We start from the raw sequence: 69756 nt of genomic DNA on the forward strand, positions 1-69756 counted from the left end.
GCTGCTGCCTGCTGCTGCTGCTGCGGCGCTGCAGCACGCACTTTTCGCGTATGGCCTGCGGCGCGTCTGCTGTCGACAGCAGCAGCAGCCGCGGCAGCTGCAGGAGGGGGGCCCCCCGGGCCACTTCTTCAGCAACAAGGGCCCCACTTTGTGTCTCTTTGCTGCAGCGGGGCCCCCGCTGCAGCCACAGCTCCAGCGGGTCTTTGGGGGGGGGCCCCCCTGGGGCCCCCGGGGCCCCCGGGGCCCCGTGCTGCTGCACTACGTGCAGCACTAAACCCTCAAGTGCTGCAGCAGAAGGCAACAGCCACTCGCCCCCAGGCCCCAGCTGCTTCTGGAGAGGCATGCCGGGGATGGGCCCCCTTCGAGCTGCTGCTGCTGCTGCTGCTGCTGCTGCTTCTGTGGGTGCTGCTGATTGGGCCTCAGTCCCACTCTTGAGAGCTGCTTCTTCGCTTTCTGGTTCAAATGTCGCTTGCTGCTGCTGCTGCTGCTGCTGCTGCGGGTGCTCGTGCTGCTTCTCGTGCTGCTGCTGCGGGCGCATCAGGTGCTGCGTGCGGTGCCGTAGGAAAGAGGGGTCCTGGAGAATGATGACAGCAGCAGTTGCTGCAGCAGCAAACATGATGAGCAGCAGCAGCAGCACGGCGTAGTGGCCCCTTTTAAAGGCTGTCTTAGCAGCTTCCATGTCTGCAGCAAAAGCAGAGGGGCCCCCCGGATAAGTGAGAGCCACATGTTCTTCCGGATCACAAGAATCTGGAAAAGTAATGCCAGCAGCAGCAGCAGCAGGAGCTGCTGCTGCTGCTGCTGCTGCTGGCTGTGCCTTTGGGGCCTTGGCTGCTTCCTTCGAGGCGCTGCGGCGTATGCAGCGAGACGTCGCTGCTGTTGCTGCAGCAGCAGCAGCTGTGGCTGCTGTTGCTGCCTCCGTCGCCGCAACAGCAGCAGCGTTCATGCTGCTGCTGCTGCGCTGCCGAATAAGCGCAGCGCCGCCAGACCTCCGGCGGATCAGAACGTCAGCAGCAGCGGGCTTGCTGCTCTGCTGCTGCTGCTGCTGCTGCTGCTGCCTGGGCTCGCCAGCTGCTGCTGCTGCTGCTGAACCCATCTTGCTAAGGCCCACTTTGGGGGGCCCTGGACTCGGAGAAGCCGGTGGGCCCCCCCTTGGCATTTGAGCAGCAGCAAAAGAAGAGTCAAGAGGGTCTTTGCTGCTGTCCCCAGGTGAGCGCAGCAGACGTAGCCGGGACCCTGTAGCTGCTGCTGCCTTTTCGCAGCAACGGGGAAGATGCATTGCTATGTTTGCTGCTGCCGCTGCTGCCGCTGCTGCTGCTGCTGCTGCTGCATGTGCAGGTCCTCGCCTGAGGTCTTCGAGCTGCTGGCTGTTTCGCTGGCCGAGTCCTTCTCTAAAGCCCCTTTGAGTCCACTGTGAAGGGACTTAGCCAAAAAAAGACTAAAAGCTTTGAAAAGAGTGGCGGGGACGCGGGTGAGTAGCAGCAAAAAGTTAAAAAGAAGTCCCGATAGCCTGTGGCAGTAGGCGGGTGGAGGGCTGTAGCAGCTGCGCAGCAGATCAGGGGCCTCAGGCACAAAAAAAGATTCAAAATTAAATGGAGTACAACAAGAACGGGTCCACGGGTTGAGGTGTACGTACACCTCGACGCTGCAGACTCACTCGGTGCCTCCACGCGAAATTCCCGCGAATCTGCCCTTAGGTGCTGCAGCCGCTGTGTTTCGAGTTCAACTTAGACACTTCAAAGCCAAATATTGTACACTATTCGCTAAAACAAATCGAAGAAACGTTTCAAGAAGTGTGAGACAAGGAAGAAGACCAACAGCTACCTGCCGACTGGCGTCAGCGGGAGGCTCCAGGGCCCACGGTGTGTACAGACAGCCCAGCGGTGGTGGTCCTGCGTCGAGCGTGCTCATTTTCCACGAGTAACACCATCATAAATACATTTTAGCTTAATCAATTCAAGATCTTGATGATTAATTTCACTTTTTTCCCCTTCGTGCTCACTAAGACAGGGCCTGCTTAGCCTGCAGCAGTTAAAGCCCAAGCTGCTGGCTGGCTGCCCACTGCAGCTGGGCAGCCAAGTCTATTGGAAGATCCTGAAAGGATTTAATGTTTCTTTTACCAAACTTGATTTAATTTAATCCAAAGAACTGCATTTGAGTCGCCTCTAGACGGCTGCGGCCTGGCCTGGACACCTGGGAAGTCTGAAAGATTCAACTTGGCGGGCCCCAGAGTTGAAGCCACGCGGCGCTGGGCAGCTACTGCTGGGTCTGACTTCACCAGATTCAAAACTTAAAAGATATTAGGCCACAGTCCCCCTGCAGCCAGCAAAGACAGGCTTTTATAATTCAAAGAGCAGCAGAGCCTCCAGTCTGCAGCCGCCTCACTACAGGCTTCTGCCATTATTGGAACAAAATTCATGTCTCAGAACTAAAACGTAGTTCAGGGCTTCCAGGGGTTGCTCTAAGATTTATAAAAAGGGACCTAATGGACTCCGCAGGCCACTAGTTGCTGCATTCTTCCGAATTCGCGAAATTTCAAAGAGTTCAAAACTGGGCAGCCCAAGCCAGCGGCAGGGGTGTCCTCCCAAAGACAAGATAGCGGGGAAATGGATGGGGATCACGTGGTAGTGTGTCAAGGGGCTTCGGGACCTTTGTGCGTCGCCTCTGCCTCTCCACTAAACACCAAACTCAACGAAGCATCCCTGAGAAACACCGCAGGTCTTTTTCCTGTATTTCTTAAGCACAAATCGAACAAAAAGCATTCAACAAAGATGACCCAGGGTGCGCCGCTTGGCTGTCGGTGCAGGTCTTCTGTGCCCCTCCCCAGGCGCATATCAGCTGCATGGTGCATTATCTCATACACTTATTCTCCTACACTGGCCAGCCCTGACGTCCAAATGTGACACTCTGCATTCCGCCTAGGCTGCATTCTTATGTTACAAAGTTGGGCTCTTTTTGTCCCCATCTAGCCTACAATACAAAGAAAGCAAAAGCTTCAACTGTACTTCGTTTCGGCCAACAGACTTCGTCATTCTGGCTCCTATATTGCACACGCAAAGCGTCGCTGGGGTGTCATCCCATTTCGCATGCGGAGCAGGCTTGCAAGGTCTCTGACGTAATGAGGATTGCAACGTTGCCGATGGTGACATTGTCTGTCATGGGCTGCATCCACATGACTCTTCGTGACGCAACATGCTGCAGAACTCCTGACCTAGGCTAAACCTAAGTTACTGCGGCAAGACGCCTTTAGCATTATTTTGTGACTTGACTTGCCCGCTCTGGGCAAAGTACTAGCGGGCTACGGTGGAGGTGTTCATCACAGTAAGGCTTTGGATATAAGAGAATCGGGGAAGTTCGGAAGAGCTTCTACAGCCCAAGACTACTGGGTTCGACTCGTAACTTCCTGCTGTCCTCCAGTGGCAGCGCTTCGTGAAATTCAGAATAGACAGAAAGCATGTGGCTTTTTTTCAATACCTTAAGAATATCCATATTTTTGAGCGGCCAGTGATACTGATTGCCAGTTTGACTAGTAGCTGCCCATGACTTCCCACATGACATATGGGCATTTGCTCTCGAGACAGTGGTAATTTGACTTAAAGGTTGGTTTCAAATTTAAGATGAGTAAATATGAAAGGACGTCGAAGAGCGTCTAGCTTCTCCTGTATAGGTCATTTCAACTTTTTAGGGGAGTTATATCATTGCGCCCTTATTCATGCGTTTGGTGACATTCAAACGTTGTCTTCGAAGATCTACATATGGATCCAAGCTCCACATTCGGATTCTGCCCAATGTTGCGCAACATACTCAGCTTTTGCCAACCACAGTTCCAATGCAGATTGTTTGCTCCACCTTGAGGCGTCCACTTGTTATTACTCTACATGTATACATGTAGTGCGCAGGCACTAGAATTGGGCTCGCAGCTAGCCAGCCCGGTTAGCTAGCCGGTGATAGATGAGCGACCAAAAAGCTAAATGAGCGCAGACACTACTTGCGAATAACGGATTCAGGCAATTTATTGAGAAGATAGCAGGTTTAAACTAGAAGCGTCTGCAAATATCCTAAAATTGGGACTGGCGCTAACGCCAGTACCGTGCGCAGGCACTACAGTAGGACTTGCTTGTAGCGCACAGGCACTACAATAGGGCTTGCTGGTGACCTATAGAAGATAGCTAGCTAGCGACCTACAAGGGATCGCAACACTGGAGGAGGGCAGGACCCTCTTACTAGGATCAAAGGCAATTTGTCTGCGAATTAACACTAGAGGTGCCTGAAAATGCGTGGAGACTGGGGCTGGCGATAGCGCCGGCACCTGTGCAGGCCTCCTCCCCACAGGGCCTAGGAGGCGAGCACCCCGAGTGGGGCGGATTTGAGGATAACAGATTTTGGGAAACTAGGAATAACTGTATTTCGATATGTATAGGCTACTGTTTCAAGGAAATGGACCAACGTTAGGTGCCGATCATAGGCCCCTGGTCGAGGGGGCAGGTAGCAGCGTAGCCGTAGCAGTAGGCGCTGTGCACTACACGAAGCATCTGCTCCAGTCTGCGGTTAAGCCTTTCAGTTTGATCGTCGCTTTGCGGATGGTAGGACGAGGACGTGCACCGTTCGATGTTAAAGCGGTGACATAGTTGTCGCCAAAGGTCTGACTGGAAACGGGGGTTGCGATCCGATATGCGTGGCTCTGGAAATCCGTGGTAGCGGATAAGACGGTTCGCGAGAAGCTCCACGGTGTCTGCTGCTGTGAATGACCTTTTTGCGGGAACGAAATGAGCCATCTTGCTGAGGGAGTCGAACATCACGAGAATCGAGTCGTGCCCTGTCGTCGTAAGAGGAAGATCTGTGCTAAAATCGAGGCTCTCATGTGCCCGCCAACGCGAAGGGATGAGTAGCTGTTGAAGAAGGCCTGCAGGTTTATGGCTGAGAGACTTACACGCACGACAGTGAGTAGAGGATTCAGATTCAACATACGCAGTAGTGTAAGCACGCATCCCTGGCCACTAGTAGTGCTTGCTCAGAGTCGTGAAGGTCTTCTTTTGGCCTCGATGGCCGGCTGTCCCATGGTCATGATGTGAATGAAAGGCATGCGTAAGGAACTCAGGGAATTGTGGAACACAGATTCGCCATAGCCCATGAATACAAATGTGCAAGTAGGGCGGCACACAGCGAAAGATGACGTAACGATTGCGAAACTCTACCTGTACAGCGTCTCCTGGTTGTTTTGCAGCGATTTCGTAGGGAGCGGAGAAAACAGGACACTTCGAGTAGGCTTGCGGCCATTCGGTCGCCTCAGGAGGGTCAGCTCGTTTCCTCCTCGCAGGTGTAGGATGTTCCGCCTCTGGATTGGGCTCAGGCGGCGGAGTTGAAGGTGGTGATGTCAAGGTGCGTTGTCTGCTTCGTCGCAAACGAGTGCCGGAGAGCTCCCGGTAGTTAGCAGGCCGACAACGAGAGCGAGGAACCGCGCGCGTTTGTTCTACTGCAAGCATCAATGGTGTCGTTAGTGTGTCGTGCGAGCAGGTGTTAGAGAGAGCGGGACGGCGAGACAAGGCATCAGCCACCTGATTTCGCGTTGCTTGAACATAAATGATGTGCAAATCCGGGAACTCGGCCAGGAAATCTAACCACCGAGCGGTGCGTCCGCGCAGAGGCTTCGATGCTTGGAGTCGTTGGAGGTGCGTAAGAGCTTGGTGATCTGTATGAGCTGTAACTTTGGCGACACGGAGCAGATGAGACCACTTGTCCAGAACCGTGACCAACGGTAAGAGTTCTTGGTCGTTGATTGAGTATCTCTGTTGTGTGGGGTTCATAACTTGGCTGGGAAGACCGATAGGCTTGCCTTCTTGTTCTAGAACCGCTCTGATCGCATAACCAGAGGCATACGTGTATAAGTCGAAGGGCTTCGTGGTGTCAGGAACTTGTAATGTGGTGAAATCGATTAAGTGCTGTTTGAGTTGCTGCACCATCTTTGTGTGAAGTTCTGCCCATTTGAAACTAACGTCTTTACGTGTAAGATCAACCAGAGGCCGCGCAACGTCGGCATAATCAGGTCCCATGAACATGCGACAGTAATTTATAGTGCCGAGGCACTTGCGTTTCATTTTCCAGCACCTCTGGCCAGTGCCGGATAGCTTCGATTTTGTCTTCTGCAGGTTTGTTGCCTTCGGCAGTGATGGTATAACCTAAATATGTGAGTGCTTGTCTAGCGAACTTGCATTTGCGGAATTTTGGATAGAATTGGTTTTGCAGAAAAATACTGAGAACTTGTTGCAGCAGGGCAACGTGTCCAGAGAGGTCGGAACTATAAGTAAGTCCATCGTCTAGGTACGCAATAACACGTTGTCCTAATACAGGCTGTAGATAGGCATTAATGTTGGCCTGGAACGTAGCTGGGTTGCCCTTAAGGCCAAAGTGCATAACTCGATATTCAGATAGCCATAGAACGGAACGGAAAGCCGTCTTCCACCGGTCTTCCTTAGCCATGCGTATCTGATGGAATCCTGTTTCAATGTCCAAAGTGGAAAAGTACTTGGCGCCTCCCAGCATCTCCCGAATGGTTTGAATGGGAGGTAATGGAAAATTAGGAGCTACTGTAAGGGCATGCGAAGCCTGGTAATTAACTACCATACGCATCTTCCGCTCCCCGGAGCCATCATCACGTTTGTCGACCATTATCGTAGGAGAGCCAATAGGCGAATATGTTGGTCCGATCCAACCATTGTCCGATAATTTAGCTATCTCCTGTTTGTGGAATATGAGCTGATCTGGGGTCATTCGGTAAATCGCAGATTTCGCTGGAATTTTTCCAGGTACAAGTAGGATATGGTGACCATGAGGGCGCTTCGGCGGTAATCCTTTAGTTAAGTTAGCGGGGAAGATAGCCTGATACTCTTTCAACGCCTTGGTAATCTCGAATGGAAGAGTTTGTGCGTCTGTCGAGTTCATCCACTCATCGAAGAGTGTGTGTTCGAGTTTCGCTGTGGGCCATGGAGACTCTTCTTCATCCTCCGCTGCTGTCAAGGCCGTAGAGGCCAAAGGACGGCTACAACCGGAGGCTTTGGGTCGTTTGCCGATCAACGCGCAGCAAAGTGAGCCTTGCCATTCGTCCGTGAAGCTGAGTGCCACTGACGAGCCAGCGTCGGGCAAAGCCAGGATGTAGTGCAAACGGTGCAATGGTACCCTGAGATTCTTTGCGTCGGCCGCCACCTGGCGAACGAGCGACGTTATCCGTGCCTTCGCCTTAGTCTTCGCATGGGATTTATACCTTTTAGATGGCGGCCGTAGGAACATGACGGCCTCCTCCGCTGACATACCCGCCACTTGCTTAGCCAAAATGTGTCATGCTTGCTCCGCAAGTGTCCTTGAAGGTGGTACTATGTGACTGTCACCCTGCAATGTCTCTTCACTCGTCCTAACGACCGGTAACTCGCACCACCAGTCGTTCACATAGGTCCGGAGCTTATCGAACTGAAAATATCATGCCACCTTATGTTCAGTCAGACACTCCAAACCCAAGACTAAATCATGGGGAACGGGTCCCACTAAGAAGTCCCCAGAAAGGCGTGCGTGTCCACACCACATCGTCAACCCCGTCACAACCCGATCAATGCGCAATTGTTCACCCGTAGCTACAGTGAATCTGTACTCTTCTGGAAGTCTCCACACCCTCAACTGCAATCGTTCGCCTGTTTTAGGGTTAATGAAACTTCTCGAAGCGCCCGTGTCTAAAAGTGCCTCGCATGAGCTTCCTGCAAGCTCAACGCGAAGTACCGCTGTTGCACCCACGTAACACAGGGCTTCTCCTTCGTTGCAAGATTCCTTCGCACCAGTTTCCCGCCACCAGTGCGGCATAGTCTCTATTGCTTCTGACCTGCAGTCTTCTTCTGTCGCCTCTGCAGATTGCCCGCTGCTCTCCTTCTCGCACGGAGCGGCTTCACTCCGCATCTGCGCCGGCCCAGAATCCAACCGTGCTTCCGAAGGCGGCTGAGTCCCCTGCACGACATCCTCGCTCATTCTGTTTTCCTCTACCGTGTTGAGGAGGCGGTGCCCCCGCTCTAGGGAGACTGGAATGGCATTACGTCCTGTCGGTGCCGCACACATCATCCCTTTGCCATGGCTACGGGGCCTAGAACGCTCGTCTCCACCTACGCCTAGGCCTCGGGGTGTAACCGCTCGGTCTTCTCAGTGCTGGGATGGATAGGTTGCCTACTGCACTTGTTTTCCGGTTCGACACGGCCTCGGTCGTATGTAGGACAGTCACGACCAGAGTGTCCCACACCGGGACATTTCTTCCAGGTCTCTCCCGGGCGCTTGGTTTGTTCTCCTTTGCTGGGACAAACTCCTGCCAGGTGTCCACGACCCTGAAACTCGTAGCGGTTTCCGGAGTTTCCTCCAGGCCTTGTTCCATTTTCCTGCCTCCGGTGGGTTTCATTTGCCTCAGTAGCAGCCCTTATGGCTCGACTAGCCCTTTCACGCAGCTCTAGCACGGTCTGCTTGGATTCATAGAGTCGCGCTGCTGCTGTTGCCGCTTGTTCCCAAGAAGTATACTTCACCAGCCCATTATTTGTAATGAGAAGATGGAGGTCAGTTGGTAGCCCAGTGCAGTAGAATTTAGCGAGTTCATCAGGGGCGATCCCAACTCCACGCTCCGCTGCAGCCGCAGACTGATCCGTAAACTCTTTAGGGTTTCCATTCCACCGTATTTTGCCCAACTCCGTCAGCAGTTGACTCTGCGACATTGTTTTTCGAACCGTTCCAGAAGCCGGCGCTGCACAGTCGCCCAGTCGCTCAGGTCGGCAGTTCGCTGTATATACATCTAAGAAGTTAGAGCCGGGTCCACAAGATGGTCGATAAGTGCGTTGCCCCACTCACTGGTCTCCAATCCCATCTGGGTGTACCGTCGTTCCATATGCATCAAAAAGGCCTGCATAGTACTTCCCTCTTCAGGGAGTATCGGTGACACTGCGCTCGACTCTCTAGACCCGCCTATAACATTCTTTATCACAGTCATAGCAGAGTGGAATTGGTCCCACGTGATGCACGGACTGTTCTGCCGTTAAAATTTTTGAAATAGGTGCCACCTGCTGGGGTGTCTTCTTATGCCCGTGCGGCCGCCCTGCCATAGTGAGTTTCGGGGTAACATGTCGAGGTTGGGTTGGTGCTCCACTAGGCAATTTGTTTACTGACATTGTAGAAGTCTCCTGTTGCATAGGTCCGACTACGCGTCCGTTGCATGGGTGCATCCCGTACTCAGCTTAGATTATACGTGCGAATTATTAAAGCAAAGTATTTCTACCTTCAGGTCTGGAAAAACACTGCGTTCTCTGCAGCGTCTACGATGCTGCACAGCCCACAACTCGGCCGCTCTATGAAATCTTCTATGGAATATTCTCTACTACCGACACATCTGTCGCATAACGTCTACCAATATATTAAAAAGGTCGTTTTGTTTCAAGTTCTGCAAACCATATTTTCTAAAAGTCACTCCTCATGGTTCTTGCTTTGCTGGTCCGGTGAGGATGTGCCGCGAACCGGTGCCGGCGTTGTCGGCAGCCCCAGTCTTAGGGCATTCGTAGACATTTGTAGTTTATACGTGTTGTTTTGCTAATAATTTGCTTTTCCATTTCACTAGTAAGACGTTGCGGCGCTCAATCCGCGTCTCAACCTCTTAACCGCTTATAGGTCATCAGTTAGGTATCTATAGGTCACCAGCAATGTAGTGCACAGCTCCTACTGTTGCGACTACGCTGCTACCTGCCCCCTCGACCAGGGGCCTATGATCAGCACCTCACGTTGGCCCGTTTCCCTGAAACAGTAGCCCAAATGTAACGAAATCCCGTTATTTTTAGTTTTCCAAAATCTGTTATCTTGAAAATCCCCCCCACTCGGGCTTCTCGCCTCCTAGGCCCTCTGGGGAGGAGGCCTGCACTGGTGCCGGCGCTATCGCCAGCCCCAGTCTCCACGCATTTTCAGGCACCTCTAGTGTATGCACGTTAATTCGCAGACAAATCGCCTTACTTTGATCCTAGTAAGAGGGTCCTGTCCTCCTCCAGTGTTGCGACCCGTTGTTCGCTAGCTAGCTATCTTCTATAGGTCACCTGCAAGCCCTATTGTAGTGCCTGTCCACTACAACTTCCCCCCTTGCCGGACTGAAGAGACCTACCCCAAAACACATTATTTTTTGCCTTTTCAATCTCTGTGCTCTTCTAAAGCTAACGCCGTGAGTGCACGCGGTGCGCAGCGCTCCCTCCCCCCCTCCTCATTGAGGGGTGCCCGTGCTACAGGCGGTGGAATGTGACGGACCCATACCTCTACGCCTCGGAAGGACTAATGTTGTTTCGAGCCTGAAGACGTCTTCGTTGGCGGCGGCGCCAAGTGCGAAGCAACGCCGGGCAGCCTGTAAGGTGGTGAGCTGGCTCTCATGTGGCTTGATCTTCAGGGGTCCCGCGCCACTTCACGAGGTACTGGGCTGCATCTCCCGAGCCGCGTTGGTCCATAGTGTAGTGGACTTCGTATTCCTCTGTGGGATTGACTGCTGCATCGAGGATAGGAGGCCAGGCGGCGTCGGCTGCCGAGGGAACCAAAGCGGGAGGGCCGGGGCGGTGGGGAACTAGCTGCGAAACGTGGAAAACGTTATGGCACTCATAGGTGGGAGGTAGAGCGAGATCGTAAGCGACAGTTCCTATGCGTTCGATGACTTCGAAGGGTCCGCGGTAACGGGGCTCGAACTTAGGGCAGCTGTGGAAAGGCGGTAGGTGCTTCCTGCTGAGCCAGACCTTGTCTCCCATTGCATACTCCACTGCTCGGTGCTTTGTGTCTGCTTAATACTTCTGCCGCCATTTTGCCTTCAGGATGTGACTCTGTGCTCTGTCGCAGAGCTGCTGGAAAAGCTTATCATCGGAGGAGTAAGCGTAGGAGCTAACGCGCCTACGATATCAAGGTTCGCAGCAGTCAACGGGTTTTCGCCAATCATGACCTCGAAGGGAGAGAGCTCAGTGGATGAATGACCTGTTTTGTTGTAGGCAAGTTCCAAGGCCGGAAGCAAGCGCTCCCACTCGCGTTCGTCAGACTTGATGTAGGTACGAAGCATCTGCTCCAGTGCGCGGTTAACCCGTTCTGTTTGACCGTCGCTTTGGGATGGTAGGACGAGGACATACACCGTTTGATGTTCAGGCGGCGACAGAGTTGGTTCCGAAGATCCGACTGGAAACGGGGGTCGCGATCCGATGTGAGCACCTCAGGAAAACCGTGATAGCGGATAAGACGACCTGCGAGAAGCTCCACGGTGTCTGCTGCTGTGAATGACTTCTTTGCAGGAACGAAATGAGCCATCTTGCTGAGGGAGGCGACCATGACAAGGATCGAGTCGTGCCCTGTCATTATAAGGGGAAGATCTGTGATAAAGTCGAGACTCACGTGCGCCCATCGACGAGAAGGGATGACCAACTGTTGAAGAAGGCCTGCAGGCTTCTGGTTAAGAGACTTTGACGCTCGACAGTGCGTGCATGACTCAACATAAGCAATAGTGTAGGCGCGCATTCCTGGCCAGTAGTAGTGCTTGCTGAGAGCCGCAAAAGTCTTCTTCTGGCCTCGATGGCCGGCTGTGACATGGTCGTGATGTGAATGCATAACTTGAGTAAGGAACTCAGGGAATTGTGGGACGCAGATGCGCCACAGTCCATGAACGCGGACGTGCAGGTAAGGCTCTACGTAGCGAAAGGTGAACTGGTAATTACAAGACTCGGTTTGCAGGGCTTCCCCTGGTTGGTTTGCTGCGGCTTTGTAGGGAACGCGAAAAACAGGACACTTCGAGTAAGCTTGCGGCCATTGGCGCACATCAGGAGGGTCAGCTGTTGTCTTCGTTGTGAGTGCAGGATCTTCCGCCTCTGGGTTGGGTTCCGGCGGCGCAGGTGAAGGCGCAGACGGCAGGCTGCGTCGTCTAGGTCGTCGCGAACGAATTCCGGCGAGCTCCCTGTAGTTTGCAGGCCGACCACGAGAGCGGGGAGCCGCGCTCGCTTGTCCTACTGCGAGCATCAGTGGTACCGATGGTGTGTCGTGAGAGCAGGTGTTAGGAAGGCCGGGACGGCGATACAAGGCGTCGGCAACTTGATTGCGCCCTCCTTGAACATAAGTGATGTGCAAATCGGGGGACTCCGCAAGAAAGTCTAGGCACCGGGCGGTGCTTCCGCGCAGAGGCTTCGATGCTTGGAGTCGTTGGAGATGGGTAGGAGCTTGATGATCTGTGTACGCCGTTACCTTGGAGACACACAGCAAGTGCGACCAGTTGTCCAGTGCCATGACCAACGCCAAGAGTTCCCGATCTACGTTCGGGAACTCTTGGCGTATCTCTGTTGCGTAGGGTTCATGACTTGACTGAGGAAGCCGATGGGTTTGCCGTCTTGTTCCAGAACTGCTCCGATCGCATAACCAGAGGCACCTGTGTATAACTCGAAGGGTTTCGTGGTCTCAGGGACTTGTAATGAAGTGAAGTCGACTAAGCGCTGTTTGAGCTGCCGCACCGCTTGCGTGTGAAACTCTGTCAATTCGAAACTGACGTCTTTACGCGTAAGATCAACCAGCAACCGGGCAACGTCTGCATAGTCCGGTCCCATGAACATGCGACAGTAATTTATGGTGCCAAGGAACTGGCGCACTTGCGTTTCGTTCTCCAGCACCTCTGGCCAATGCCGGATGGCTTCGATTTTTTTATCTTCTGCAAGTTTGATCCCCGCAGCAGAAATGGTATAACCCAAATATGTAATTGTTTGCCCCGCAAACTTGCATTTGCGGAATTTTGGGTAGAACTGATGCCTAAGAAAAATGCTTAGGACTTGTCACAGGAGAGAAACGTGCCCGGAGAGATCGGAACTATAGATAAGTACATCATCTAGGTACGCAGTAATGCCCTGTCCCAATAAAGGTTGTAGATAGGCATTAATGTTGGCCTGGAACGTAGCGGGACCACCTTTAAGGCCGAAGGGCATTACTCGGCACTCGAATAGTCCGAGAACGGACCAGAAAGCCGTCATCCACCGGTCTTCCTTGGCCATACGTATTTGGTGGAATCCTGCTTCAAGATCCAAAGTGGAAAAATACTTGGCGCCTCCCAGCATCTCTAGAATGGCTTGAATGGGAGGTTGTGGAAAATCAGGGGCTATCGTAAGGGCATTTAGAGCCTGGTAATTGACAACCATACGCATCTTCCGCTCCCCGGAGCCATCATCACGTTTGTCTACCATGATCGTAGGAGAGCAAATAGGCGAATAGGTCGGTCCGATCCAACCACTGTCCGATAATTTAGCTATCTCCTGTTTGTGGAATGTGAGTTGATCTGGGGTCATACGGTATATTGCAGATTTCGCTGGCAGTTTTCCAGGCACAAGTAGAATATGGTGATCATGAAGGCTTCGGCGGTAATCCCTTAGGTAAGTTATCTGGAAAAGCCGCTCGATACTCCTGCAACAGCTTGGCAATCTCACAAGGAATATCCTGAGTCTCTGTCGAATTTATCCATTCGTCGAACAGAGTGTGCTCGAGTTCTGCCATAGGCCAGGGAGACTCCTCGTCACTCTCCGCTGCCGCCGAGGCGGTTGAGGCCAAAGGACTACGCCAGCCGGAGGACGTGGGTTGATTCCCAATTAACGCGCAACAAAGCGCGCCTTGCCATTCATCCGAGAGCCCTAGGGGCACCGCCGAACCGGCTTCGGGCAAAGCCAGTATGAGATGCAAACCGTGCAATGGAGCCCTGAGATTCTTTGTGTCAGCCGCCGCCTGACGAACGAGCGACGTTATCCGAGCCTTCGCCTTAGTCTTCGCGTGGGATTTATACCTCCTCGGAGGCGGGCGTAGGAATATAGTTGCCTCCTCGGCTGACATACCCGCCACTTGTTTGGCCAATACCTCATATGCTTGCTCTGCTGGGGTCCTTGGGTGGACTACGGTGGGACTGCCACCCTGCAGCTTTGCTTCTCCAGTCCGAACGACCGGTAACTCGCACCACTGGCCATTCGCATAGGTTCGGAGTTTGTCAGACTGAAAATACCAGGCCACCTTGTGTTCCGTCAGCCAATCCAAACCCAAGACTAAGTCATAGGGGACGGTTCCCACTAAGATGTCCCCGGAAAAATGTGCATGTCCGCACCACAGCGTCAATCCCGTCACAACCCGATCAATGCGTAGTTGTGCACCTGTAGCTATGGTGAACCAATGCTCTTCCGGAAGTCTCCGCACTTTCAGCTGCAGTCGTTCGACTGTTTTACGACTAATGAAACTTCTCGAAGCCCCAGTGTCCAAGAGGGCCTCACAAGGACTCCCTGCGAGCTCAACGCGAAGTACCGCCGTCGCACCCATACAACACAACGCTCCCCCTTTGTCGTAAGACTCTTTCGTGCAAGTCTCTCTCCACCAGTGTGGGACAATCTCTGTTGCGTCTGACCTATAGCCGTCTTCTATTGCCTCTGCAGACTTTCTGCTGCTATCCGTCGTCGCTTCTGGAGCCTCTTCACTCAGGATCGACGCCGACCCAGACTCCCACAGCATTTCCGAAGGCGGCTGAGGCCCTTCCGCGTGCCCATCGCTCGTATTAGTTCTTTCCGCAGTGCTGAGGAGTTGGTTTCCTCATTCAAGGGAGACTGGAATGGCATTAGGGCCTGTCGCTACCGCACACATTATCCCTTTGCCATGGCTACGCGGCCTAGAACGCTCGTCTCCAACCACGCCTAGGCCCGCACGTTTAATTCTTCCGTCTTCTCAGTGCTAGGACGGGTGGGCTCCCTACTGCCCTTGTCCACCGACTTGGGCCGGCCTCGTTCATACGTAGGACAGTCCCGAGCGTAGTGTCCCACACCGCCACACTTCTTGCAGATTTCCCCCGGACGTCTGGTACGGTCCCCTTTGCTGGGGCAGATACGTGCCGGATGTCCGCGACCCTGACACTCAGAGCAGTTCGCGTGGGTTTCCCCAGAGCGATTTTCAATTTCCTGGCGCCCACAAGGTCCATTAGCTTGGACGCCAGTCCTAATGACTCGACTGGTCCTTTCTCGGAGTTCCAGCACACTCTGCTTGGGCTCGTAGAGCCGTGTTGCGGCTGTCGCCGCTTGTTCCCACGATTTATATTTCACTTGTCCGTTATTGGTTACTAGAATATGGAGGTCTGTCGGTAGCCCGGTGCAGTAGTAGTCAACGAGTTCGTCGGGGGCAAAACCCAACCCACGTTCCGCTACAGCCGCGAACCGCTCCGTGTATTCCTTCGGGTTACCATTCCACCGTACTTTAGCCAACTCCGTTAACAATTGACTCTAAAACATTGTTTTGTCAAACCGCTCCAAAAGCCTGCGCTGTACTGTTGCCCAGTCGCTTAGGTCGATAGTTCTCCCTAGATACATCCAATACGTTAGAGCCGGGCCCACAAGGCGGTCTATAAGTGCATTTCCCCACTCGCGCGGTTCCAATCCCATCTGGGTGTACCGGCGATCGATGCGCAGCAGAAAGGCCTGCATAGTCCCGCCGTCTTCTGGTAGCATTGGATTCATTGCGCCGGATTCCACGGTCCCCCCTATAACAGTTCTTATCACACTCATAGCGGACTGGAATCGGTCCCACGTGACGAAGGGACTGTCCCCTGGCATAACATTGGTCATAGGTATCACCTGTGGGGGCGCCTCCTTATGCCCATGCGGCCGCTCTGCCACGGTGGGCTTCATAGTCGCGTGGCGATGATGGGCCGGCGTCCCGGTATTTTGTTGACTGACATTGTAGAAGTCTCCTGCGGTGTGGGGCCGATAATGCGTCCATTGCGGAGATGCATCCCTTACCGAGCGAAGGTTTCTAGGCACGAGTTACTAAAACATAGTATTGCTACTCCCAAGTCCGAAAAGAACAAAGATTTCAATCCCGGAGCAGCCCCCAAATGTAGTGCACAGCGCCTACTGCTGCGACTATGCTGCTACCTGCCCCTCGAGCAGACCTACAAACTACACGTAGCGCTGGCCCTTTTCCTGAAAACTGTAGCTTATTTTCATCGAAATATCTTAATTCGTAAGTGTTTCAAAGCTTGTCTGCTCGATTCGCCCCAGTCTGGGAGCTCGCCTCCTAGGCCCTATGGGGAGGAGGCCTGCACTGGTGCCGGCGCTATCGCCAGCCCCAGTCTCCACACAATTTCCACACATTTCACGTATGCAATTGAACTAATGGACAGTTTTTTTTACTTTCATCCTATTAGGAGGGTCCTGTCCCCCTCCAGTGTTGCGACCCCTTGTAGCTCGCTAGCTAGCTATCGTCTCTAGGACACTAGCCAGGCCTCCTGTAGTGCCTGTGCACTACAGGAGGCCTGCACTGGTGCCGGTGCTAGCTCCAGCCACACTCTCCACGCATTTTCAGGCACCTCTAGTGTATGCACGTTGATTCGCAGACAAATTGCCTTACTTTGATCCTCGTAAGAGGGTCCTGTCCTCCTCCAGTGTTGCGACCCCTTGTAAGTCGCTAGCTAACTATCTTCTATAGGTTACCAGCAAGCTCTATTGTAGTCCCAGTGCACTAGAGAGACCCTTGTCTGTCTCATGTTGCTCCAGATTAACGAAATCCTGTGCTATGCACAGCATAAGAACGACTGCCAGTATACACCACATTTGCTCGCTGTACGTTGTATGCATACACTAGCTTTTCCACTACCGCGCATAGGGACCCAAACAAAGTCATTGAGTAGGAAAAGCTGAAATTTTCCTTACTGCAATAGCATCAAGCCACAGGCTACCAGTAAAGCCTTGGCTGGTGTACTTTAAATTTTTATGCGGCAGTATATCAGATCCTTCCGCCGTATTTTCAAGTGCTGAAATCCTATTCCCACAATTCTTAAATTCCAGCCGTACTGCAAAGCCTGTAACACGATAACTGTAGCGCAGTATCGTCAATAAATCAACGACTGGCCATCAAAGCCTAAGCACCACTACAGCAGGAAACACCCATATGCTTGTAGCACCGGTCTACCCGATATAATGCCAGAGCGTGGTAAGCTCATTCCATTTATTCAACGCCATTGTAGTGCCTGCGCACTACACCTGGGGATGACTATGCCAATTCGTAGCCGTGACTTGGCTGATAACGGCCAATCAATTTTAAGTACGGGAGCACTGGAGCACAAAACACTTGAGTTGTGCGCATTTTGTTGGGCCCGTTTCGGTCTTTTCCAGGTAGGCTCAATGCACTAAAGCATCGCCGTGTAAAATACTATTATAGCTTGTCTTTCCAATAGCATTGATCCCAGTTTTGTGAATAGTGTCTCTACTGAGTTCAGGCAATACAAGTCGGATGCCTGGATGAGAGGAAGGTGAAAAGGCTTTTTCATACTCTCCATGGGTCGAAAGCTCTACGTGCCCACTGACGCTGTTCCGCGCCTTGATCTCCAAGTCCTGGATCCAAACTATCTTAGCATGTAGTTGTGCAGAAAAGAGCAAAAGTTACAACGAGGCCATATTCTTTGAAGTGGCCCTTAAGGGACAGAAAATTTCAAGCTCAATTGCGCACGTCAGTACAGGGCGAGTTTGAAGAGAATTCAACTTCACTATCGCGCGAAATCTACACATGTACGAGAAGAGAATCTCAGATAGTGCAGAGAGTAGACCACTACTCAAGAGGAACGTTGAATTCTGCACACCACAAGCTAGAGGTTTTGGAATTCGCTGGGGACAAAGCTGAAGCTAAGTGCCTGTGAAGATCACAACCCAATCGCTAGATTAGCGTGGGGCCTGAGAATGGTGTCCTTAATGTTTCGAATCAATGAATAGGAGTACTAGCAGAGCAGCTTCGAGGATATAACACTCACGCTAAGAGCTTGCAGTTGGCACTATGCGACTCTTTATTGCCTGATTTCTACTGAAATTAATGAAAGTGTGAAGCTGCGCGTCCAACCACAGCTGTAGCAAGCCCTGTTTCCATTTTTACCATACTTTGTTTTGTGTCCAGAATGCCCCCACGTAAGCATGATTGCACTACAAGCCCTAAACCGTTCCCGTGGGAAGTCAAAAGACGTTATCACGGTAAGTCTTGTCAACAGTACTCTACAACCCTTGCAGAACAATTTCAGAATTTCGAGAGGCATCTTCGCATCCGTCGATTGAAACTTTTCGATGAAGCTAATCGAGCTGCAGTGCAACTCTCCACAGAAGTTGATGCGGCACTGAACCAGAGCACCGCAAGAATGAACTGAATGCTTCGACAGAGGCAATACTTGAACCGATAAGCATTTTATGGGACTTTTTTCAGTGTCCAGTTCAACACGACGGTGTTAACTGTGCGCTAGAACAACGGTAGACAGCGCGATCGAGATTGCAAGTGGGGCACCGACGTTGAGACCGTCGGAAATATTTGAAAGCGCATACGTCAAAATTTGCTTCATCAAACAAGGGAAATATGTCTTTGCCGAATGCGCTTGCCTAGGGTGGAACAGAAGGAACGAAACCTCGCCGGAGGGAGACCGGGGCACGTCATTGGGGAAAAAGACGGGAGGCGACGACGGTGATAGAATCACCCGTGCATGCGCCTATGCAAATTTTTGAGTGATTGTGCCTATCAAAAATCTAGTTTTCCTTTTCATGTTAGTTTTCTCCAACTACCCGTTTTTTTGGCGATGCGAAAATAACCACGGCAATCAGAGAAGCAGACGGCATCATATGGCAGAAACCGTTCCATGCTTTTTCACAAATAATGTCGTAAATTTGAGTTGATTTGGAAGAAAGTGTCGAGCGGAACTTCTTGATGCTGAATGCCTCTCGAGTTTTCGGTTCGTAACTGGCGCTTCGACAGCATTCTGCACGGTTTAACGCAAATAAGGTTTCGAGTGGGCCTTCCCCGTGCATTTGAGCCCTGAAGTGCAGACTCAGGTACAATGGCAGACGCATTGTGGCCTGGCCAGGCCGCTGGCCTGGGCCAAGGCTGGGAACAACTAAGGGACGAACCGCTATCGACAAGAGCAAAGAGTCAAGCGGACAGTATGGAGGCTGACAAGCCGGTCCAGAGTTTCCACCCAACGAAAGAGGCGTCTTCTTCTTACCGCTGGAAAAATTTTGCAGCGATTGGGGCAGCGATGCTGTTGGCTCTGACGCTGACGTTAGGAATAACCAAGGCACGACAAAGGGCAGGAACTGACATGGCGCCATCAAAGCCAGAATATTTGCAGCCTTCTGAAGGAAGCCAGCAAGAATTTTCTACAAAACAATTAGAAGACGTCGCCGAGTCCCTGCAAGCCAATAAGGTCCAGGCAACTGTAGCCGACGAAGTTACTGGAGGCACCGTCCCTCCACCTACTCCCGAACAGCAAGCAGATGAGGCTGAAAAGGAGCCACAAGAGCTAGCAGAAGGAACGGCTGAACAAGCCTACTTACAGGCGCAGCACACGCCAGATCCCCCAATCGAGTCAACGCACACAGCGGCGCATGGAGAAGAGGACAAGGTGAAGCCTCGAGCTGCTAGGGCTGCGGGGGGGCCGGAAGAATCAGCAGAATCAGGAAAGGGTAAAGAGGGAACCGGAGGTAGTTCTGTAGCGGAGTCTGGAGCAGGAGAGGAGGAGCCGCCGGCAGGCGGTGACAATGTGATATCTCGAGCTGCTGGGGCTGCGGGGGAGCCAGAAGGCTCAGCAGAATCAGGAGAGAGTGAGGAGGAGCCGGAAGGCAGTTCTGTAGCGGAGTCTGGAGCAGGAGAGGAGGAGCCGCCGGCAGGCGGTGACAATGTGACATCTCGAGCTGCTAGGGCTGCGGGGGAGCCAGAAGGCTCAGCAGAATCGGGAGAGAGTGAAGAGGAGCCGGAAGGCAGTTCTGTAGCGGAGTCTGGAGCAGGAGAGGAGGAGCCGCCGGCAGGCGGTGACAATGTGATATCTCGAGCTGCTAGGGCTGCGGGGGAGCCAGAAGGCTCAGCAGAATCAGGAGAGAGTGAAGAGGAGCCGGAAGGCAGTTCTGTAGCGGAGTCTGGAGCAGGAGAGGAGGAGCCGCCTGCAGGCGGTGACAATGTGATACCTCAAGCTGCTGCACCTGAGACGGCTGAGCTCACTGGAGTAGGCGGTCCTGCGGTGCCGAGGGAGGCTTTTAAGGAGAAGCCGATGCCGCCCGTAGAGGCGCCAGTGCAGCTTGGGCCTGTCACGACTCCAACACCTGAGGAGGAGGCGGCGTCGACAGAAGATGGAGAGTTGATTGGAGTAGGCGGTTGCTCGACACCGAGGGAGTCTCTGGAGGAGAAGCCGACGGCGCCCGTAGAGACGCCAGTGCACATTCGGCCTTTCACGACGCCAACGACTGGAGAAGATGAGGACTCGACAGAAGATCAAGAGTCGACTCGAGAGGACGGTTTTTCGACGCCGACAGAATCTTTGGACGAGATCACGACGCCGCCCGTAGGGACGCCAGTGCAGGATGGGACTTTCGCGACGCCAACGCCTGAAGAGGAGGCGGAGTCGACAGAAGATGCAGACATGACTGGGGAAGGCGGTTTTTCAACGCCGACAGAGTTTTTGGAGGAGATGCTGACGCCCCCCGAAGAGACGCCAGTGCAGGTTGGGCCTGTCACGGAGCCAACGCCTGAAGAGGAGGCGGAGTCGACAGAAGATGAAGAGCTGGCTGGTGTAGACAGCCCATCCCCGCTGACGCAGCCTCTGGAGGAGAAGCGGACGGCGCCCGTAGAGACGCCAGTGCAGGTTGGCCCTCTCACGACGCCAACGCCTGAGGAGGAGGCGGAGTCGACAGAAGATGAAGAGCTGGCTGGTGTAGACAGCCCATCCCCGCTGAAGGAGCCTTTGGAGGAGAAGCGGACGGGTCCCGTAGAGACGCCAGTGCAGGTTGGCCCTCTCACGACTCCAACGCCTGAGGAGGAGGCGGAGTCGACAGAAGGTGAAGAGCTGGCTGGTGTAGACGGCCCATCCCCGCCGACGCTGCCTTTGGAGGAGAAGCGGACGGCGCCCGTAGAGACGCCAGTGCAGGTTGGGCCTGTAACGGAGCCAGCGCCTGAAGAGGAGGCGGAGTCGACAGAAGATGAAGAGCTGGCTGGTGTAGACGGCCCATCCCCGCCGACGCTGCCTTTGGAGGAGAAGCGGACGGGTCCCGTAGAGACGCCAGTGCAGGTTGGCCCTCTCACGACGCCAACGCCTGAGGAGGAGGCGGAGTCGACAGAAGGTGAAGAGCTGGCTGGTGTAGACAGCCCATCCCCGCTGACGGAGCCTTTGGAGGAGAAGCGGACGGGTCCCGTAGAGACGCCAGTGCAGGTTGGGCCTGTCACGGAGCCAGCGCCTGAAGAGGAGGCGGAGTCGACAGAAGATGAAGAGCTGGCTGGTGTAGACAGCCCATCCCCGCCGACGCAGCCTTTGGAGGAGAAGCGAACGGGTCCCGTAGAGACGCCAGTGCAGGTTGGCCCTCTCACGATGCCAACGCCTGAGGAGGAGGCGGAGTCGACAGAAGATGAAGAGCTGGCTGGTGTAGACAGCCCATCCCCGCTGACGGAGCCTCTGGAGGAGAAGCCGACGGCGCCCGTAGAGACGCCAGTGCACGTTGGGCCGTTGGAGGCGCCAAAGGCCGATGCTGAGGCATCGGCGGACACAGATGACGAAGTTGCCCCTGCAGGAGCTCCTTCGAAGCGGCGTCGCCGGAGAAGACGCCATCGGCACCTGTAAAGACACCGGCAGTAATAGGGCCTTTTTTGTTGCAGTTGGTTGAATGCGCGGGTTTTGTAAATGGTGCTGATGTGGCGACTGGAGCACAAGGTCATGAGGCGTTGACAGATTCTGCGGAGGAAACACCGGCGTCACTTCCAGAAAGCCAATGGTCATTCATCTTTCAGGGGCTCCAGAGCCTGGAGAGGAGGCTTGGTGCTGCATTTGGACAAAGACGTTTTGCTAGGCTGTAGAAGCTTCTTGGGCGGACACTGAAAGTTTCAGGATTATTCGTCTCTTTTGGTTTCTAAAATCTCTCTTTTTCGCCAACGAAAGCTTCGGCTCAAGCTGTTGGTGGACATATTTTAGGGCACAGCCTTGAGTTTGCAATTGTCCGCAGTGAAGGCGGTTGCAACTGTGGACGTTGTAGTCATTCTGCTGAGGCACAGCTTACACCTGGCATTGTGCGAGATAGAGCATGCTCCCAGCGTCGCCAAAAAGCACTGGGCACTGCAAGTGTGCCAGTCCTAAGTGGGTCTGGAGTAGCTTACTCTCTGCATAAGGGTTAACTGAAGATGATGTTTGGCAAGCAGAAGCAGGAGTGTCTTTTGTACGTGGTAAGACTCGACCTAAATGATATGGCTTTGGGATGGTGATGTGAAACATGACATTCGACCTGTGACGCTACAGAATTTGACGTTCTCAACAAGGCGCTTTGCCGAATTGACATCAAAAGCCACAGCTTGATTTGTGGATTAAGCGCGTTTTCGGCACTGTAAGAGAAACATGGGATTAACGCGCTTGCTTCACACCTCGCTATCCTTTCCCAACTTGTGACGCTTGCGTGTCTAAATTCATCTTAATCATCTTCGGCAGAGCGAGATAAATATCGTAGCCGGCTCATTGTAAACTCACAAAATATTTAGCCTGGTCCCTTTTGTGAACCGGTCTGCAATGCGGATTGTGGCACAGCAGACTTGTAGCTGAACATGTCTAGAACATTTCTAGGACTCATGCGTGATATGGGTCCTCATGAGGAAGGATGTAGATAGGATTAGTTGGCTGAGTTTTCGACGTTTCTCTTCTTATCTCTACGCAAGAGAAGGCGGGGACAGTATACTTTCGCCTAGTCTAAACTTCACGGCAACGTAAAGAGGGATTGTATTGGAATAGAAGCACGCAGTTCCATTTTGCCCTCTAAAATGGAACTGTTTTAGCTCATTCTTCTACACATTTGTGACTGAGAAGCAATTAGGCGGTCATTGGTCCACAGGCATAGTGTTGTTTAAAACTAGAAGCCAATACACAAACAATAAGATGACAGCAGGCGGTGTGGACGCATCTTGGTCTCTGCGTGTCCCTGAGAACGTGGTTGAAAGCAGTCATATACACATAAGCGATGAGCATAATGCTGCAGTTGAAGTTTGGGCAGCTCTTCACTGATTAGGCTACTTCCTAGAAATAGAATCTGAGGTAGGAAGAAACCACACTTCTTGGCGCCCGCTGACACGCGTACGAAATGACACACTCGAGCTTCAAATTCATTCGTGTTACTGTGGCATATCGAGGTTGGCGGAATTTCCCGCTTACACCCAACTGGCATTCCCGCGACAACATTTTGTGTAGACATAGCAACAAAAGGCATGCTTCAGTACTTTGACTATAAGTGCAAACTAGGAAAGTATAGAGCTTACCGCATCGAATGATTCGATTTTGCGATGAAACACCTGTTTAATTATCAGGACAAAAAGTACCATGGCAACTCTGCAATCCGTTAGTTTGCAACTTGCAGCAATAATGTTAGAATTTATGCTGAGTGAGCAGCGATGCCTGTTTCCTCACTTGCCTTCTGCCTACACTTTTAGTGCTTCGAGAATAACGTTTGTAAATACCTCCTTGCCGTTTCCCTTGGGTGGCCCACCCAAATGTTTCAATTTGGAAAGGCAACATGGCCATAAGCGTTTGGCTGCCGAAGGCTGCTTGCATCAAAGCCAATTTCTCTTGCCCCTGTAATGTAAAATTTTGTGCACCAAGAGCTTTGATGTGGAGCAAGCTTCAACTTTCCCAGAGTGCTAAGAATCTGGATCAAACAATCACTTTTCATATTTATTTCTTGTGAGATTTCTGTCCTCACTGCACTTGCTTTTAGAGAAACTAAAGTTGATGAAATCAGATGACACTGAAAAAGGCGAAGGACAATCCTTCTGAGGAACTCAGAGATGCAGTCAAAGGCAAAAAAGCGTCAGGCCTATAACAACACACAAAGGGACTTACGGTGAAGTTGGTTGCAGTGGCAAATCTAGAGCGGGGAAAAGGGAGGTTTATTACTAAGTGCCATACTACTTCTAGATGGCTAGCGTCCGCTCCAGTAGAACCCCTGAGAGGTTACAAGCTTTAACAGCTGCTCCCAGGATAACTTTTGAACAAGTGCACCCGCATCAGGAACATTTGTTCCTTCAGCGTCTCTCTGCGCGAGAACTCTTAAGGTTACTGTAAGCTGCAGCGGTGCTGAACAAGCATTTAGTATAATATGACAGCACACCTTCCACTCCATTTGCGCCTCCGCTGTCTCGTTCACAAACACTAGAAACATTAAAATAATTCCAAGAAGTGCAACGCTCTCAGGTCATCAAAGTCATACCGGCACTGGACATTCTAAAAGAAAAATGTTTTCAGTTTACGCCGTTCAAATTCTGCGTGGGGTCAGTTGAAACCGGCTGAACGCGAAATTCCCCTTTCACACCACAGAATTGTGACTATTGAACAGTTTAGGCTGCCACGAGACTGCGAAAGCTTATCTCAATGCAGCTTTAGTAAAAACGGTTTATGACACACAGCAAGGACTTTTTCGCGCAAGATGATTCACAATAGAGCATTTCTTCTGTAGTGTAGAGGAAAATAGCAGAACCAGCAAAGGAAGAAGGGCACTTCAAATGCGAACAGCAGCGGACTATGCTTATTCCCCTGACAAAAAGTTTTATCGTCTAACCAGCGACTACTCCCCTAACACTTTCTTCGGTGAGTCTACACTGAAGAGTTTTTTTCCACAACTTCTACAGGCAAAGACTACAATGCACTGCTGTACGTCGCCTATAGGTTGGGGACGGTAACCCATTAGATTTATGGAAATCAGATTCAATCAATTTCTGCCTGTGGTATTCAGCACCGAGTGAGCTGAAGTCGTTTTGGCTTCAGCAGCAAGGAGAGAGGCACGGTGTGATTGCTCGGATCCTTCCTCATAGTCGCTTGTTCCCCTGTAAGTGTGTCTTAATTGTCCCTTCTTAGCAGCTAGGGTGTCGTTTCAGTCTTATCTCTGGCCTTCACGCCTTCCCCTTAAGAGTATTGGTCTACTTCAGTGTATTTAAGCAGGCAAACTCAGCAGTAGCTGTGCTGAAAAGGAACCCGTGGTCACTTGGAAAAGCTTGCACCTAAAATAACTGCATGGTCTAGTGAAACTGTCATCGATCCACGCAGCACCGTACATGCGACACTATGGGGTTCTTTCTTTTTATACAAAAAAATGTATATAATGAAGGACAAGCGCTGGCTGACAGATGCAGTAATCATCAGGAGGTCACAGCCAAAACCAAGCCACCGTCTCACGCCTTGAGGGCAGTGACGCTTCGTGGAGATGACCAGCTGGCGCAACCCTGGACAAGGAGGCAGCCCGCCACTATCTTTCCTCCATCACTGTTTCTAGGCCTGGGGTTGGGTGTCGCTTTTCAGGGGATTACGGCATAGTCGTTAGATCTATCTTTCTCCTCAGGCCCTTCAAAAAGCAAGAATATGTGAGCTGTGGGCTTGGTGAGTGCGTGTCAGAGTGCTTTACTTCTGCATATTGGGACATTGAAGTAAAATGTATTAAGCGCATAGTGCCGCATTTTTAAGGCAAAGCTGCTTCCTCTAGACTCTACACTTCACTTGAAACATTCAGTTTTATTTGCCGCTGAAATTTGTGCGTCTGTTAAGATCGAATTCTTGTTGGACGGGAGACACGGACCTTGTCCCTTCTCTTGCAGGACAAAGGCGAGCTGCTCCTCTATCATGTATATTTCTCAGCTACAAATTATTTTTTAAAGGTTTAACTGACTGAGTACTTTGTTGCTTCAGTGTAACTTTAGGGGGGAAGCTACCTGGCTCTTTTCTTCCTACGAACGCTCAAAAGCACCTGCATGTGGCGGGCTGGCTGGGTTGGGTCCAAGGGCCGGTGTTAGTGCTAGAAGGTCATTTTGTTTCTCCCCTATATCTTCTTTTGGCTTTGTGCTGAATTACTTTACTGACTCACCGAAAATTTAGCACGAGCAGCGCAAAGCACCTTTACGGGGGCCCGCTGGGGTCTGCATGCACATAAATGGATCCCTGGACGTGTACATTGGCGTGACGTTGCTCTCTGAGCATCCCCAGAGGTCTGTCAAGCCCGGCTGCGTCATGAATGCGGGCTCAAGGACTCAGCATATTCAGAGCCCCTCAGCCCTCTAACGCCAGTATGTCCCCCTCTCCTCCGTCCGGGGTCACCTTGACCTCGCGCGAGGGGCTAGTCGCTGCTGCATGCTGCATTGGAAATAGACTCGCAGATGCATTGCCAGCCTTTGTTATGAGCGAAGGCGGGACAGGCTCACATCGTTCCGAGTGCTTTACTCAGAGCTTTCTCCGCCTTCAGCGGAAATTCCGAAACCGCGCAGAGCAGCTGCAGCAACGGCATCAGCAGCAGCAGCAGGAAGAAGCAGCACGCGGCAGATGGGCGAAGCCCCTGTACTGCCCGGACATCTACGGCTTCTCACCTGAGGCCACTGTGGAAGCACAAGCAGGTGAGGGAGAAGGCGACCTAAACATTGACGGGGTCATATCAGCTCTCCTGGAGCGCAGCGGAGCTGCGGCTTCACCCTCACCCACAGCAGCAACAGCAGCGGAAACAACAACAGCAACAACAGCAGCGGCCTCAACAACACCGGCAGGATTGACGGAACTCGACTCGAAGCAGTTTGCTGATGTGGAGCCCTTAAGCAATGAACAGCTGCTGCAACAGCTACGTCTGCAGCTTTTAGCTGCTCGCTACCTACAGCAAGGGGTCCCACCACCGCCTGACCTTATGCATGCGATAGCCTCGTCGCTTCCCAATGGAGTTAGAGAGGAAATGACAACAAGGCCTGTGGTGATGCTCCAGCTATCCAAACAGCTAAGGGCCTACTCGCGTGAGCATGTTCTCCAGCAGCTAGAAGAGCGCAAGCGACTGCTGGAGTAAGTTGAATTGCGTGCTCGTCGGATTATATCTGTTGCCACCTCAGGTTCCCGTGCATTCGTTTCATGTTTGCCCTTCGTCTTCTTTTCCTTGTGCCATCACTCGACCCGTTTGTTGAATACCAGCGGGGCTCAAACTTCATGCGAACATTCTATGTCTCCATTTGTTGTGCGCAAACAGCCAGTTGCTGGCGGGGACCTGTCAGTCGAGCTATGGGGAATCTGGTGATTTGGGGCTGCCTTAGGTGTTCCTTGGGTTGTACGTACAGTTGCGTTTTAAGTGACGATCCCAAAATACGAGAGCGTTTCGAGCATATCTGCAGCCTTCCTGACACAGTCCGACGGGTAACTACTGCCCAAACCATAGACCCTGCACCCTGGCCTTTTGCTTCTTATTCGGTGTCCTCTTCCCCTTAGTTTGTTGATCTTTGTAGCTCTCCTTGTTGGTCTGCCTCTACGCATCTCTCTGTACCCCTGTATTTCGGTTGCTCTGTCCCTTTTGAGTGCTTTCTCCCTTGTGAACTCGCCAGAACTTAGATCTTCAAATACTTGCGCGCGATTAACCCATCGCAGACTTCTTTGGATAGTAGCGCGGCAGCAACATTGCTCTGTGGCATCATCACAAAGTCTCCTTTTTGTTTAGTAGTCTAGATATATTTGCAGCTTTTCCCATGATTCGGCACACTTCGGCTGTACGCAAACCGGAGTGGCTGTAGTCTTTGTGTGTGTTTTGCTGTTGCAGCAAGCGTTACTTGAGCGGCGACTATGCAGTCTTTCTGCATTCCAGCAGCGACTACGACGGAATATTCTGCGTGAAGCGCAGCAACAGTCTCTCCCTTTGGCCGAGCTCCTGCTGGAGCCCCAAGCCCCTAGAAGTGTTCACGAGCAGGCCCTCTCTTGTGGCTGCTGCTGCATCAGCTGTTGCAAGGGCAGGCCTCCAAATGCTGCTGCGACATCAGCCGCTGTAGCCGATGATGCACAGGCTTCAGCTGCAAGAGTGGCAGGAGGGGCAACGACAGGAGGGACGACGGCAGCAGGGACAACGCCAGCAACAGTTACAGCAACAGTAGGACTACCAACTCCAGCAACCACAACGGGGGCTACAGGAACTGCAGTCCTCCCCTTCCCCGTTTCCTGCTGCGGTTGCTGCTGTGACACCAGTTGTGCGTCCTTCGCGGCATCAACTGCCCCTTCTTCTGTTGTAAGCAGCTGTGTCTCTACTGCGCCTGCTGGACCGCAACAAGGGGCAGCAGCCCGTGCTGCATTATTTGCTGCTCTAGATCCCTTAGGACTAGCTGACGTAGAGGGTTCGGAGCTCGCTCAGAAGGCTCAAAGGGTGAGCTATCCCGACGACCAGAATCACTCCCTGGTCACGAAATTGCCCGACAAGCGGCGCTTGAGTTCAGAGAAGGGTGCCTATCCATTCAAGCGTGCTTTTTGGAGCAGCTTGACTTTCTGGCACAAGTGACGTGCAATACATGTGTACACGGTGCACTTGTTTGACTATCTCAGTGAGTCTGCTTTTTTTTGTCCTAGGCTCGAGCTGTGGCTGCATCAGCTGTGCGCTCTGTTTTCTCGTCGGCGAACCTGCGGTGCTGTCTGTACACCCCAAGCGAAAGAAGAGAGCAGCAGCTTCGCCTTGCTTGGGAGCGGGTGGTTCAGCAACAGGCTGGCTCTCTCCACAGACAATGGAGGAGACAACGTGAAGAGGCGGCAGCCTTGGCAGCGGAGGCAGCCTCACAAGTTGCACAGATAGAGCAAATGAAGCTTGTAATAAGAGAGAAGGAACAAAAAGAACGGTACGCCAATGTTCTTCTGCTACAGTTTCAGCTTTCTCTGCACCTGACCGCGGTTGCCCCGCCCCCATGTGTTGCTTGACAGTAGCAGAGGAGCTTCCTGTGATGGCGACAGCATCACTCCAGCAGCAGCACCAGCCACAGCTATAGCACTACAGTTATCGGTGGCAGGACCCACGTATAGCAAAAGCCGTATCAACAGCAGCACAAGCTACTGAGCCCATGGAATTATCGCTGGCGGCATCTGCTGCAGCCGTGGAGTCTGTTTCATGTGCTATTGGTTGCTCTAAGGATGCGCCTTTTGAAGGAAAATGATTTGGAGGCTTACACGAAACTTGTGAAGCAGACAAAAAATGAGAGGCTTCAAGAGCTGTTGACTGCGACCGAAGAATTTCTGGAATCTCTCGGAAGAAAAGTGCAGGTTCAGAAGATGGAGACGGACAAACTGTTGGCGCAGTCTCAGCCGTAAATGCACTACATTTTGGGGGCACCAGTCCCAGCTTCTTTGACTCTTTATATTACTCCAGAAAAGTGACAGCATAGCCGTGCTTCTCGAGTGCCCCTTTGGACTTTGTGCCGACGTATTCAGCTTTTGGGCTGCACGTTTGCATTTTATGCTCAGGTCTGGGGACGGAGGCGACAGCACCACGACCATTACGGAGGGGCCGTGTGGTAGTAACAAGGGCTTAGGGTCTCGCGATCGCTACTACACGCTATCTCATGCAGTGCGGGAGGAAGTGCGACAACCAGAGTCTCTTGTTGGGGGCACTCTGATGCCTTACCAGATGGCGGGGCTGCAGTGGATGCTGTCTCTGTACAACAACAACCTTCATGGCATTTTGGGTGCGTTCTTGAGACTCGCGCCTTCTCTGATGAGTGTGGAGTGTATCAGTAGCTCAATTGAATTCACGCCCCTTGATTCTGTTTAGGAATATGGTTCTCTCTGGCGGGCTGTGCCAGCATTCGGCTTTGCCTCCACATAAATACACATGCACGTTTGCAACTACACGCAAGTAATTACATGCGCATCCCTTTTGATTTGCATATATATATGCGCATAATCATATATGCACAGCCGCTTCCATTCACAACTACTTACATGCAGGCGTGCATTTCCGAATATGTATGTGCAAGCAGATTCGGGCAAATGCATTCACGTATCTGCGCAAGTGCAGAGGCATAGATTTACAAGATGCACGAGGATGCATACGAATGCTCGCCATCTACCTTACACTTGCATCAACTGCCGTTGGGTGTATCTCTACGTGTATTTTATTGCATTTGCCGTACGAATTCGCCGAGAAGTTATAAAATTCTTTGGGCTTTCTTGCTCTAGGGCGCTACGTGCTACAGCTACTGTTTCTTCTGCGGCGGTTCTTGCTGTTGCAGCTGATGAAATGGGTCTAGGTAAGACGATCCAGACGATAGCGCTACTGGCGTATTTGAAGGAGTTTAAGAATAATGGAGGACCACATCTCATCATTGTTCCTCTCTCGACACTGTCCAACTGGGCAGACGAGTTCGAGCGGTGGGCACCCTCGCTGAAAGTGATGTTATTCAAGGTCAGCAGCATATACTAGTGCCCTCAAGCCACAAATAGAAAGCATAAACTCTCACGGCACGTTTCAAACCTCCCCAGCCGCAAAGAGGATTGAAAAGGGCCGGACACGAATTCTGAGAGACCGCGGTGTGGGCGGATAAGAGAGTGAAGGCTAGTATTTAGGGTTCAGGACTATGACTTTAAATCTTTGAGTTGCGGTTTTGTGATTGCCGTAGGGGGCCCGCCTTGAGCGTCGACAATTGCAGCGTCAACTGAAGCAGATCGACTTCAATGTCTGCTTAACTACCTTTGACTTAGCTATTAGGGAGAGGAGCGCCTTGGCCACTCCCAGTTGGAGGGTTAGTTCTGGAATGATTGCTTTTCGTTGTGTTGTCTCCAGTATTGATTGCCGCTGCTATCCTCGCGCTCGCCGCCTCTTCTGCCTGTGCCTTTTGCTGTTGCTGACTGTGCTCATCTTCTGCTGATTTACGGTGCACATGGCAAAATATTTGCCTGCATCACCTCCGCTGATGATAACCCTTGTCTGACATCTTTTGGTTAGCACTCTTCAGTCGCGAGTGCTTGTACTGCAGCACCAGCAGCTGCTGCTACCGCTACCAATATGTGTGCTGTGGTGTGTTATCCATGCTATCCGTGGCTTTTGATACTTGGAGACGGTATTTGATTCCGCATTGCAACATTTGCCTGTTGCACGTATGCATCTCCATTTCCTCCTAACTGCTTCTGCATGTTCTCATCCTTTCTCATATGTCCAATTGTTGGGTACTGTGCCGCAGCACCTGGTGGTGGACGAAGGCCACCGCATGAAGAATAGCAAATCAAAATTTCACTTGTCCGTCTCCTCTTTTTCTGCCTCTCACCGCCTGCTGTTGACTGGCACTCCACTCCAAAACAACCTAACAGAGTTATGGTCCCTTCTTAACTTTCTTCTCCCCAAGATCTTCTCCTGTGCAGAGGACTTCGAGAAGTAAAGCAGCACGCTTCAATCAGAGTCATCTGACAACCGCGTACTTGTTCTCTGTGTCTCTTCTCTGTTTTTTGTCTTGCTTACTTGCTCTTCGTCTTATTTTCCGCCAGATTTCCAGGTTTGTGTGGATTAGATCTACTTAGGTTTGCGACTGTCCTTGCGCGAGCTTGCCTCTTTTCAATGCCTCTTCCGTTTCCTTGTCTTCCGTTCCTTTGTGTATGTGTTTGCCCCTCTATCCTTCTTCGTTTTTCATCGCGTTTCTCACAGTGTTATTTTGGGTCTCCCTGCATGTGCTGCAGGTGGTTTAGTCAGCCGTTTGAAGTGCATGGAATGAGTGTGGAGGGGACACCTGATGGGGGCTCGAGTGGGGGCTCTCTGTTGAACGAGGAGGAACAGCTGCTGGTTATCAACCGTCTGCATGCAGTGCTAAGGCCATTTTTGTTACGGCGAGTTAAGAAAGATGTGCTAAAAGATATGCCGGACAAGAAGGAGTACTTGGTACACATTCCGCTTACAGAATGGCAGAGGCTCGTCTACAAAAACCTGCAGGACAAGGGACTTAGGTTCGATATAGAAACCCTAGCTTCTAATCCCCCAATGAAGCTCAGATAAGATTTTCTTAAGCCGCTAAGCCATGCGTCGCAAAGCTGTAAACTTAGAGATATGCACATAGGCTATGCCAGGTGATACGCTGACTTTCGTTATGTGAAACGTTCAGGATTTATTGTTAGGGTTCGGGTTCTTTTCGGTGTTTGCGCAGCTATGCTCGGGAGTTTTTTAGCAAGCGTAGCCTGCACAATACATTAATGCAGCTACGAAAAATCGCGAACCATCCGTACCTGTTTGTGGATGAGTATGCACTTGACGAGACACTGGTGACATCATCTGGGAAGTTTGAGTGTCTGGACAGGATGCTGCCTAAGCTGATCCACTTCAAACACAAAACTTTAATTTTTTCTCAAATGACGCAAGTCCTTGACTTGATGGCCGATTACTTAGACATGAGGGGTATCAAACACGAGAGGCTTGACGGCTCCGTGGGCTTGCAGGAGAGGTCAGGTTGAAACAGTTTGTAACCCTAAGTCTAAAAGTCAGCGCTGCCATGTTTGCTGAGCATCAAGCTCTGCATGCACGGTAGTTTTGGCTCAGTGGCACTTGTATACACGAACAACGGAGGGATTTGGTTTAAAGTTTAGTGTTAACGCAGGGAGTGTATATTGCGAGATATCAAGTGAAATGCAGACCATGCTCGCGGCTTTTGGCAGCACGTGTCAGTTGTTCAGCCCTCAACATCCGTACTTAAACTGTGCGTGCTGTGAGATTTTTTGAGGTGTGTGCTTCTGTTCACGTAACCATCACCCCTGGTCCTTTTCTTACCTCGATTCTTAGCCTGTCTTCATGGCTCGGTGTATTATATTTTGCCTGACGAATGGCCATTCTCTGTATGCGTTTTCCGTTTCTTTTTGCTGCATGTATGAGGTTTTTCCCCTCTCGTGTTTCCCTCGGTGTTTCCTTAGGAAAGAACGCATCGACTCTTTTAACCAAAAGAACGAAGATGCGATGGTTTTTATGCTATCAACCAGGCAAGAAAATCCCACAGATAGAGCAGCATCCCTCTACTCCAGCCAGAAACAGCAGCAGCAGACGGAGAAACACCAGAAAAAACAACAGCAGCAGCAAATGCAGCAATAACGATAGCAGAAGTAGCTCCAGCAACAGCTGCAGCAGCAGCCGTAGTTTCCACTAGAGTATGACAGCGCCTATTTGACGTTGCTCCTCGAGTTTCTACAACTACGTTAATGTGCTTGAAAAATAGATACAGACCTCATGAGCCTCGCATTTATACAACATGTGCGCATCTGGATAACCATAGTGGCCCTCATGGCACGAATGTCCGCAACGCAGGAAATCTACATGCGGGCACATGAAAGTCTACTCACGCACGCCCGTCATTTTCTGTGCATTAGCAGTATTACACATAAGGACGTGAAAACATGCGTAGACTCACATCTCGGCGCACCATGCACGTTTACTAGAGATGTTACACATAACCATTTTGCCACTACTAGCCTTCACAAAAATATAAGAGAAGCTGACTGATGGTAAGTACTCGCATTTATGGATAATATACATGTGAATTAAATTTCGGCAGCTCTGTTGGTCTTTGACGTGCTTCCAAGGGGGCAGGATGACAATCTTACAAGCGAGCTTGGTGTATTTGTGACTGTTTCAAGGGGCATTCTTGGTGGGGTGCAGAAAGGCTGTCGGGTGTCTTTACGCGACGCAGGGCGGGAGGGCTGGGCCTGAACCTACAGGCTGCAGACACTGTAATTTTGTTTGACTCGGACTTCAACCCTCACCAAGACCTGCAGGCCATGTGCAGAGCTCACAGGGTGGGACAGACGAAGCAGGTCAAGTAAGCTTCCTCCGTTTGTCTCTTGTTAGTGCAAAGCTGTAGAGACCTGAGGCGGGAAAGCGCTGCCCCTCCCTGATGTTGCCTCTATATGCCGCGCTCTTTGTTTCAGCTAGTTTTTTTTCATTCCTGTCTGCGTCTGAATTTTATCGTATCGCCTCTAGAGAGACAGCTCGCCTCTGTTGGCCACTCTGCATCTGGGCATGAAATTCTTCGTTGCCCTTCTCATTAAGAGGCGTTCGCCTTTTCCTGCACCTCTCAGTTTTGCGGGGCAACGTCCTTCCCCCTCTTTTTTTCAATTTCCCTCCTCATTACTGAACCGGGTGTATTTTTCCGCTGCGGATGCATGCATACATTTACGGCTGAGAGCGTCGTGTCATTAAGTGGACTAAACCGACATGCAGAGCATCTGCCGCGAGAAGAAACGCTCGTCGGGATAGTTCATGTAATGCCTGTGTTCTTTCTATCCGTGCCTGCTGTTTGATCCCTTTAGTTTTTTTGTACCATTCTGCTTTTCTTTGAATCTTTGGCCTCTCTTAGGGTATTTCGACTCGTGACAATCAGTGGCGTAGAAGAAGTTATTCTCCAGAGGGCTAACAAAAAGCTGTCCATTGACCAAAAGGTGTGCAAAACCGCAGGTTACGTGGTCGAGCTGCAATGCCTGTGGTTGAACGATCGAGCTTCAGTGCCTATCGACTAGACTTTCAACTTCAGGAATTTAAGTATTAAGTTTTTTGAGATATATGCATCCTTCAGGTGATCCAAGCGGGGATGTTTGACAACAAATCCAGCGAAGACACCCGAGAAGAGAAACTGCGGCTGCTGCTGCTACTGGGCAAAAGCACAGGGACTGACGCTAAGGCGACGACACCTTTGCAGGTGCAGATATTGCAGTTTAGACCTTAACGTTTCGTGGCTATACTTGGAGATTGTGCTGCAAGCTTCCTCTCAAGCCATCCTTGGACAGCCGCTCCACTTCTGGTGGCGATTCCCTCATCTGGTGTTTTGTCACTTTTTAGCTTGACTTGTGTCTTTTGGAGCTAGAGCTGCAGATATAGTTTAACGTGCCTAGGGTGTGTCTGCAGCTCAACCGGATTTTAAGTCGATCTGAGGAAGAATTTGAGTGGTTCAACGAATATGACAAGAAGCTTTTGGGCGTAGACAGTGATGGGCTCTGTCTTGGTGCAGACCGCAGTGGGTCCTTCTCAGAGCAGCAGGCCCTTTACGAGCCGCCTTTGGACGAGGAAGAGGAAGAAGCACCACAAAACCTGCAGGACCAACCTCAGAAGCATCAACAGGAGTTGCAGCAGCAGCAGCAACAGCAGCAGGACCAGCAACAACAGCATGGCACTGCCACGCCCATGACAGCAGAGGGGGAAGAGGAAGTCAAGAATTTTCTAGAGGAAAAAGGGAGAATTATAAAAGCGAAGGAGCTTCCTGACTGGGTACTAGCTGCTGCTGCAGCAGCTGAAGCAGCAGCAGCTGCAGACGCAGCGGCAGCGGCAGAGGTAGCAGCGGAAGCCGAGGCTGCAGCAGCTGGGGAATTAGACGGAGCAGAGACAAGTTGGTTAGTCACCTCCCGCAAGCGGCGAAACATATCCAGGCCAAACTACACAGATGGGCTTTCAGAATCTAAGTACTTGAAGCTAGTTGACAAATATGAGAACGGAGAATTGGCCGAAGAGGACTTTCAAGAGGCCTTGGCGAAGGCGACAGAGAAAGCAGTCACACGGAGGCGACAGAAACCCTCGCCGGCTACAAGCACGACAGGAGGGGTGCAAGGGGGCAACCAAGGGGGGGCCTTAGCCAGCAAAAGAAAACCAAGGAGAAGTCGGCTCTCCAGGGGCACTGAACCTTCACAGGAAACTGCAACAAACAGCAACGATGCCACTCCACAGCACGCACAAGAAAATGACGATCAGCAGCAGCACAAGCAGCAGCAGAGAATGGAAATGGAAATGGAAGAGTCGCCTGCAGAACAGAGTCAAGATCTTGATGCCGCATCATGAGCCAACGGAAAGAGTTCCTCATCTAGCAAGCTACTGTGGGGCTTGTTGTTTAGTAAACTAATGCTCCAGCGTGCCAGACAGTTGTTAAAAGCTTACACAATTTGGATGTCCAGGCCTGCGGCGCTACTACTGTCCTTGGGGGGGATTCATCGGCTTCCTATTGCCGACTGCGTATCTGACTAGCTGTTTCTTTAGTAGGGAAATGTACAGCAGTTGGGCTTGCCTTGTCGGTTGTTTTGCTTGCCTGCTTTCGACGCAACGTTTCCGCAAGGCCCAATCTTACCTTCTTTTGTCAGAAGTATGTCTACTATGGATCTGCTTGCTGCCACGCGGCGGCAAAAAATGGCATCAGGAGGACAGCAGAATACTAGTACGTGTCAGTATTTAGGTGCGAAGAGCTTCCAAAGCAAATAAGCGGCAACCTCGGACCCATTTAGGGAATATTAGCCTTGAAAGCGGAGTTCGCCACCTCCTTCAATCGTCAGGGCACTTTTGTGTGTACCCATGACTTCCTGGCCAGCTCCCCTTCGTTAGCTGCAGCATTCTAGCTGTAGCACCTGTGCTTAGGTGAGCTAGGCAGCAGCGACACTGTTGCCCATTGTGCCGTCAGGCTCGTTGGATTTTTACAGACAGGTGAAACAACGGGGTTCTTCCAGCCTCAGCCCAACTAAGGTATAAAAGGCAGCAGCAGTTGTTTTGGCTATTCAAAGGATGGCATGCTTGAGATGACACAACATTCTGGAAATGTGTTAGTTCACATTGCAGTCGTAGCATTTTCACTTGTGTAGATTTCGTTGGTGTAGAATTGCAGAGCACATCCAGCTACGTATTGTGTCTAAGAGGAGTAGATGTTTAAAGGCAGCAGCACGAGCAGGTAAACGCATTGGCACAACACCAGAGCAAGGAGAAAAAGGAACGCGCCTATAAGGAACACGACGAAGATGAAGCACAACAGTACAGATGAGTAAGCTATAGCTGGCGACTTACCGATTAAAGATTTGCCCCGCGTACGCAGCATCCCTCTCAGCATGCTGACCGATGGTGCTGCATTAGCGAGTGCTGATGAATTATGAGCTTCCGCTATTTGTGTGGAATTCTGGGTCATGTGATGAAAGCATAATTGCGTGTCGACGCTCTATAGAACGGCGAAGATGCAACTAGCAATTAAGCAGGCTAGTTCCCAAAACACACGACAAAAAAGAGAATGGATTGGCACGACGACACAAGGCACAAACAGACCAAGCGAAAAATGCAGAGCTGGCATGATGTAAAAATGCTGGTTCCGATTCACTGTCACAACAGAAGCATCCCGAACCTCAGGCCCTTGTTCTTCAGGCAAAGTGGGTTCACAGAAAATACAATAGGACGAACTTCATATTCCGAGTTACGCAAGCTATTGGAGCCCAAGTGCCGCATGAAACAACCTGGAGAGAAACCTCAGCAGATGCCAACTAATCATTTATTGAGTTGGGATGCTGTTGACCATGAACTGCATTGCCGGGGCTGGCTCACAGCGCTTTATGCATGAAGGTATGCCAACTACTCGCTTATTTTGGAATACGTGTCTTCACTCTCTCTGTGTATTGACTATGGACTGCATCGCCTTGGCTCGCTCACGCAGTGCCTAGTGCATGGATTTATTTGAGTTCGTCACTACTATGCCATGACTGAGCGTTAGCTTCTGGCTACCCAATACGAAATGTTGCAGCACATTCCAGCTAATTCGGTGGGCTTGTAGAACTATCGGAACTTAGGAAAGATTGTGCCTACGCAAGATGCAAACTCTTAATCAAAAGCGCATATGCAGTGGAGGTTCTTATGAATCTGAAATTTTCCAGAGTTGCAAAGGAAATATGCCAAACAATGAAGTACTCGAGAAATGGAGCTAGAATGGACTTATCAGAGCACTTTGTTGGACTGAAAAGCCAACCGCCAGACCAGCTGGAAAGCCCAAAAGTGAATGGACAAGCTGACAACCATGGACTTATTGAGTGATGTTAAATGGAAACGCATGCCGTTAGAGGCGGAGGAGGAGCACTGGAAAATTGCTCACAGTAGTGATAGGCACACGCAAAACCCAACGCAGCAGCTGTCAATAAACCATTAAGTCAGTTCAAATTGAATTGTACTGTATGATGCAGCAAAATCCAAGGTGCTGGGTGCTTGGCGTGTTCATGTAGCTGAATGTACTGATGTCAAGCAGTAGTCGTCATACCTCTATTAGGGTTCAGCCCTCTTTGCTGTTGGGCACATAGGTATTGTATACGCGTGTGCTTATACTGAAAATCAGTAAAATATGTCGTGAACATAGATGTCTAACGCAGGCTATGGACGCATCTAAAACAAAATCAACACGAATGATGCACTTTCTACCGTGCAGTCAAATGGATGACCAGAAGCATCCCTAATTTGTCAGTAGGACTTTGTGTTAGTATGCACGGCTACGGTGAAATTTCCATGTTCGTTGATAGTCTGAATTCATTAGAATATCTTACGCGTACGAAAAAGTTTATATCTATTATGGGTTTCCTTTTTTTAATATCCGTAGTATCCGGGTTTCCTTTAGTATTGGGCAAGCTCGTACAGCGTCATTTGTTATCCTCTACAGTACTTAAGGATAGAAACGCCATGATCGAACCCCGGCAGGCTCTACCAATGCTTTTAGTTGGGGGAAATAAATCCAGTTGATATCGTTCTCAGGGTGACGGAAAGGACAGAGCGAGCCAATAGGACTACAGAGCATATCATATGCGATTTCACTCAAAGCCGTGAGAGCGATCACCACTTGGGGTTCCACTTAAAGCTAGGTGCCCCTTCATGCAGCACTTTTTGACTTGAACTAATAAATGTCCCACCAATGGCCAGGATTCGGACCTGGTTAAAGGACCCCCACCAAGGAGTACGTCTCTGGCAAAGATCTCGAGTTTCACTCGAAAGAGAGCAGCACTTCAAAAATCGGGAAAAAAAGCGTAAACTGAATTCGGAAGGACTCATGTCGCGCGACCCGGAGCCACAGGTCGCCCGCTCCCAATAGCTGCGGATGCTCCGCATTTCAGGCTTTTGCTGGCTAGTCCTCACATTTTCCCGTGTGTTTATGTCAGCCTGGGCCTGCTAGCCCTTAGCCCTGTACAGTAAGCCTCTGCTGGCCAGCTGTTTAAATTACTCCTCACTCGTGGGTTGTACTTCAGCTCAGCATGTGTCCACAGTACGCAGCAGGCTCTGTTCCTGGCGCTGGACGCTGCAATGGGTGTTTTCCTGCAGCGACACAGCGATAGCTCACACGCAGTCTGAGGCTAGGGAATAATGGATTGAGTTGCACTGCACAACATGTGTCAGACCGAAGCACTCGTGCGGGGAAATAAGAGTACTTATCTGTAAAGAATTATTTGAGCATGGTCTCGCTCGTGCGCTGTACGTCGTGCCGCAACTCTACGGGGTCCTAGCGCAGTTCTGAAACTGAGTACATGAATGAGTTTCGTTTCCAGGAGCAGCGAGGAATAACCAGTAAATTTACCTAGTGCAAAGCACACCCGTGGCGGAAACTTTTGAGCGAAAATATGCAACTGCATGAATCTGCAAAGGAACAGCAGTGAACAAGCAACCCTGTCTGGCAGTATCCGCTTTCTTCAGAACACGGCAGATGCCAGCGGGAGGTTCGAAACGACTTGCGCTGTATGCAAAGATATTGCGGAAAAAACTTTGTGTCAAAAGAAATAGGGTAGCGACAACGCGCGTTAAGGGAAGCCATGTACGTTGGGAAAGTGGGAAGGGTACGTGGGTCGGGCAGCTCCCTATTTATCAAGGCTCTGGAGAGGCGAATTCTAAACATTAATGCCTCCCGCCCACTGCTCGTTCAGGTGCTTTTGCCGCAGCAAGAGGACAAATATAGGGTCGGTGGAATTCCAGGGGCAACACAGACAATCCAAGAAGCTCATTGATCGGGTGCAGCACGATTCCGTCCGAATGCATGTTGTGCGCTATTCCTGTGAAGCAGCGCACCTGATGAGTGGAAAAGACAAGCTCCGCACTGTAGAAGGCCACAATATCTAGTTACACGTAGGATCTAATACTAGCATGTTGCGTCTGCGACACTTGCTGTATTGTTCGCCCCAGCGAAGCGTTTTTTCTCCCATACCCACCCAAGGAAAATTCAGCTTGTGATAATGTCTGGACCACGACGACTGTGAGTCAGAGTTGTCTCAAGGAAGACCCGAAGAGGATTTTGTTGGCGTATTCCCACCTCACTTATGTTCCGACGTTTTCTTCGAAACAGTCTTGTTCCTACCGAAGTGCTGAGTTCCCGATGTAACAAACCCAAACAAACGCTATCCTTTAGCTACTATAGTGGTGCCCTCCGCCAATGTTGTGATCGTATAAGGTTACAACAGCACAGCTCTACGGGGGTATCCTGCAACACTCCACTAATCAATAAACGGGCTGCAGAGGCATGCCACTGTGTACTACTGATAGAGTGTAGCTAGGATTACTTTGTGCTTTCAAACCGAAAGTCCTACGGCACTCTGTAGCGTGCTATAAGTGTTTTGGTTCGATAGCAGACGGGCGATCCCAGCTACGCTATTCCAGTCAGTATACTACTGTATACTACAGTATACTTGAGGGCTTTTGGCTCAGTAGCAGCAGAGCAGTCGTTACTACCTTAATTGTCTACGTTAGCATTGTGCAGCACCACACACAATGTTGCACAGAAACAGCCTCCGAAGATTGTGAAATCTTCGACAACACACATCAGTGTTGATTAAAAAGTAAATAAAGAAACCCGTTTCTTCCTAGCAAACCAAGCCTAGCGTTTAGAGTTCAACTAACTCTTGGGCTGGGGCTGCCAGCAGTCACAAGAACTCTAGGGAAGACGGCAAAATTCCCCACAATAGTGTCTTGTTGCTACGCATGAAATTTCATTTGATATTTCGTAGTCAGTTTCTGTGCTCAACGAATTCTCCAACGCGGCAGAGACAACAAACTACCTCAATACGTTGTTAACCCTGCTCACGTACCACGTAACACGTGAAATATCGTTCCTAATTGAGCCCTGTTCAAGCACAAAGGTGTGTTGTGCCGAAATGGAGACTTTTTTTGGAATTTAAGAATAAGGACTGAATCCCCGGCATAGCTTTTCCGTAAAGAATGTGTTTCATTATCTCCCGTTCTATCTTTGTATGGATTGCACGGTCAACCCCTTTTTCATACGATTAAAGAATACAAAGTAAGGATAATACCAATTGCACCAGCACACTGTGAGCAGATAAGTTACAGAATATGATTAAAGGAATAATAAGGACCTTACCAACTGTAACGCTCACTATGCGCAGATAAGTTATTCAATCAGCACAATCAGGTATTCAGTATTGGAAACTCCCCTGCAAAAAACGTCGACAAGATGCTGAATGACAATACAGTTGACTGAATTGTCGGAAATGGAGAGTCCGATGTATTTCGAGCAAAGACACTGAAGACATTGAGCTTATAGCCGACTACAAACTGTAAAGTAGGAGAAACTACAGATTAACCAACAACTGTACCAACGGGTAATGCAAAATGGAAGTGTGCAACTGCATACAGATCAAAATCTAAAGCAGTTCCACCTATTAACGGATGATGCGAAACTATATATATCGAAGTTGAACCAAATACACTTGAATCTCTATGCCACTCAACGGAATTCAAAGTGCTAATTGACTAAATTTGCTGTTTCTCATCTTCGATTGCCGTACTTCGTTCGCCGAAGATCCACAAGCGTTGAAGCAGCGACCTCGCAAGAGGTCTGTACCAGCCACATCTGTGATCCTCCCGCGTGTTTAGAAGGAAAACATGGAATCCTCGTGCTCCTCTACTGACTAGCATAGCCTGGTAAATATATTTTGCGGCGGTAGATCCATACAGAGAAGCGATGACTTGAGTAGTCCGCATATTCGATATACATTTATATTCCGAAAATTTTTCCCCTTGTATTAAATTTATTGTACCTTGCACTGTAGCAAGAGTACAGCCCAGAGCATAAGACTGCTGAAGACTTGAAGTTTCAACTCCTTCTTCCTTATTTCATAAAAAGCAACGGCAGGTTATAAAAACATTTTAGTTTGAATAACGTTCGTTGCGGGACTTACGCAATATCTCACAACACGAGCTGACAACCATGCGCCTCATGTACCTGAATATAGTAATGAAAATTTACTACAAAGTTAAAAAACAACATTTCAAGCTCTGGTAAGGTTCCTAATGTTACACCGAATTAGACCACATGCTCCATCGCTTGTGCGAACCCCTTCCAATTCCTTTAAGTTTCACCCTTGCTAGTGTACTACGTGATCGACGATACGAACTTTGCTTGGCAAGGCTCAATTGTGCCCGCTATTGCCTTAGTGCAAACGTTGCAACAGGCTCTTGCAAATTCTGCGAGATCCTGTTTGCGGATAGACGATCAGTTCGTGGGCTGGACGCAGCAGGCCTGTTCATCAAAGTCGATGACAATGGGTCCGAAGGTCTCTGAACAGCCGTTTTGTGGTAGAACTTCTCCACTGAACGTGTAAGATGGCCGAGACACAGATACCCAGCGACGCCCCGTCAGGCTCTATACACACACAGCACGTGCAACCACAAAACCGGTGCCCCGCAGAAGTCAATAGCCAGCAAGGTCATCCGTGTATCTACTCGTGCTAAAGCCCGCCAGAGAGCGTCCACAGGCCACTACAAAATAGCGAACTGGTCCAAGGCGAGTGGCAAAGTGAGGTCCGCTAGAAAGTCGGGTGTCGCATCGCTTATGTTTGTACAGTAGGCTCGTGCACGGCGTAAGTGTTGTATTAGTCGCACCATTTGCTGCTCTCTTTGAAAATTTGTAAGATTGGCCTCCGTTTTTAGGAAAATTTTGTCTCCTTTGGAGACATATATTTCCCTTCCGAGAAGAACCACGTTTGTATACCAGCTGTCGCACTGCCCCTCGTAAATTGGGCCAAAAAACAAACCCTGCAACACTCATGAAAATACCAGCCAATGCTTCGCCTCCAACGAAAATGGTAGATGCACCCTGAGAGCACCCCCAGACTGAGGCACAGCCGCAGCAGCAAAGATTGGTAAACAGTGACGACTAAGTTCAAAGAAGCAGCAGTAGTCCACGGTAAAAATGGTCCACGCTCCCAGAAAAGAGCAGGAACCCATGCTCTACTTGTAGGCGACCAGCTGCAGAGGTCGCCTTCGAACGGACTGGTCGAATCTCGATTTCAATAGCCGCTAAAAAACCTGCGAAAAGACCCTCTCTCTCTACGTCAAAGAAAAATGTTCGCCGCTGTCCAGCACAGCACAGAAATTCGCAATGTAAATGTAAAGCGTGAAAGTGCCGGGAATGGAGCCGTAGTCGCACCAACCGCTACTCCAACTTGCTTCACAGCTTTATGGTAGTTGAACTAAGCGCACTTGCAGCATCTGTGTATCCATTCGGGCTTCAAATGCCAACTCCTCTATTGCCTTGAGCTGGCTGCTCAAGAGGGTCTCGCTGAACCGCAGTCCTACCTGAAGCACAACCAGTAGTACACAGGAATCAGCCAGTATCCTCTCCCCAGCCTGTATATCGAAGTAGCAGCAACTATGGCGGCCAGCCAGCAATCTAGCTCCCCAACCGCGTTCGCAGCCAAGATAGCTTGACGGGCCACTGGAAAAAGATTCGCAGATGTAGCAGCATGGGCGGGCCTCACCGACTGCATCAGACGTTCCCGAGGGGAAAGAACGCTACGTTCGGGATGCTCGCTGGCCTTTACCAAGGCACAAAATGCATCACAACAGGTACTGGAACTGCCTACAGACATGCCTACAACCTTGGAAAATGCTCAATAAACTAAGCAGCATCAAAAGCAACGCAACTTGAAATAACAACACCAGTGGTTGCAACCGGCAGTGCAGCTGCAACATGAAGGAAGACCCTAGCAACAATTTCAATGTGGGACAAGACGTCCAACAACAACTACGTCAAAATGTTTGAAACTGTCGATTGCAAGTGCAGTCATGCTAACCCAGCAGCTGAGCTAAAAATTCTTAGCGTCTCTGTGCCCTACGGGCCACGCTATATAATCAAAAATACATTTTGGCCCTGCAGTGAGACACACTGGGCACTTGATGCAGCAGGGAGAAGGCAGTTCGGATACGCCAACGAAAGTCCTTGCAGCGAACGGAATGCTTTGGGGAATAGTTGCACTCCGCTCCTGGATATCCCTGATGACGTCAGCTGCTCCTTCCTGTGAGGCAAAATCACCCAATATTTCGTGTATCACCATGTCGTAGGACACGCCCTCTAGTCGATTCGGCTGGGGCTGATGGACAGTTGACTGCTCCCATAAACGGAAGCTTCTAACCATAGGTTTACTCCTATGGCAGCCGCATTCTCCGGTGCAGCCACTGTCGGTCCTACTGGGAGACGCTCGGATGCGCTTAACAGCCCGTTTCATTCGACCTTGCTGGCTCGACCGGAGACGTCGCGTAGCACAGCGTGGAACAACTGCCAAGGAACCTATGCCTTCTGCTACCAGCTCCGTCGCCGAGTCTTGAGTATTGTAGTGCGGGTGAGAAGCCGGTGCGCATGACAGAGAAACAACTACATGGGATGGAGATGCTTTGGAGACACACTTCGTAGAGGCAACCGCATGGCCCTTTGATGAATACATCGGGCATTCGCATGCGCCCGTATCTTCAACACCCAAAGGCGCTGCAGTCTTAATTAACCCCTTGTTTTCCATTGTGCAAGAGGATTCTCCGACAGAAGAAGCGGCCGCTTCACGATTAGTAGCCGATGATTCCTCTACTAGGTGTGGGAGTCTGCTATGGCCATGCAATGCCTCGGTGGTGGTTTCAACAGAAATTTGCCGCGCTGCTACGGGAAACAACTTTGAGTAACATCTGAAGACACGGAGCCGCTGCAACTCTGATTCTTCTACTCCAGCTTGACAAGGGCGAGAGGCATTTACGCCTATTTGTTGTACGAATGTGCTCGCAAAGTGATAAACCCCGGAGTTAAGCTGAGAAGGCAGGAACAGAACATGCAGGAACACCCTTGTGGACAAACGAGAAATACGCAGGATAACGGTAGATTAGAACTGTGCAGCGGCATCGACTCTGATACAGAAGCTGCCCACCAACAACCCCACGAAGGACAGTACCTGATACCACCAGCCTACAGAACATGCTGCAGCTCACTTCCAAAGCATCGACTTGGGCAGCGCCTTGCTGCACAGCAAGAAGAGATAAAAGCGCCAGGGGACCGCAGCCGATTTCCAAAATGCGAAGTCCAGTAACATGACTTTGGAGCTTTTGCTGGAGTCGCTGCGGCTGGTGCTGCTGCTGTGCTTTCGAGTTGGGCAACTCTCGAAGACTCTCGTGTAGCTCTTCCCCTTGCAAGTGCTTTTTTTGCTCCTGCTCCTCCAGCGTTGTGGGCATCTTCCAGAGAATCGCCTGTTTGTAGAATCTGACTCGGTCTTCATCTTGTAGCATTGCCTGGCGACAGCCAATCGCACAGACAAAGGGATGCGGCGTGTACACCAGCCAAAAAAGCCAAGCGCCATAATAGGAGAAACTACTTCTGAGGACAAAAGTGCCTCTATAGATAAAAGCTTAGCATCATCTGCCCTCAAAAGTTGGTGCAAGCGAATTTTCAGGCAGCGCTGGTTCGTACTAAATGGTTAGGAATGCCAAATTGTCCACAGATGGAGGCCGTAGAGGGTGGCACCTTTTGCAGGGACGATCGCCGAACAAATCCGCCCTCAATAAGCTTGCCAATTTTTTCCTGAAGCAAATGCAACGAGCAGCGCCGCCCGGAGGCACAAAGAGGCACAAAGGATCATACATGGGCCGCGGAAGGCAAACGTCCCAAAGGCTTAGCGGCTTACGCTTTATCAGACAGCGTGACGTCGTTAGCACTAGCTACCCTGATGGCATCTGCCGAAGTTGTACCAGAACTGCCAATAGCAGCACCCTACAGCATACGTAAGAGACGGTTGCCATCTTGTATGGTTTTCGTGAGAGACGCGACGAGCCGTTAACTCCCGTGGGGGTGCTCTGGTTGCTTCAGCAGCAATTCCAGCATCCAATAATCGTCGTTCTTCTGCAGCAGCCGCAGCAATTTTTAGAGGATCATCCATGTTTCCAGCCTCTACTTCAGCAGCAGCAGCTTCGGCCCGTTGTCTTGATGTACAAAACCTTCCGTTGTAAGCTGGGCGACCCCAATCTCAACAGAAACTACCACATCGCTGCAGCTGGCGCTACTCTTGAATGCTTCACAGGCACTCCTCCGTTGATACTGCTGTTGCCCCGAAGATAAACGGAAAAGTTTTCTGGAGTTGCTGCGTCGGCGACAGCTCCTTGTATTATTGAGATACCGTCGGCAGAAGCCCGTACTGATGATCCTCTCCAAGCAACAACAGACGTACGCCAAAAAAGGAACACGCGATATCAGATCCGCACCGTCCGGCACTTAATGGCGCCGCGCCACCAACGTCAGAAGAAAGCACTTACATCCCTACTTCACAAATGCATGCCACAAGCCTGACAGTGAGACAAGGCGGCCGAACTAGCCAGCGGAGATGCTGCGCCTCACTGTGCTTGAAAAGGCTCTGCGTTCTGTGATTTGGGCTCCGCTGTGCTGAGCAGCTTCCTTGCAGCTGCCTGTTACCCCTTTAGCCGTTGCTTTTCGTGAAGGTGTCTTTAGGATGGCGGGGCCTGCTGGCACTGAAGCACGCCCAAACTGTGCCACTCTTCTGCCTGGACGCATTCGCAGAGCACTTACGTTCCTGTTGCTGCAACCTCTACCGTCGTCAATGCAGCTCTCTAAACAGCTCCACAGCTTCGCACAGCTCCCTGTGCTCTTCTGCGTACGCTCTGCGCAGACTTCACGGTAGCCGCGCCTTCTGCAGTTTCCTTCCGAATAACCATTATGTTAAAATTAACATCCACGCGAATGAACCCTACAACTGCTGCTAGCGCTGTTAGTGGCTCTTTGTCTCCAACAATGTCTTTATGGATGCCACCCCATTAATATTTACGACAACCTTAGGCCGCTCGCTGACGTTTGCAGTAGAGCGTGAAAGAGCCACTATTTGCGCCCGAATCCTCGAAATGCTCAAGTTGTTCCACAGTTGCGCTGCTGATGCTGCAAACTCATGTGGGTGTGGCGTCCCGAGGCCCACCTTTCTCTACAACTCCTGATTTGTCCTCCTAGCTGGGGAGGAGGAACCGTGTAGGCCGTTTCGTTAAGATTTACCCGTTACTGATGGCCAGTGTTTCCCAGTGTAGATGGAAAATTCGCCGCCGACAAGGCTATGGCTGCTCCCATTGTTACTCCTCGCACTCGTCTCGATGATACCGTGCCGCTTTTCTTGAATCAACGGTCCTCTTTAAGTAGTGGATTTATATATACTTTTATGTGGGACTATTGGATGCTAGCATGCCACTGCTCGTCTAGCACTTGGCTTTCCGGGTGAAGCTACCACTAAGGGTGCTTGGACGGAGTCGACGAACAGCCCCACGGGAAAATAACCCCACACAGGAAGAGACTAGTGAAAATACTGGAAGAAACAGTTTCATGATTGCGAGTGTGTCATACGTTCAACAAGTTAGCGAGTCTGCCCGCGAGAAAAAGATTGGGGCCGCCCAACCGCGCAGCAACGGTAGTAGTCGCAACAGAAACATGTATGTTCGCCTCGGTATACTTAGCTTCCAGGGGAGGTTGATTTATATGCTTTATCTGGAAACCGTATTTGCATGGCTGTGGCAGTACATGTGCAGCTGGGAAAAGCATCTGGAACTGTCTTGGAACAGTTGCATGCAACAACTACGGGTGAATTCTTTGCTTCTCTCGAGGCACAACATTTCGCTACAATGAGATCAAAATAAAGTTGTTGGAGTGTGTCTATAAACGCTGGGAAGCAGGGGCTTCGACGCGTCATGCGTGACGTTGCAAAGGTTACAGCCCGTTCAGCAGCAACACTTCATTGCCAGCTCGGCAGCATCAACTGCTGCCAATGCAGCTAAATGCACTGCTGTGCGTCAGCAGTCAAGAAACGCTGCAGAGCAGCAGCAGCATTGCTCTGAAGAAGAAGCCGCGCTCCCACCAACGCATCGCCTTTCTCCTACTACTGACAATTTGGATATGCGGAAGCTCCGTTTGTGCTATTTCAGGAGGGCAACCGATTTTTGAGGAAGCCGATATAAATATCCGGTCACAGAATCAGCAGCAGAAGCAAGGGGAACTGCCGCAGCTTCAACAACTAAAACAACAACAGCTGCAATGGTCGTGCGCTGCTACCCCGTGGGTGGTTCTCAGTGGACACGAAACGACGTCACGAAGAGTATCTGTGTCAGAGGGAGCATACTTTGTACCAAATGCGACAGTGAGTCTGACAAGCCCAACAGTGCACGGAGGGGACTGCGAGGCGCGCCAGCCTGTGGAAGCAGCAGCCGCACCTGCTGCTTCAGACAAACAAGAAGAAGAGGCTACACCTCAAAATGGGGGCAGACGGACACGTTCTTCACAGGATGCAGTTGTCACCACGACTGGCGTCGCCACATTTTATACGGAGCAGCAGCACGAGCAGCGCGAGCAGCAGGAGAACACACTGGAACAGCAGCAGGTTCAAACTCCGCAAACCTACACCGAGACGCCAGGTTTCTTCTCTACATTTAAAGGGCTGGCTACTGCTGATACGAACGCTATTGTTGCCTGGGGAAAGGGGCTCAATGGAACGCTTAACTCAGGGCAATTTGAGTCAAAGCCCTCGCGGCAAAAGCAACACCTGCAAAGACTACAGCACTCTTTGCTATTTCCCTCGCCATATAGCTTCGCGGCCTCCACTTCTAGCGAGCATGCCCGCTATATTTTAGCCGGTGCAGCTACGGAAGCAGCATCAGATGGCACAGAAGCACCACCACGTCATGAGGGGCACGAAGGAGCAGAGATGCTCTTGCCTGCGAAGCTACAACAAAGGCGGCAAAATCTTCATGGACTTGTGCCTACTGCTGCGTGCAGCTGGGGCTTATCTGCCATATGGCTTATTCAGTGGTGCTACTCTTTATGCACATCTATCGTACCAGCAGCCTTAGCTGCAACATCAACGGAAGAGGGCACAGCAAGCGCAGCGTCGGTAGCCAGATGCTCGTGTGTCAGTTCACACATGCCTGTGTTGTTGCGCAGTGAGCCCCTCTGGCAACAGGAACAACCGCACCAGCAACGGCAGCAACGGGAAGCGGCAGCGCGCCTTGTGCCCGTATTGCAGCAGCGGGCGTTGCTGCTTTGTTGCGCAGAGGGCAGTCCTGCTTCCCAGGAAAAACAGCAACTGCAGCTGCGTGGCGTGTTCTCACGAGGTGATACTGAAGAGCATACAGAAGCAGTCGCATCAGCACCAGCTGTGGCCGAACTTGTTGAGGAGACGCTAACTCGCGGTCAGCACACAGAGCCAATAACGCGATCAGCTGACGAGGCCTCTCCACCTCCTGAAACTGTGGACGCTGCAGGAGCTGCGGATTTTAGTGGGCCAGTTTCAGCACCTCGTTCTGATTCCTATGTTAAAAACCTGCCATCAACGTCTGGAGGACAGCAGCAAGCGGAACTGCGAAAGGAACAGCCCGAGTACATGGGTGCATTTTCAGCGTCTCATGAAGCCCGCGAAGAGCAGGGGCAGAAATTTAAAGCACAAGACGAGCTACAGGGGAAAATGCAGCGCAGCGAGCAGGAAGAGGACCAAAAACATTTGGAACTTTTTTCAAGGTGGGGAGGACAGCTTGTTTCTTGGACATGGAGGCGTTCCTGCATGCGACAGCAGCAGTCTCCAAGGCCCCAAGTAGCAGTTACAGAATCAGCAGGAATAGCCGCTGCTGCTCATTGCTACAGGCCTCATGCTTCCACATCACTGGCGCTGCAGCTGTTGCTGTTGCTGTTGCCTCGCGACATGGTCTTGCGCCTCCTTGCTGACAGAGACCTCAAGCAGTGCCAGCAGCCCCTACCACAGCAACAACGGACGCAAAAGGAGCAATCTCAAAGTTGCAAGAAACAAGTAGATCTGCCCCGTGTTAGTGTGACGAGTCCTGCGGCAAGAACGGCTTCTAAAACGGGCAGCTGCACTGGTTCTATAGTGCATTCAAATGGTGATTTCAAGACTAGGGAGACATGCGACGCGCGCCTTTTGAACGGCGGGTCTTCCTATGCTTTTAAGGCAGTGGGAGCCGGCAGCTACGGACACAAGCACCAACTAGACCCTTTAAAATTGTCCAAGTTCTATGGGAGCGTGCCTTCTCAGCTGCAGTCATCGTGGGGTCCCTACACTCAACTGGCCCCGCGGCAGCAGTTCCTCCAAAATGAAAGCCAGCGTAACACAGACACAAGCATAGCTTCGCAGCAGGAGGGGGAACACTGGCAGAAACTGCAAGAGTGGCAACAAAATGCAGCACCGCAAGAACAGCAGCAGCAAGAACAGCAGCAGCAACAATTGCGAGAAAGCGAGGTTCAGGAAATGCGAGACAGTCGTAGCGCTGCGGCACTAGCAACTGCCGCCGCGAAGCAGCATACAAATGTGGAAGCACAGGGAGCGACATCTGCAGTTGGGGGTGTTCCGGGGGCACCTCGTCTCTACGGCCGGGGGTTCGTGCAAGGTGGTCACCTCCCTGCGTCCTTCCTGCGCTTACACTTTAATTTCGCGTCACTTGACGCCGGCGCTCGGATTATTGCTTCTAGTGGCGGGATGCAGCACATCAAAGCGGTCCAGGTGAGGTTCCCGCGTGAGAAACAGCTGGTTCCTGCCTATGGGTTAGACATAAAAGTGCGCCTATGCCCGAGCACGTGGGTACTTTTGCAAGGTTAAGTATTCACCCCGAACACACGGGCAGACACCTTCGGGAGTTTCTGCAGAAGCACTTCGGTGGCATTTCGTCAACATTGGGGATGGGTGCGGCGTAGAAGAATGTACAGTTTAGGTGCTCTTTTCGCTTGCTGTGACTAGACGCACGCACGCGTCATACACATTGTACTCTTGCTTGAGCTATGTGAGCACAATTTCGATGCACGCGCAGACGCGGCTACTGCGTGATTTCTGCAGCGCCCCGACGCTGACACGTACATGCTGGTGCCTTGCTACTTGCCGTCCAAGTACTTCGTCCTGTCATTTTCCGAGACCCTGAAGATAGACTTCGTGGTAGTTCAGTCCTTTGAGATCTACGCGAATGCCTTCTGGCACATTCAGCTTCTTGGGTGTGTCGCTCATGCAGGCTAACAGCCTACTGTGCAAGCTGCTGCATGTTTGCCGCCTTGTGGGGTTCTGCTTTCTGTGTTCCAATGCACGCGCCCACTTGCCCAAAGGTGGTTAGTTTGTGCAGCATGTTAGTGTTTGTGGCAGCTCCCCTATGCATCACTTTTCCCCTCTGCATGAGTGGAAAGAACATGGGACATTTTTGGCCTTGTGCACAATTTACGAACGAACGCTTTAGCAGGCTTTCCATCATCAATATCGTCAGCTTACTTGTCGTTTCTAATGTTTTTGCCCAGGGCAGACACGTACCCGACACGACAATGGCGCCTCATTGCTAACCTTGAAACTGCAGCAGATGTTTCCTCCGAGCTCTTTGACCTCAAATCTGAATGTGCAGCCCTTGGAAGCTGCTGGGCAAAGTGAGGCTACTGTCTTTATCTTTTCATGCTCTTTTTGTGGTGCTTTCAGCATGCATTAGAGAAGTTGAATGCAGCTCTTATCTCTTGGGTGCTTTCGTATTACTGTAGGTTTCTTAAGGTTCGTCTGCTAACCCACCACGATGAGGGGCCTCACTACTATTGTTCGCTTACTTCTTTTCAGGTCAGCTACACCGCCTCTTTGTCCCCGTTTGTTTCTCGTTGGCTGGCTTTTCACTTACCTGACCATTGCATTCTATGCGCAGCTCCGTGGGCATATCTTCAATGGAATGGCTTTATCTTCATATCCTCATCGTTATTCATAAGTGCTTGTCGGAGTAATGCCCATTCCGCCGTTTGCCAAGACTGGTGGTGAACTGACGCTTTTGGCTTCATGACTCAGGTTTTCGGTGCCACGGGCGTGCAATTTCTGGAAACACAAATTCATGACGAGTTTGGTGGTACCACACAGAAGACTGGAGTGGAAGCATCTGACGTATTGCCAGCGTCGAACGGACCTGCTGGCGTTGCCACACTTACTGCCGATTCCGCTTCTCTCGCACTTGATGCTAAGGACACCAGAGGCAGCATAACAGCTTCCCCTGATGTACAGCCACACCATAATGGCGCTCACGAGGGACCTCCTCTGCGGCCAGGAAAATTGACTTCTGCCCCATTGTCTCCGGGCTTCCCGAGAAAACCGCCGCCGCAGAATCCGTTACAGCATGGACGGCACAAACCAGCTGCAGGAGCCCCACAGCGAGAACAAGGGATGCGAGGTGGCTTTGCCATTGCTAGCGCACCGGAATTGCTGTCACAGCGTTGCTCTTCCTCAGAAGAAGCTACTGCTGCTTCTTTGACGCAAGGCTGCCGCACAACTGACGGCAGTGTAGGAGACGACGCTTCTGGTGACAGGCGACCATCATACCAAGAGCAGAAGCAAGGGAATCTTGGTAGAACAAAAAATGTTGGTGCCCTGTTGGACCCAACGCCGGCCGCTGCGCCTGTTGCTGCTACTCCCGCAGATACTGAGGCGGGTTTCATAGGCAACAATTCAGCGCAGAAGCATGATCTGCAGCGTAATCTGCCCCTATCGGAAGAGGGTATAAAACAAAGGGCCGATGCGTTCGTTGCGCTGTCTAGCTCACTTTTTGAGGCCGTTAAGGAGCAGCAGGCCCAAAATCTAACTCAAGTCCAGGAGCATCAGCCAAAGGTTCACCAGGATGTGCTGGCGCATGACGCGGACTGGATCGGAACAGATGATCCCCACTTGGTGGGTCATTTCCCACAAGAGGCTTTGAGCGTCAGAAGCAAACCAGAAAGTGCTGTTGTCTGCGCAGGAAGTACCGACATCAATGGCAAAAGCAGGTGGATAGCCGGCAACCCGCTTTTCGAACCGACCACTATCCGCTTCTTCTGTTCACACAATGGGGTAAATCCAGAAACAGCTGCACCTACCAGCGTTCCTGTTCCTGTGAAGAAAATGAACAAGACTCCTCCAGGTCACCATACAAACAGTAATGACAGCCAGAGCGGCAAAGACCAGTACTACGCAGATGCGGCAACGGAGGCGCTGCAGCATGCAGCTGCATATGCTCGTACGTTTCTTGTGAGCGCCCTGCAACAGCAGCAACAGCCGCAACAACTTCAACGGAGTCCGATTAGCACCGCATTCCTGCAATACCTTATGAAGACCACTCCGGGCAACTCAGATCTGCAGACGGAAATACTTGAAGTGCTCTCACAGCTACTGCAGCCACCGAAAATCGAAGCAAGTTGTAAGTTACTAAAGAAATGGTCGTGCGTGGAAGTTCAGGAACTAGCAAGTGGCAGAACGCGACGGGCCGATGATAGAAGGAAAGAAAAGAGAGCGAGCCAGGAGACTGACAAGCACACAGCAGAAACTGAAGGGCGAGGAAAAGCTGTGAATGCTCTGCAAATTCTAGCTAATGGTGTAACTGCATGCGGGAAAGCTCCCCCATATGGATGCATGTGGCTTGGCTGTAGAACTTCTGATCATGTTTACGCTGTTGGTATGCGTTTTCTGCCGCAGCCAAAAGCGGAGGTGCCAATAGGGAAGCTACAAGAGGCGGTGCTGTGTCGCCACCAGTTGTAGGACCTCGCGATACGAAGGGCGAGCATGTACTGGTAATGCTGTTGGAGAGGATGAAATCTTTGGAGGGCGAGACAGCTGCATTCAGATCCGCGTGCGCTCACATCGGGAACACCTGTACTGTATCGATTTCTTAGCGTTATCTTTGTGGTACTGCTGGTGCTGAATTTCTGTGGCCCTCAACTCCAGCCTTGCAGTCGTGTATTCCTTGTGGTTGCTGCGGACTGCACTCTTTTCCGTAGTGCTTACTGCTGCGGACTTTTTGCAGAGCTGCTGAGCGGCAGCAACAATTGCAGTTACAGCAGGAGCAGCTGTTGCATCTCACGCTCTTAGTCCAACTGCAGCAGCAAGTCGGGTTTTTCCTGGTAAGTTTGTGCTTGGTAAGGGAGCTTCACCTGACGTCATGCTTTTGTTGCTGCTGTTGAAACATGCATGTTTTGTGCCTTTCTGCTGTTGTTGCAGTTTGAACGTCTGGGTGCGTTTGATGGGCTGATTCCCCACGTTAGCCCCTTGGTACAGCTGCTAGATGAATCCGAACCTAGCACCCCAACAACGGCGACAGCTTCACAGAAAGGCAGAATGATTCGCGGCACAGACAGTGACAGTCGCGCTACAAGTGACCAGCAGATTGATGCGCGTTGCGACTTGATGAACGGCAGCACTGGCGTTCGCAAAAATCGGCAACCGCAGAACGAACAGCAGCAGCAGCAGCACGGAGATTTCGCTGGACATGGTAGCAGTGGGTGGCTGTGGAGTGCAGTGGAGCAGTTGCTCCAGCCACTAGAGACGTTGTGGCATTGGTTAGTGCTGCCTTTGGTAAGGTGGGGAAGCAGCGCGATTTGCTTCGCGGGCTTTGCTGCAGAGCTATTGAGAAGGTCGCTTTGCAGTAATCCTGAGTCGGTGCTTCTGCAGCAGAGCTGCGCAGCAGTGTCTTGGGTCTACCGTGCAGCTGCGTTCGTCGCACTAACTTTCGTCAACACTCTGACAAGGGGCGCTGATTTTGCGTGTCGAGGCGTTTCGTTCTCTATTGCTCAAGCAGCATTGACATGGAATCGGCTATCATCTGCGATGAAACACGTGCCTCAACTACTGCCTCTCGACTGGCCCACCGAGAGAAGCGAATGCAGCAGCAGCTACTGGGGTCGAAGGTTTTTGATGCTTCAGGATCGGGGTATTCAGCAGTATCCAGATACTTTTGCGGCGATGTCGGTGTTATTGTTGTTATGCTTTTTCCTGGCCATTGGTGGCGCGCTCTTCTGGCGAATGCGGCATGGGCAGCGAGTTGCTGCTGCAGCTGCTGGCGAGTGCGCTCTGCTGCGCCGTTCCTTCGAGCTGTTGCAACAGCAGCACCACATGCTGCTGAGTCAGCTTGAAAAGTATGAAAGGGAACAGCAGCTCTTACTGCTCCTGACAGCAAGCAATCACAGTGTCAGGTCCTCCCGTTTACTTGTGCATCGTAGTAAACATGAAGAAAGTGGTGCGGATTTTCTTCCACGGCAACCAGATGAGCATGACGACAGCGTCATAAGGCTGGAAAATCTTCCTATCACAGCAGGCAGCGCAGGTGTTCAGCGACTTCCAGCTGTCACACACACTGAGGATCCGTTTGAATGCTCAATTAACAGCGATGCCCAGGAGACAATTGTCAAACGAGCAGACCCTGCTCCGTCATTGCTGCGTCGGCTCTCTACTTCATTGGCCCCAAGAGTGCTTCTCGGACTTGCACGCAATGCACCAGGCGCGCCTCACGTGGCGGGCGCAGCTCGTGAAAAAGAAGGGAACTACAACCAGACAGCCAACGCTGCTGTATTGCATTCTTCTGGTCAAGATGGTGAAGTATTGCAGCCTCAGCTTAGAATCGTCCAGCAGCAAGAGGGCGAATGCGGACCCCAGCCCCTTATTCGAAGGGAACAGCAAATTCAGCAAGACCAGCAACCGCAGACGACTGCAGCGGCGTTGTTGCCAACGCTTGATACAAAAGCTATCAGGAGTCTCAAGCTTCAGCGCCACACATTAAGGCAGCGGCGCCTTGGAGGCGCCACAACACCCGTGGCTTCTCCCGCTGCTGCAGTTCCAGCAGACGGAGAACATGTTTTGCTGCCTACATTCGGTGCCGGTACAGAAGTTTGTTTACGCACGCGGGATCCTTACATCCCCTCCGGAGCGGAAGTTGCTGGAGTTGCAGCTTTGTCTGGAGCGCCTTCTCGTAGTAGCAGCAGCAGGAGCAGCAGCGTTTGCAGCACGAGCAGTAATCTTCAAGGGGCTTCAAGTTCACTATTTAAGTCTTTGTGGACATCGCAGCTTCCACATCGTGGGCTGTTACCGCTTACGCTGCAGCCCACACAAAGGCAAAGAGGAAAACGAGCCCTTGCTGGGCATGAAGGCTGCGAGAATCCGGACGGGAGGGCATCCAGCGCTGGCGGGGGCAGTGGCAGCAGCATCGGCTTTGGTGAGCCACTTCCAGAGCATGGTGCCTTTCAGCACCACTCTAGCTGCCATTTGCCTATTCGCACCGTGGTTTCAGCTACTAAGGAAACTGCTGCGGAATCAGGTGATCCATTTGATTCTATAGCAGGAAGAAGAGCTGCGACGTCGGCTTCGTGCAATTGGGGACACATCGGTATCAGGAGCACCAAGAGCAGTAACTTTGCCGACGTCATTTCTAGCAGGGACCCCAATCTGGAGCCACATCAACTGCAGCAGCAAGACAATTCATGTGGCAGAAGTTGTACAGACATGAGGACGCTGACAAGCGCGTTGCCTCACCTTGGTGCAGCCCCCGAAGCAACGCATTCCTCGCCGTTCCTTCGAGACGAGCCAGGTAGGCCAGGCCCTGCCAGGCAAGGTGAGCACTTCAGCTATATTGTCTCTTCACGAGAAAGCCAGGCCGCTGCTAATGCTCCTTTGCACACCGATGCTGCTGTCGAGATACCTGAGACCCAACCCGAACCGGTGAAACTGTCGCATGCGCCAGCGGTTGGTGCTTCCAATGCGCGGCGTGATGGCCGCCGACGTAGGAAAAGGCGTGGGGCTTCGTAACTTTAGTATGTACTGCCTCTAGCTGCATGCGCAAGGGCTTACCACTGTTTGGTAACTGGCGAATATGCTAAGTAATTCAGGAAAAGCTTTCAGCATTACTGTGGGCTGGTAGACTGGCTGGCAGAAGAGATGAACAGGTAGAAACGCTGGGTATTGCACATTAGTGGTGGCGCAGTTTGTGTGGAGTTGCAGAATGCCTGCGGGAAAAGAAAGATTGAGGGAGGAGTCAGGAAGAGCAGTGAAATGAAGGGGCAGATGCCTTGTGCAGGGGTTTACTGAATACCACTTTCGGCAGGAAAAAACCGTCTGAGTTCAGTCATTTAGTCGTGATGCACCTACGCCGCATCAACCATCACTTACACGACGGCATGCAGCTACATTGATGTGTGACCGTGTGAGCTCTTCGAATGCAGAGGTCCTAACGCACCACAGTATTACGGAGCTTATTGAGCGTTTACATTGGCATGGCAAAGGAACTAGCATGCCCTGTAGGCTACCAGCTGTGGCTCTTGCTCGGAAGGCCTTTTTGTCCGGCTTCCCTACACACGAATAGGCCTATGATACGTCTAGAAAAGACTAGCCTGCTCTACCCTCTCAGCGCTGCCGGTGCCCACAAGAAAATGATTCCTGGGGAGCCCGTCACAGTTTGCATTTTCACAACTTGGCAAGTACACGCAATCTGTAACCGGTACCGCTACCTTGTAAATTCAACCTACTGACAGCTCCTAGGTTTCCAAATCGCCTACATTATTGACCATGGGGAAGTTTCGAAAGTTACTGAGAAGCCAGAAGAAAAGGAGAGACAACGTTGCTTGTTTTCTTGGGACAATGCCAAGATGGGAATGTTCTTTAAGTTGCACTTTATGGGGTTGCCAGTAGCACTTCATGCACTGTATGAAGTTGCACGTAGCTTTAAATGCACTATCTTGTATGTGACTCGCGGCCCCATTCGGAGCTGGTTGCACAAGGTAGCACACAACATTCAGGAAACTAGACTGTGCCTTACAAGTTGGAAACTACGCTTTGACTACATGGCGTGACAGGAGGAGTAAGCCTCCCGCACGTTCCATATGAGCAACGGCCCCACAACAGCAAATGAAGCAACGCACACGAGTAAACCTAACGCTATCTCTGCCACCCACAGAGAGATCGCGTACTTGCCAAGAAAGACCTGTTGCATATCATACGCCAGTGTCGCTGTACTCCCTGGAGGAGGCTTGACTGCAAGCCGTCGCAAAGCCATTCGAGCAGCCATAGCAGCGGTAAAGCAACAGGCATACCTAAAAATAAGCGCAGATGCACCAGGAGGGATTATTGTCCAAATAGATGCCACTGGCTTATCGCTGCAGCCACCTGCCCCATTTCGACGCGCCATGCTCTCTATCTCGAGAGCTTCTGACGACGCAGAAGCACTTCGACTGCTATCATACTTTCCAGTATTTCTGTCAAAGTTGCCACTGTCGCCTTGTGAGATGGACCGTTGTGCAGCCGCTGAAGTTTCCAGCGAGAAATGACGATTCATGGGCCGCAGCTTCGACGCTGTCCGCATATCACTGGAGATTGAAAGACAGCAGCAACTAATGCGAATAATAGTGCCCACAACCTGAGCAGCTGCAGCCCCTGCTCCAGAAGGTACTCCATAAACCTGAAACAACAAAAAGTACCGTAAGGGCAACGTCCACAGCTGCTGCTGCAAGCGAAGAACTGTGATGCTGCTGTGGCAACTTCAGCCTAGTGATGCAACTGTCACGTGCTTCCCATTAGCACATGACTTACGACGGCGAAGCGGACTGACAGCGGCATCAGAATCAAGTGAGCGGCAGTGGCACCCGAGTAGCATCGCTGCAGGAGCTCTAAGCTGGTGCCGCTGCTAGTCGCGGCAGCGTAAGCATCCAGGAGCCCAAAAAGCGAGAGACAACCAACATAGCAGCAGTAGCTGCACGCATATACAACTCTGCGAGCTACTCACGCATATACAACTCTGCGAGCTTACTTGAGCTCTACAGTAACCATAATGCAACTACATAGCAACCATTGAGCAACCATCCTCCGTAGCAGCATAAGCTGCAGCCCCTTAATTTCGCTAGCTCGTTATTAATTGCAAAACTGAACTTACACTTGCAGTGTCAGTACACAGCCGCTGCTAGATGCGACCGTTGATGGACCGAAGACGCAGCGGAGGGCCGGGGCGGCAAAGAGAACTCCGGCGGCTGCACTCGCAAGCCCCAAGGTTCCTTGCAGTAGCAGTAGAAGCTGCAGCAGCGACAACGCTGGCGAGTACGGAGGGCGCCGCACGCTTTGCGTTATCTTTGACGGAGACGTGAGGCGAAAAAGCAACGTCATCAGCCTGCCAAGAAACAGAGATTCCAGTCTGCCAGCCCCGCCCCTGTCGGTGCCAGTGCGCCTATTGCTATCGCTTTCCAGAAGTTCCTTTCTTTCGACGCAGTAAAACTGCGCCAACTCATTCTGGTGCCGGTAATCGATGTGCTGTTCTCTTTCCCCCTTTTGTGACTTAGGGCTGCAAGTCTTGCGTCGCGTGCAGAACGGTTCCTTCTCGACTTGCTTACCAGCAGCGGGAACATGCTGCTTTTTGCATTCTGCCATGCTTGATGAGGGAAACAACCGTCCAGCATCTGATACCACCTGAGCAGCTGCACGATCTGCCGCAGAATGCTGGGCTTGTAGAACACGGAAACTGTCAAAGGCAGCACTTTCGGTGGGCGCGAAAACAACGCGACAAATAACTGAAGCTGTCCCAGACACGAGAGCATATTCTGCTGCTGCTTTACTGTCCAGTAGCAACAGTAGAAGCAGCTGTTCCCCGTTCTGCAGCACTAGCTTCTGTGCTAGAAGCATCAGATACACAGGAAGCAATTGCATATGCGCCGTGGATATATATTCGTCAAAAGACCGACGGAGTGCAGCACACATTAGAGCTTCTGCTCCAGCTGCTACAGCTGCAAGTATTCCTGACGTCACATCAGATTTGCCGGCCTTCTTGGTTGTTGCTGTTGAGCATACACTTAAAAGTTGAAAGGGCGGCCATGCTTTAAGGAAACTGGGGCCTCTTGCTGAAGTGGAGGACGTTGCTCCTGAAGTAGTTGCTCTTGGTTCTGTTGACTCCACCTTGACCAGGCGGTAGCACTGTAGCCAGACTAGTTGCAGGAAAATAAGTGATGCACATAGCTGAGCGCCAGCAAATGCCATCATGGGACTGAATAACAATTTTTCCGTTAGTGCTGCATTCCGAGCGTTTTGCTGCAGGGGCAGCGCCACTGCAAGGAATGTTGAACGTACTACTGCTGAAACTGCTTCTGCTGCACCGCGTGCCCCCAGGGACTGGAGTAGCAAGCACCGTACAGACAAAACTTCTGCCGCCGCATCGACCAGACCGGCAAAGGCAAAGACGGCTGCAGCAAGGCGGTAGGCATTAATGATCTGCTGCTGGTTAGGTGAGAACCCACCAAAATCGGGACAAAGGACGAAAAGCCAAACCGGAACTAAAAACAGAGAAACGCAAAAGCATGCAAATAATGACAAATACGAGAGGTTAAATGAGCTTTGTTGCTCTAAGCGCAACTCAGCTTGCGTGTGTTGTTTCCCTCCAGGTGTTGCTGAGCAGCGTGCTGCTACCCGTGCAGTCCCCTCACGAGCAATGAATGACACAAGTTGCTGCAATAGTGGGAGCTGCAAAAGGCAGATTCCTATCTCTGTGGATGTAGCTTCCCCCGATGAATGGCGTGGCAACAAGACAAGGACTAAGGAGCTCAAAGCAGCTGCAGCGACACGAGCCACCAAAGAAGTCACCGGGAGTGTGGTTCCCGAATCCTTTGCTGGCATGCTGGCTCGCCAAGCTCATCAGATATGCAAAACCGCAATCTCCGGCGGTTCTTCGAGTACTTGCCTCCAAGCTCAGGGCTGATGGTTGCCAAGGCGGGCAAATCGCCCAATATTTTCGTTGAACATGCATTTATGTGGGAATAATTTCAATAAGAGTTGAGTCGTACATCACTATCAGGCCTATATAGCTGAGTACTCGGTGTCATTGGTTCTGCTATTGGGAAGACGGGGCTTCCCGCCTCATGATATCAAGTTTGACGCAGTGAATCTATGCTTTTCTCGTCGTGAGTTTTACGTATAGTGGATTTCATCATATCGCGGCATTTGGTAGGTTTAGTGTCTTGGTTTCACTGTTTCTTTTATCGCGAGCAGTGTTGTTCCTGGCAAATCGGCATGCGGGTCTCTCGCTTTGCCCCGTCACTGCCTCGCCCAATGTATTGTTTCGTCTAGTCCACTTCTGGAGCCATTGCACTGTAATCAAAAGATTGAGTGAATATTAGCACGGTCATTTTGCTAACGCAACCAAGATGTGTTCATGAGCTAGAGGAGACGTCCCACAGCGGCGGTTAAGAGCTCTCCGTGTGACAGCAATGAACGTATTCTCGATACGTTTCCTTTAGACTCGTGTCCTCGAAATCTCTTTGCACGCTCTCCGAAACAATTTTTCACAGTGCAAAGCTAGCAAAATATTGACTAGGGGAGAGCCTTGCACAGTAAAAAGACTGCGAGTAATGTACACATCGACACGAGCAGAAGGCAGTGTGGGCCACCCGCTTTAAATAGCTGTTCTTTATTTAACTATGCATTGGGTGGGGCGGATATTACTTTCGACGATCACCTCTGGCCTCAGAGATTTCGTGCATACGCAGGAATGGATAGCTTTCAGTGCCCCGAACCAACTAACCACGGTTCGCTGTAAAGACACGGACACTGGGAAGCTTCATTCAAGAATATGTCAACAAAATTCAAGCCCTGAGCCCTCACCTCAGTGTTTGAGTGCAGGTAGAACCGATAGCCAGGATGCATTTGCACTAGAATCCCACAGACGACCAATTCTACTATTTATATTGTGTTACTTTCTACGTTGATACTGAGGAGCTTAGTACACGCTGCGCGGACTCCCTGTCATCAATTTTCCCTCAGCATCTAATAACCTAGTCAGTAGTGGACCTGCGAGTTTCATCAGGCTGCTAAGAAAAGGCCGTCATGAGAAAAGGCTGCCATCCATCCCTAGAGAAAGCGTCCACATATCCTACGCAAACACAGGGCTTGACCTACCGTTTTTCTGGTATTCTAGAGTCTTTTTCTTAGACTCAGTGGCATTCTACCTCGTCCTTAAATGTGCGGCCGAAGAAGTTGAAGCTGTGGCTGCCAGGAAGCGCGGCGTATTGTAGTTGTGAGAATATTTTGCACTAAATCTGGAGGGCAAAATTAAAAGGAGACTTTACAGGTTGCAGTCCTTCGCAACTTTACTTGAGAAACAGAGATAATACGAATTTGAGCATACAGATGCGTCAAATGTGTAGTTACCTTCTCCTGACATCAAATCGACTTGAGATAACCAAACTCAAGGATAAAATTTTCATGTCTTGCCAAAGCTTAAGCTTTCAAGAGGGGAGTCTCCAGGTGCTCCAAGAGATGTTAGCGTTTGGAAAGGCCACGCATGACGAAGACATAGAGGAAACCTCTCTCAATAAAGCATTATTGAGAGCCAAACTTTCAGCGGAAGCAGACTAAACACTGAATTGAGCCTGTTTTCCAGTATAATTGCTTCCAGCATTGCTTGAAGAAGAGAGCACAAAGTGTATTGAACTCTATCTTCGACTTGGCCACTGCTACCACAGGACGTAGCCTTTGAAAATTTTCGCTCCGTTTTATGCATTGTGCCTCGGAAGTCATGCTGTAGCTGCCTCGACAGAACTTTACCTTAACGAAGATGCCACTCATGCCTTTCCCAGTTTGTAGTTGATTTCTAAGCTTAAGCTCCCTGGTTTACAGAATTTTAGCTTCTCGTCTTCACAGCTCACCAACAGAGTTACCTGAAGCAAGTTACCAGCGACGACCGGCCAGCGAGGCGATGTACTGGACACTGAATCCTTTCGCGTGCCATATTTCAAATAGAACGGTTCCTGGCCGAATTTTATGATCCCAGGCTGGTTCAAAAGGTCAAGTGTTGGCCAAAAAGTGGCGAGAAGATAGGTATGTTTGTGGTCAGCTCTTATTTTATAAGATTAGGGAATATATAATTGAGACCATACTAATTGAACCAATTGAGCATACATCATCAAGAAAAGCGCTCGCTAAAATTATGTTCAGATACCGTAACCATCCAATAGCTTCAGGGTAACTGCTTTGCCTTGTACGACGTGGCACCCACCTGGCTCCCAGAGTGTAGTGCGCAGGCACTACAAGAGGGCTTGCTGGTGACCTTAAGAGGGTAGCTAGCGGGTGACATGTGAGAGGTTCAGACGCTGAAGGAGAGCGGAAACTTCCTACTAGTAGCAAAGTAAGGCAATTTGTCAGCAAATCAGCATGTGTAAGCTAGACGTCTGTGAATATCCGAAGTCTGGGGCTAGCGATGGTCCCGGCACTGGTGTGGGTCACTGTCTTACAGAGCCAAGAAGGCAAGAGCCCTGAGTGGGGAAACTTTAAGAAAAATCGGCTTAAGGACTTGAAAGTTGATTGCTCTTATTGATAATTTGGTATTTGTTCCGTGAGAGATGCGTCGAAACTAGAAGGCTTTTCAAAGGGCGTCCTATTCGTGGGCCAGGTAGCAGCGCAGTCGCAGCAGAAGGCGGCGTGCACGACATGTGGGGGTTGCTCCGGTGTTGAAACGTTTTTTGTTTTTGGACCGGAGAGTAGAAACAGTTTGTCTAAATGATTCACACCTAGATATATTAGCTTGGTAAGCGCTGCGTCTACTCCAAAACCCGCCGTGGCAGAGCGGCCTCATGGACATAAGGAGGCGCCCCCACAGGTTGCAACTATAACTAATGTTACCGGCATGCCGGCGAACAGTCCATACGGCACGTGGGACCAATTCCACTCCGCGACGACTATGATAAGAAATTTTATAGGCGGGTCCGGGGAATGGAGCACAGTGTTTCCCATAATTCCTGAAGACGGCAGCACTGTGCAGGCCTTTTTCCTGGGCATCGAACGACGGTACACCCTGATGGGATTGGATCCTCACGGCTGGGGGAGCGCACTCATTGACCACCTTGTGAGCCTGGCTCTAGCTTAGTGGATGTGCCTAAGACGAACTATCGACCTAAGTTGTAGTGCACAGGCACTACAATAGGGTTTGTTGGTGACCTATAGAAGATAGCTAGCTAGCGACCTACAAGAGGCCGCAACACTGGAGGAGGACAGGACCCTCTTACTAGGATCAAAGTAAGGCAACTTGTCTGGGAATTAACATGCATACACTAGAGGTGCCCGTAAATACGTGGAGACTGGGGCTGGCGATAGCGCCGGCACCAGTCCACACAGGGCCTAGGAGGCGAGAACCCCGAGTGGGGGGGATTTTCAAGATAACAGATTTTGGAAAACTAAAAATAACGGTATTTCGTTACGTTTGGGCTACTATTTCAGTGAAACGGGCCAACGTTAGGTGCTGATCATAGGCCCCTGCTCGAGGGGACAGGTAGCAGCGTAGTCGCAGCAGCAGGCGCTGTAGTGACTGGATGACGGTACAGTGCCCGACTGAATTGACGCCGCCAAGCCTTTTGTTGGTCTTGCGAGCAAAGCGGCTTCTTTCCACTAGATAGAACGTGACATGCAAGATACCTTGCGTTTACTTCAGAGCTCTGGCTTTACTTTGAGTCTGAAACTGCTTGCTTCGCCCTTCAACGGCTTCATGCATAACTCCCATGCATCTACGTAGAATGTAATTCGGTGCAGGTACAGGTTTCCACAAATGCGTTATTTGTAACGATCTGCTTTTCAACAGAACGTGTAGTGTACTGCGTTCTCTACGGCGTCTACTGTAGTGCACAGCGCCTACTGCTGCGACTACGCTGCTACCTGCCCCCCCGAGCAGGGGCCTATGATCAGCACCTAACGTTGGCCCGTTTCCCTGAAACAGTAACCCAAATGTAACGAAATCCCGTTATTTTTAGTTTTCCAAAATCTGTTGTCTTGAAAATCCCCCCCACTCGGGGTTCTCGCCTCCTAGGCCCTGTGGGGAGGAGGCCTGAACTGGTGCCGGCGCTATCGCCAGCCACAGTCTCCACGCATTTTCAGGCACCTCTAGTGTATGCACGTTAATTCGCAGACAAATTGCCTTACTTTGATCCTAGTAAGAGGGTCCTGTCCTCCTCCAGTGTTGCGACCCCTTGTTCGCTAGCTAGCTATCTTCTATAGGTCACCTGCAAGCCCTATTGTAGTGCCTGTGCACTACAACTTCCCCCCTTGCCGGACTGAAGAGACCTACCCCAAAACACATTATTTTTTGCCTTTTCATTCTCTGTGCTCTTCTAAAGCTAACGCCGTGAGCGCACGCGGTGCGCAGCGCTCCCTCCCCCCCTCCTCATTGAGGGATGCCCGTGCTACAGGCGGTGGAATGTGACGGACCCATACCTCTACGTCTCGGAAGGACCAATGTTGTTTCGAGCCTGAAGACGTCTTCGTTGGCGGCGGCGCCAAGTGCGAAGCAACGCCGGGCAGCCTGTAAGGTGGTGAGCTGGCTCCCATGTGGCTTGATCTTCAGGGGTCCCGCGCCACTTCACGAGGTGCTGGGCTGCATCTCCCGAGCCGCGTTGGTCCACAATATAGTCAGCTTCGTATTCCTCTGTGGGATTGACTACTGCATCGAGGATAGGAGGCCAGGCGGCGTCGGCTGCCGAGGGAACCAAAGCGGGAGGGCCGGGGCAGTCGGGAACTAACTGCGAAACGTGGAAAACGTTATGGCATTCATAGGTGGGAGGCAGAGCGAGATCGTAAGCGACAGTTCCTATGCGTTCGATGACTTCGAAGGGTCCGTGGTAACGGGGCTCGAACTTAGGGCAGCCGCGGAAAGGCGGTAGGTGCTTCCTGCTGAGCCAGACCTTGTCTCCCACTGCATACTCCACTGCTCAGCGCTTTGTGTCTGTGTAGTGCTTCTGCTGCCACTTTGCTTTCAGGGTGTGTCTCTGTGCTCTGTCGCAGAGCTGCTGGAAAAGCTTAGCCATCGGAGGAGTGAGCGTAGGAGCTAACGCGCCTACGATATCAAGGTTCGCAGCAGTCAACGGGTTTTCGCCAATCATGACCTCGAAGGGAGAGAGCTCAGTGGATGAATGACATGTTGTGTTTTAAGCAAGTTCCAAGGCTGGAAGCAAACGCTCCCACTCACGTTCGTCAGAATTTGATTTAGTTACGAAGCATCTGCTCCAGTGTGCGGTTAACCCGTTCTGTTTGGCCATCACTTTGGGGATGGTAGGACAAGGAGATGCACCGTTTGATGTTAAAGCGGCGACAGAGTTGGTTCCGAAGATCCGACTGGAAACGGGGGTCGCGATCCGATGTGAGCACCTCTGGAAAACCGTGATAGCGGATAAGACGGCCTGCGAGAAGCTCCACGGTGTCTGCTGCTGTGAATGACTTCTTTGCAGGAACGAAATGAGCCATCTTGCTGAGGGAATCGACCATGACAAGAATCGAGTCGTGCCCTGTCGTTGTAAGGAGAAGATCTGTGATGAAATCGAGACTCACGTCCGCCCACCGACGAGAAGGGATGAGCAACTGTTGAAGAAGTCCTGCAGGCTTCTGGTTAAGGAACTTTGACGCTCGACAGTGAGTGCATGACTCTGCATAAGCAGCAGTGTAGCGGCGCATTCCTGGCCAGTAGTAGTGCTTGCTGAGAGCCGCAAAGGTCTTCTTCTGGCCTCGATGGGCGGCTGTGACATGGTCGTGATGTGAATGCATAACTTGAGTAAGGAACTCAGGGAATTGTGGGACGCAGATGCGCCACAGTCCACGAACGCGGACGTGCAGGTAAGGCTCTACGTAGCGAAAGGTGAACTGGCTATTACAAAACTCGATTCGCAGAGCTTCCCCTGGTTGGTTTGCTGCGGCTTTGTAGGGAACGCGAAAAACAGGACACTTCGAGTAAGCTTGCAGCCATTGGCGCACATCAGGAGGGTCAGCTGGTGTCTTCGTTGTGAGTGCAGGATCTTCCGCCTCTGGGTTGGGTTCCGGCGGCGCAGGTGAAGGTGCGGACGGCAGGTTGCGTCGTCTAGGTCATCGCGAACGAGTTCCGGCGAGCTCCCTGTAGTTGGCAGGCCGACCACGAGAGCAAGGAGCCGCGCTCGCTTGTCCTATTGCAAGCATCAGTGCTACCGATGGTGTGTCGTGCGAGCAGGTGTCAGGAAGACCGGGACGGCGAGACAAGGCATCAGCAACTTGATTCCGCGCTCCTTGAACATAAGTGATATGCAAATCCGGGAACTCCGCAAGAAAGTCTAGCCACCGGGCGGTGCGTCCGCGCAGAGGCTTCGATGGTTGGAGTCGTTGGAGATGGGTGAGAGCTTGATGATCAGTGGAAGCCGTTACCTTGGAAACACGGAGCAAGTACGACCACTTGTCCAGTGCCATGACCAACGCCAAGAGTTCCCGGTCGTAGATCGGGAACTCTTGGCGTATCTCTGTTGCGTGGGGTTCATGACTTGGCTGAGGAAGCCGATGGGCTTGCCGTCTTGTTCCAGAACTGAACTGCTCCGATCGCATAACCAGAGGCATCTGTGTATAACTCGAAGGGTTTCGTGGTGTCAGGGACTTGTAATGTAGTGAAGTCGACTAAGCGCTGTTTGAGCTGCCGCACCGCTTGCGTGTGAAGCTCTGTCCATTCGAAACTAACGTCTTTACGCGTAAGATCAACCAGCGGCCGGGCAACGTCTGCATAGTCCGGTCCCATGAACATGCGACAGTAATTTATGGTGCCAAGGAACTGGCGCACTTGCGTTTCGTTCTCCAGCACCTCTGGCCAATGCCGGATGGCTTCGATTTTTTTATCTTCTGCAAGTTTGATCCCCGCAGCAGAAATGGTATAACCCAAATATGTAATTGTTTGCCCCGCAAACTTGCATTTGCGGAATTTTGGGTAGAACTGATGCCTAAGAAAAATGCTTAGGACTTGTCACAGGAGAGAAACGTGCCCGGAGAGATCGGAACTATAGATAAGTACATCATCTAGGTACGCAGTAATGCCCTGTCCCAATAAAGGTTGTAGATAGGCATTAATGTTGGCCTGGAACGTAGCGGGACCACCCTTAAGGCCGAAGGGCATTACTCGGCACTCGAATAGTCCGAGAACGGACCAGAAAGCCGTCATCCACCGGTCTTCCTTGGCCATACGTATTTGGTGGAATCCTGCTTCAAGATCCAAAGTGGAAAAATACTTGGCGCCTCCCAGCATCTCTAGAATGGTTTGAATGGGAGGTTGTGGAAAATCAGGGGCTATCGTAAGGGCATTTAGAGCGTGGTAATTGACAACCATACGCATCTTCCGCTCCCCGGAGCCATCATCACGTTTGTCTACCATGATCGTAGGAGAGCAAACAGGCGAATAGATCGGTCCGATCCAACCACTGTCCGATAATTTAGCTATCTCCTGTTTGTGGAATGTGAGCTGATCTGGGGTCATACGGTATATTGCAGATTTCGCTGGCAGTTTTCCAGGCACAAGTAGAATATGGTGATCATGAAGGCTTTGGCGGTAATCCCTTAGGTAAGTTATCTGGAAAAACCGCTCGATACTCCTGCAACACCTGGGCAATCTGACAAGGAATATCCTGCGCCCCTGTCGAATTTATCCACTCGCCGAACAGAGTGTGCTCGAGTCCTGCCATAGGCCAGGGAGACTCCTCGTCACTCTCCGCTGCCGCCGAGGCGGTTGAGGCCAAAGGACTACGCCAGCCGGAGGACGTGGGTTGATTCCCAATTAACGCGCAACAAAGCGCGCCTTGCCATTCATCCGAGAGCCCTAGGGGCACCGCCGAACCGGCTTCGGGCAAAGCCAGTATGAGATGCAAACCGTGCAATGGAGCCCTGAGATTCTTTGTGTCAGCCGCCGCCTGACGAACGAGCGACGTTATCCGAGCCTTCGCCTTAGTCTTCGTGTGGGACTTATACCTCCTCGGAGGCGGGCGTAGGAATATAGTTGCCTCTTCGGCTGACATACCCGCCACTTGTTTGGCCAATACCTCATATGCTTGCTCTTCTGGGGTCCTTGGGTGGACTACGGTGGGACTGTCACCCTGCAGCTTTGCTCCTCCAGTCTGAACGACCGGTAACTCGCACCACTGGCCATTCACATAGGCTCGGAGTTTGTCAGACTGAAAATACCAGGCCACCTTGTGTTCCGTCAGCCAATCCAAACCCAAGACTAAGTCATAGGGGACGGGTCCCACTAAAATGTCCCCGGAAAAATGTGCATGTCCGCACCGCATCGTCAATCTTGTCACAACCCGATCAATGCGTAATTGTTCACATGTAGCTACGGTGAACCTATGCTCTTCTGGAAGTCTCCGCACCTTCAGGTGCACTCGTTCGACTGCTTTAGGACTGATCAAACTTCTCGAAGCCCCAGTGTCCAAGAGTTCCTCACAAGGACTCCCTGCGAGCTCAACGCGAAGTACTGCCGTCGCACCCATACAACACAACGCTCCCCCTTTGTCGTAAGACTCTTTCGTGCAAGTCTCCCTCCACCAGTGTAGCATAATCACTGTTGCGTCTGACCTATAGCCGTCTTCTGTTGCCTCTGCAGACTTTCTGCTGCTATCCGTCGTCGCTTCTGGAGCCTCTTCACTCAGGATCGACGCCGACCCAGACTCCCACCGCGTTTCCGAAAGCGGCTGAGTCCCTTCCGCGTGCCCATCGCTTGTGTTAGTTCTTTCCACAGTGCTGAGGAGTTGGTTTCCCCACTCAAGGGAGACTGGAATGGCATTAGGGCCTGTCGCTACCGCACACATCATCCCTTTGCCATGGCTACGCGGCCTAGAACGCTCGTCTCCAACCACGCCTAGGCCCTCACGTTTAATTATTCCGTCTTCTCAGTGCTAGGACGGGTGGGCTCCCCACTGCTCTTGTCCGCCGGCTCGGGCCGGCCTCGTTCATACGTAGGACAGTCCCGAGCATAGTCTTCCACACCGCCACACTTCTTGCATATTTCCTCCGGACGTTTGGTACGTTCCCCTTTGCTGGGGCAGACACGTGCCGGATGTCCGCGACCCTGACACTCAAAGCAGTTCGCGTGGGTTTCCCCAGGTCGATTTTCAATTTTCTGGCACCGACGGGGTCCATTAGCTTGAATAGCAGCCCTAATGGCTCGACTGGTCCTTTCTCGGAGTTCCAGCACACTCTGCCTGGGCTCGTAGAGCCGTGCTGCGGCTGTCGCCGCTTGTTCCCACGTCTGATATTTCACCTGTCCGTTATTGGTTATAAGAAGATGGAGGTCAGCGAGTTCGTCGGGGGCAGCACCCAAACCACGCTCCGCTACAGCCGCAAACCGGTCCGTGTATTCCTTCGGGTTACCATTCCAC

At 51.3% G+C, this 69756-nt stretch overlaps 6 protein-coding genes across 6 annotated transcripts in view, besides 2 other annotated features; 3 read left to right on the forward strand and 3 right to left on the reverse strand.

Moving 5' to 3' along the window:
- Window positions 1-1156, reverse strand: part of ETH_00025795 (uncharacterized protein) — a gene marked incomplete at both ends in the record, with an annotated part of 1579 nt that extends 423 nt beyond the window's left edge. The window contains one exon of the mRNA XM_013378404.1: window positions 1-1156. This exon is cut by the window's left edge and continues 191 nt beyond it. Within this exon, the coding sequence (XP_013233858.1) occupies window positions 1-1156 (1156 nt within the window).
- An 8968-nt stretch (window positions 1157-10124) lies between these two features.
- Window positions 10125-15887: a repeat region.
- Window positions 15888-18871: 2984 nt separating this feature from the next.
- Window positions 18872-21637, forward strand: ETH_00025850 (Beta strand repeat-containing protein, related; the record flags this gene model as incomplete). The annotated part of the gene is made up of 1 exon (XM_013378405.1): window positions 18872-21637. The coding sequence occupies one exon, from the start codon at window positions 18872-18874 to the stop codon at window positions 21635-21637; it is 2766 nt and encodes a 921-aa protein (XP_013233859.1).
- A 4465-nt stretch (window positions 21638-26102) lies between these two features.
- On the forward strand, window positions 26103-35600 carry ETH_00025855 (SNF2 family N-terminal domain-containing protein, putative; the record flags this gene model as incomplete). The annotated part of the gene is made up of 16 exons (XM_013378406.1): window positions 26103-26854; window positions 27124-27199; window positions 27597-28190; window positions 28391-28653; window positions 28942-29115; window positions 29273-29493; window positions 30040-30212; window positions 30427-30549; window positions 30988-31178; window positions 31478-31741; window positions 31939-32232; window positions 32696-32761; window positions 33466-33594; window positions 34132-34213; window positions 34348-34470; window positions 34677-35600. The coding sequence occupies 16 exons, from the start codon at window positions 26103-26105 to the stop codon at window positions 35598-35600; spliced, it is 4449 nt and encodes a 1482-aa protein (XP_013233860.1).
- Window positions 35601-42036: 6436 nt separating this feature from the next.
- Window positions 42037-45736, reverse strand: ETH_00025860 (Chromosome III, complete sequence, related; the record flags this gene model as incomplete). Its single annotated transcript, XM_013378407.1, has 10 exons — window positions 42037-42186; window positions 42426-42578; window positions 42817-42897; window positions 43026-43121; window positions 43304-43360; window positions 43712-43840; window positions 43958-44617; window positions 44796-45092; window positions 45271-45381; window positions 45575-45736. The coding sequence occupies 10 exons, from the start codon at window positions 45734-45736 to the stop codon at window positions 42037-42039; spliced, it is 1896 nt and encodes a 631-aa protein (XP_013233861.1).
- Window positions 45737-47614: 1878 nt separating this feature from the next.
- On the forward strand, window positions 47615-56398 carry ETH_00025865 (uncharacterized protein; the record flags this gene model as incomplete). The annotated part of the gene is made up of 8 exons (XM_013378408.1): window positions 47615-50350; window positions 50681-50832; window positions 51127-51249; window positions 51358-51430; window positions 51650-53024; window positions 53300-53453; window positions 53628-53724; window positions 53822-56398. The coding sequence occupies 8 exons, from the start codon at window positions 47615-47617 to the stop codon at window positions 56396-56398; spliced, it is 7287 nt and encodes a 2428-aa protein (XP_013233862.1).
- Window positions 56399-57425: 1027 nt separating this feature from the next.
- Window positions 57426-59329, reverse strand: ETH_00025870 (uncharacterized protein; the record flags this gene model as incomplete). Its single annotated transcript, XM_013378409.1, has 4 exons — window positions 57426-57619; window positions 57752-58043; window positions 58175-58334; window positions 58515-59329. The coding sequence occupies 4 exons, from the start codon at window positions 59327-59329 to the stop codon at window positions 57426-57428; spliced, it is 1461 nt and encodes a 486-aa protein (XP_013233863.1).
- A 5315-nt stretch (window positions 59330-64644) lies between these two features.
- Window positions 64645-69756: part of a repeat region that runs on past the window's edge.

Source organism: Eimeria tenella, genomic scaffold, assembly GCF_000499545.2.
Source record: "Eimeria tenella Houghton genomic scaffold, Eth_scaff83, whole genome shotgun sequence".
NCBI lineage: Eukaryota > Apicomplexa > Conoidasida > Eucoccidiorida > Eimeriidae > Eimeria > Eimeria tenella.